This window comes from Coffea arabica, chromosome 11e, assembly GCF_036785885.1.
Source record: "Coffea arabica cultivar ET-39 chromosome 11e, Coffea Arabica ET-39 HiFi, whole genome shotgun sequence".
Classification (NCBI taxonomy): domain Eukaryota; kingdom Viridiplantae; phylum Streptophyta; class Magnoliopsida; order Gentianales; family Rubiaceae; genus Coffea; species Coffea arabica.
In genome coordinates, this window is record NC_092331.1 from 16,594,848 (window position 1) to 16,666,936 (window position 72,089).

The 72,089-nt window shown below is 35.7% G+C and overlaps 2 protein-coding genes and 1 long non-coding RNA gene across 3 annotated transcripts; 1 reads left to right on the forward strand and 2 right to left on the reverse strand.

The window, feature by feature from the left end:
- Positions 1-2,632: 2,632 nt before the first annotated feature.
- LOC140021571 (uncharacterized) lies at positions 2,633-7,037 on the forward strand. Its single transcript, XR_011825455.1, has 2 exons — positions 2,633-2,957; positions 6,811-7,037. It is a non-coding gene; the product is annotated as an uncharacterized lncRNA (long non-coding RNA).
- A 12,774-nt stretch (positions 7,038-19,811) lies between these two features.
- Positions 19,812-50,429, reverse strand: LOC113718051 (cysteine-rich receptor-like protein kinase 10). The gene is made up of 14 exons (XM_072071938.1): positions 50,329-50,429; positions 49,978-50,135; positions 49,015-49,117; positions 48,654-48,911; positions 47,994-48,106; positions 47,519-47,653; positions 47,293-47,414; positions 46,984-47,194; positions 46,625-46,862; positions 46,290-46,440; positions 46,111-46,168; positions 42,949-42,954; positions 24,836-24,855; positions 19,812-20,060 (listed from the first exon to the last, which is right to left on the reverse strand). Exons 1-14 carry the CDS (start codon positions 50,427-50,429, stop codon positions 19,812-19,814), a joined length of 1,923 nt encoding a protein of 640 aa, XP_071928039.1.
- A 7,180-nt stretch (positions 50,430-57,609) lies between these two features.
- On the reverse strand, positions 57,610-60,855 carry LOC113718050 (cysteine-rich receptor-like protein kinase 10). The gene is made up of 7 exons (XM_027242972.2): positions 60,020-60,855; positions 59,452-59,586; positions 59,226-59,347; positions 58,918-59,128; positions 58,560-58,797; positions 58,235-58,382; positions 57,610-58,123 (listed from the first exon to the last, which is right to left on the reverse strand). The coding sequence occupies exons 1-7, from the start codon at positions 60,840-60,842 to the stop codon at positions 57,788-57,790; spliced, it is 2,013 nt and encodes a 670-aa protein (XP_027098773.1). The 5' UTR covers positions 60,843-60,855; the 3' UTR covers positions 57,610-57,787.
- Between the last annotated feature and the right edge of the window lie 11,234 nt (positions 60,856-72,089).

Below are 72,089 nucleotides of genomic sequence, written 5' to 3' on the forward strand. Positions count from 1 at the left end.
ATGTTATAAGTGTAAAAATCTTTATCATGAAACTTGAGGAAGATAGATATGTATGTCGGGTAGGAATCTATAATATGGATGATTTACTCTTGGGACCGGCCGGCTCGAGTTGTGAATTATTTTATTTGGGATTCTCGTGCCCGGCTACTAAATCAATGAGAGCCTAGGCTAGCAAGGACTTAGGCGAACTAGAAAGGCAATTCTATGGAATTTCGTATGGTCTGTTCGGGTGTGGTTAAGCGTGATCAACTTTGGTTAAGATATAGATGGTGTTGTTGTCGTAGATTATGGACGGAGCCCTAGAGGGGGAAAAGCTCTTCGTGAGTTATTTTTGTACTCGTGACCTAGTCTGTCTATAATACTTGCAGATGATCCCGCTACTTTCATGGATCTCTCATATTTGTCTCCAATTGACTGCTACTGTGTGACTGGTTCGGTCCAGTTGTGTGTATCTATGTTTTTGCCCTTGAGAGATTTCAGAAGTTCTTCCCACCCAAATTTCTTGGAGGCCCTGATCCTGATGTGGCGGAGAAGTGGTTGGAGAAGATGATCGATATTTTTGCTGCTTTACACTATACCGAGGAGAGATAGGTGACATTTGCTGTCTTTCAACTAGAGGGAGCAGCCCGTTCCTGGTGGAATGTCATTCGAATGAAATGGGAAAGAGAACAAACCCAGAGGACGTGGGCGAACTTTATGAGAGAATTTAACGCCAAGTTTTTCCCTCCTCTAATCCAAGAAAAGAAGTAAGATGAATTCATTCGGCTTCGCCAGGGAACTCAGACCGTAGCCGAGTATGAGTGTCAATTCACTCGGTTGTCTAAATTTGCGCCCGAACTGATCGTAACCGAACACAGACGGATAAGGCATTTTATTCAGGGACAAAATGTTGAGATTCAAAAGGATTTGGCGGTGGCTCAACTTAATACCTTTAGTGATGCTGTGGAGAAAGTCCAGCGGGTTGAAAATGCGAGGCTACAAGTTAGAAATTTCCAAACCAAGAAAAGGGGCTTTCCTGGGAGCAGCTCAGAACAAGCGGATAATAGTACAACCCCTAAAGTTCGAAAGGGAAATGGGGAAGTACGGCTACCGGTGTGAGAACCTCGAAAATATGGCTACAGATATATACGTATAAAATAAAGGTGTACTTACGTATTTCCTTTGCATCTGGGACTTGTAATAAATTCTACTCCTAACCTTATTCGTTCTTAAACAAGCAATGGAATATATATATATAAATATATAATATAAAATATATGTATTGCACCTGCATTTTTAAATTGTCGATAAACTTCATATTTCTTCTTATTTGTTTTTAAATAAGTACGTAAAAGTAGTTTTATGTTACAAACAGTTTAAGTGTGCAAAATATTAAAAATTATTTGATTCCTGCCATTATAAATTAACACTTTTTGGGCATAAATTATTTTAATGCCTTGAGGATAATTCTTTGAGTTCCGATAGCCAAGTCTAAGCGTTAATAATAATAAGTGTTAGCGGAAATCCTTTACAATTACATTCAGAACATTAAAATCTCGATAATTGAACCTTTACAAGAATAAAATACTAGTAGGCTAACAAATTTCATTTGAAGTAAAAATGTTGGATTTAGCTTATGAATGAGAACCCTGAAAAAATATATATATAAATATCATTTTGTATTTCATTTGCATTTCTTTTAACTCTTTAATAAATTTTAGCATTAATTTCCCTTGTCTGCAAATAAGTCCGTAAAAACAATTTTATGTGAGAAATAATATAATTTCCCAAGTTATGAATTTTCTTGACTTTGCTAGACTAAATTAATACATCTGGAGTTAGAATAATTTATCGCCTTAAAATAAAATGCTAAAACACTTAGTTTTCTTTATGTTAAAAATTAATGCTACCTGAGTAGATTAATTATATAAAATTTCTTGAATTCCAATAATTAATCCTAATTAGTGAATAACGTTAAATACTAATAAGAATTTTCACGTTAAGACCAAAACCAATAAATTTTATGTGCAAAATAAAAGAATTGTGCTAAACTATTAAATTTCTAGTTTTGCTTCATTAAATTCATATTTCGAAGGTAAATTATTTCATCGATTCAACAAATAATTTCTTCGAATTCCGATAGCTAATCTTAAGCGTTAATAATGATTAAGTTAATAAGTTTTGATATAAATGGATAAACGAATATTAAGAACGTTAAATTTATATATTAAGGTCAAACTTGATTTTAATAGTTTAAATAATTAGGTAATAATGTTAAAAGGAATTTTTCACGGTAAGACGAATCAATGAAATTTTAGATAAACCTTATGCAAGTATACTAAACATACCTAAGGCGTGAAAATTTCGATAATTAAAGTTTTGCATGACTAGTGTATAATTAGGCAATCAAATCACACTTGGGGATAATTTTTGGAATTAAGTTAGAACTAAGGTTTTGAGTGGAGATTAGGAAGAGACGTGAAAGGACTAAAATGCCCTCCATACAATCTCAAAACAACCATGCAATTCCAAAACCAAATTGCCGGACAACCTTATGCTCCACCTCTCCATTCGGCCAATGAGAAAACTTCTCCACTTGCACACTCAACTCTCTCATCCGTAGCTCATTTCCATTTCCTCTCCACACCTCAAGACCACAACAACATTCTCCTCTGCCTTGTTATCATCGACGAGAGAGCTAGAGAGGGAGCTGCATCCGTGCGTCCGAAAGGAAAGAAAAGAAAGGAAATCGCGCGAGCTGCAACCTGTCCGTTCTGTCCGTAAGCTAAAGAGGAGAAAGGAGGGAGGCTACGTGAGCTTTATCCCTTGCTGCAACCTCAACCAGCTACAAAACAACCTCAGAACCCAACACCATCACAGCAGCAACCAACCTGCAGCCACAAGCGAGTCGAGAGCCGAGAGGGAGAACAGAATTTTTCTTTTCAGATTTTTTGTGCTTGAGCTGAGTTGTTTCTGAGGTAATTGCTGGGCTATATTAAGTTAACTTTTAGTAGATGAAGCCATATCAGAGCTGCTTGTGTTGCTTGTGAAGTCGGTTGATGAAACCAGGACACCAGAAAAATTCTGTTTTGAAAAGGAAATGGTTGGCCGAGAATCGATTAAGAAATGCATGATGTAATCTGCTTTGTTGTGGTAATCAGAACCTGAAATTATGATTAGCTAACTTAAACTTGGATGATTAATATGATTAAGGCCTTGCATGTTAACTCTGTGCAGCCGGATGATGAATCTAGAAACATAAGAAATTCTGTTTTTATGAATTGTTGCAGCCGAGAACTTGTCTTGAGAAATGCAGTTTTATTTGGGTTAATTTTGTTGCTCTAAACTTATAGCTATGTTTAACTAAGTGGAAATGAGATGATCAAGACCATGCATGTTGATTTGTGCATTCGGATGATGTTGTTAAAGCATAAAAAAAAAAATTCTGTTTTGGAAGATATGGTTTAGCCGAGAAACTGGTTTGGAAAGGCAGCTTTAATGTTGTTTCCCTGAAGTAATTTGAGCATGCAGTGGTGAATAACTAATTAAATCTTGGATGACTAATACGATTAGGGCCTTGCATGATAATTTTATGTAGTTGGATGATGAATTAAAGAGTTTAGGAAAATTCTGTTTTGATGAAAAGTTTCTGCCGAGAGTCTGCCTTGAATAATGTAGCTCCATTTGATTTAATCTTGTTGCGTTGAGCCTATAACCATAACTAACTAGCTAATAACAAGATAATTGAGCTTTGCATGTGGCTAATTAGTTGGGTTAGAACCGAAATAAAATCACAATGCAATCAGTCTTCATGCCACAGCAACCGAGGTTTGAAGCTGGAAATTTCTGAAAATTTTGGAGGATTTTTGTTGTTAATCGAAAGTAATTCCTGAGCTAGATACGCTAATAAACTAGTTAAGTGTTTACATGCCGAATTTGAGCTCCTAACACCTCAACTTAAACAAGGGAAATCTGGTTTTAGAACCATTGTTATTGCTGGAAATTTTGAGAAAAAGCCGTGAGGTTTAAACCTGGCAATTTTGGGGTTTGTAATCATGGTTTAAATTCAACTCTTGAACTGGTAATGTTCATTGTTTAGCTAAGTAATTGCATGAGGAAGTTGAGAGTTTAATAGCATGTTTTAACCGAGAAAATAAAATGAAAACAGAAAGTTTCTTCATGCATGATTCATCTGTAGCTTGCTGGACAGATTTCTGGAATTTTTGGGATGTTAAAACCTGTTATTCAAATTCGATCTTGAACCAGAAATGTTACTTAGTTAGCCAAAGGTTCACATGATGAATTTGAGAATCTAAAACCATGCTTTAACCAAGGAAAAGTTGGATTTATAAAACTCTAAGTGCTGGAAAAGTATTGATAGCCGAGGGGAGGAACCAGAATTTTCAGTTTGTCTTTGGAAATTTTAATTGGTTTCTGGAAATTTATTTTATTCTTCCCTTGGAATATAATGGATTAGTAATACATAAGAGATGTAAATTTTAAGTTGTTTGGCAATGAAATATTGGATAAATTGAAAGATTGAACCAAAAATGTTGATATCTAAAGGCTAGAATTTCTTTTGTGATAGCCGAAGGTTGAATTGGAACCTCAGCTTGGTTTTGAAATTTTTCTTTGAAGCGTAATGGTTGGAAGTGCCTGGAATATGTTGTTTTGGAGTTCTATAAGAAATGAATGGATGGTTGGAATAAAAACCTTATGGTGTTAAAAGAGAAAAAGGAGTTTTTCACAAGTGAAAAATGAGATTTCAGATTTTCGGATTTTACTGACCAGTCTCAGTAAAATGCTTATATCTTGGTGTAGGAAAATCCGATTAAGGTGCCGTCAGTGGCATTTGAAACTAGATTCATGGACCTTTGTTCTGTAGAAATTTCATATTTTTCCTCCATGTGTACTGCTGTCTGTGAATCCTCAAAGTAGACTGTTTTGTATGAATGTTCTGATTCTTCGTGAAACTGAATTTGGATTTGGATTTAGATTTTAGCTTACTTGTGGTTTAAATTCTTGATTGAATTGTGGTTGGAAGTGATTGATGTTGTCAAGGGCTAATGATTGATGAAGCCCTTGGCCATGTGAATGATTTTATAAGTATTACTGGGTGATGAAATTTAATTGCTAGAATTTCTTGGAGGCCTTGCTTTTATTTTTATTTGTTTAAGCTGAGCTTGCTGAAACCAAGTGCTAATGATTGATGAAGCCTTGGTCATTCATTTTATTTTTATCAGAAATGCATTTGTTGAAATCTAGGGCTAATGATTGACGAAGCCCTAGTGATTTGCTATGTGATTTTGCCATATTTGATCCATAATATGATTTCGAAACGGAATCGGAGCTGTGGAAGTCGTTTCGACCTTGCGAACTCGGGTAACTGTGATCAAACTAATCAAAAATATTTTTCGGCTAGTATTAGATTATAAAACTCAATATCTAGTGTTTTGCCTAGAACTTTCCAACCCGATAATTTCCTTTAGCTCAAACTAGCCTTGATAGCTATAGTAAATAAATTCTATAGCTTTTGAAAACCCTAAGTCTTATTTTAATTCCTTTTCTTTCATTAAGTATTGCTCTTGGCTAGTTAACTATAGGAAAAGTTTCAAAATACGAGTTTTAATGAATTTTGTGAAAAGCCTGGGAAACTTGCTCGGCAAGAAACCCTATTTTAGGAAAAATAGTTTTTAGGGATAATTTTTGCAAAAAGCCGTAACTTTAGAGAAATGTTCAAAGTAACTTTCTAACTCTGATATTAAGAGGTTTGTCGACTTATTTCAATAAAATAATACTAGTTACCCTTTTTATAAGAAAAGTAACTCAAGGAAAACTATAGGAAACATTTCTTCTACTTTTGTCAAGTTTTAACCTAAGGGACTCTTGATTTTTCTAAGGAAAAGTGAACTAATAGTATATTAGATATACTTCAATGTCTATAAGCTTAAAAACTAAGTAGAAACTTATAGTTTCAAAATTTGGTTTTTAGGGTATTGCGAGGACGCAGAATTCAATTTCCAACTTGATATCTGAACTCCACTCTTGGTGAGTGTCCCTGCCTGTTCTATGCTTACCTGCTTAAAGTACCTTCTTGACTTGATATGTGATAATTTGAAAAATTGGTTTTTAATCCATCGAAGTGAGCTGTGTGTACTTTATCGCACTAGCCGTTCGAGTGGTGACCTGTGCAAAACATTTTTTCTCCTGAATCCATATATGTAGTTGCGTCGTTGGGTGAATCCCTCGACTTCTGTATCCAACTACCATAAAACTAAATGTAGTTGCGTCGTTGGGTGAATCCCTCGACTTCTGTATCCAACTACCGTAAAACTAAATGTAGTTGCGTCGTTGGGTGAATCCCTCGACTTCTGTATCCAACTACCATAAAACTAAATGTAGTTGCGTCGTTGGGTGAATCCCTCGACTTCTGTATCCAACTACCATAAATCTAATTGCAGTTGCGTCGTTGGGTGACTCCCTCGGCTTCTGTATCCAACTACCATGACGGGTATATCTCGAGTATACTACGTCCTTAGTCGGTGAGCGGGCCCGGGACAGGGGTATGAATGGTGACGGGTTAGGTATCAAAATGAGACGCTCTACATGGATTATAAGTAGTGAGAGTTGACGGAGTGTCAACTACGAGAAATGGTGATCAAGCGAGGAAAATGGCTCCTGAGAGCCCACGTATCCTACCTTGTGCTGTTATCCGCTTTCTAACTGTTTAAATTTGCTAAGTTATTAACCGCTGTTTGATATTATGTGATTGCATGTTTTGGGGCACCACTGAGCTTTAGCTCACCCCACGTTTATTGTTTTCCTTAACAGGTTCTGGAAACTGAAAGCTGGATGCTTACTTATGTTTACCTTTTGGATTGTATTCGAACACTATGACTTATGCTATGGGCTGTAATGTGTTATTTGGGATAATGTAATTTCTTTTTTTTGATTGCCACTTGAAGCTGGAAAATGTGTAAACCCTAATTCGATTACTTGGTTTGTAAGTTTGTTTTTGGGATTTATGTATTTTATCTCCGGATTGGTACGGCTTTATATCTTTGGTACGTAGCACGTGGGACGTTTAAGAGTCTCGACTGGTTATTTTTATCACTGCTATCTCTGAAGTTAATGTAGATTTAAGGATGATCCTATTCGGGAAAAGTTGTTTTGTAATAGATTAGGTTATTCTTTGAAAGGTTTTGGGTTAGAATGCTTGTTTGAGTCCTGGCGAGAGTTGGGCAGACGGCCCGCCAACCCTTTGGCTCGCCTTAAAGGGAAGTGGGGTCGTCACAACCGGGGGTGACCGGTGGTGTTCCACAGGGGGAATCAGTCTCTGCTACTCGTGGTCCCTGTTAATATTGCGGAGGGCCAAATCATACGGAAGCAAATTGCTGGAAGAATGAAGGGAAATGCTTGCGCTGTGGAAGCACCGAACATCGGATTGCTAACTGTCCAGCTCGCCTGCGCAAGCGGAGAGGGACTCTGCCACCAACCAAGACCAATTCTCAGCAACCAGCCAAGATCAACCCGGGACCGATGAAAGGAGAAGGGACTGGGTCGAAGACACCAGCTCGAGTATATTCTCTGGAGCAGCATCAGATCCCTGACTCGTCTGAGGACGTAGAAGGTACAATCCGTTGGGTACCTTAGGTTTGGATAGATTCCGTTGATAAGAAAAATTTCGAGGGCGAAATTCTTTTAAGGGGGAGAGAGTGTGAGAACCCGTAACTTTTCCATTTTCTAGGTTTTATGATCTTTAATGGCATGTTTTCTGCATTTTCTTGCTTAGGAAAAATTTCTAGATAATTTTTATGAGTAAATAGACTTTTTAGGTGATTTTTCTTGTAGCGAATAGTTTTTGAGAAATTAAGAGTATATATCGGACGTGGGACCCGCTAGTGCGGAAAGTTCGGAAAAATTCGGCCAACTAGGTTAAGTTTTGGATACTGGATTTAAATTATCGGGTGCTAAGAGATAATTAGAGGTTGCTATTTGGATTGGTGAGAGAGGAAACAAAGTGATAGATATGCATTAATTATAGTGACAAGTGTCACTTAGAGAGTGGTTGCACTTGATGACCACTATTCACCTTTTATCATTTGACCAAATAAATCACAAAAATTACCAAAAATTCCCCATTTTCTTCTTCCTCTTGGCCGGCCACTTCAAGAAAAAAAGAAAGGGAAAAGCTCTCCAAGGTTTGCTTCAATCTTGCTCCAATCTACCAAATCAACCATTGAATCTTGGTGTTGCTCCATAGAAACCCTTAAGGGAGTGATAGTGAGGTATTTTGTGGAGTTGTTTGGAAGGCTAAAGTGACTAGTTGCTCTCTCTCTTGTGTTGCTAAGGTAAGTTGTGAAGGACCCCTCTCCTCCCTCTAATGATGCTTAATTCATGATTGGTGGTAGTATAAGATGCACTTTTATGGATTATATCTTGATTTTTGGTTGAATTGGTGAAGTTTTGTAATTATTGGGGATTTTTCTGTTTTCATATGAATATGCTTATGTGGTCATGTATGATGATTGGAAATGATATTTAAGGAAGCTAGAAGGTGGAAAAAGTGGTTAATTGCAGGCAATTTCTGTTTTGGAAGAAATTTGGAAAGTTAGGGTTTTATGATTGTACATTCTGCCCGGCACAGTAGCTCATAGTTAGAGGCCGAATTGGCCTTGGATTAAAATATGAAAGTTGTAGGGAATGGTATTTTAAAGACTCCTACAAAATTTCATGTCAATCGGAGTTGCCTAACTTGAGAAAAGACGGAATTACCCTTGCTGCCTTGGTTTTACCCGAATTTGATAGTTGTGTCTGTAATTGGTTAATTTGGTTAGCAATGCTTCAGAATTGGTTGTTGAGGTCTTCTGATGAAATGTGGCCTTGTATCTTAGCTTTCGGATGGCTTTGGAATTTCTGGATTTGTACGTAGGTAGCCTGATTTATGATGTTTGCACCAGAGTACGATTTGTGAACCTGTTTTTACGGTTCTGGTGTAGTAGATTGCATTTTTGACCAGGTTACACTCGAAACTGGGCTGAGTGACCTTCTGTAACATTGTAGCCCTTTCTCTTAGCTTCGAAACGGTGTATCTTTCACCTCCATCCGATAATCGTAGTGCCATTGGTACCAAAACCGCAAAATGATGTCAAAAACTATTTTTTTTGGATTAACACTTAACTCCATTTCCGGATTTTTCTGGTTTCCTCTACTGCTTATGTATGCTTATGGAACCCTATTTCGGTAGTATTTGGCATTGGTTTATGACTTGTAATCGAGTCTTATTGTGCTTATTGGTATATTTTAGGGCTTGACTTTCCTTTCCGGTCATTTTCCTAACTAAATTTTGTACTTGACTTGAAGCCTAGTGAACGGCTTTTGGAAATGAGATTATTTTTGTACGACATGTTGGGACTGATTTGAGGAAATAATGAAGCCATGACGGCTGGAAAAGTAAGCAAATTTAGGGGAAATGCTGTCCAATTTTCTAGGCCGTTTGGTTCCTTTAAGTTTGAATTGCCTTTTGGTAGAATGAAGGGCTTTTGGGTCCGTTTCTCTTTTGATTTGGCAAACCGTATATGTATCAACTTTTGAATAGTTTTGTATGCCACTTTGGATTGTATATGCTTAATTTCAAGATGTATATATATTTGATTGATGCTTGGTTGGATTTTGACGTGTCGGTTACTATTCATGGCCGACTCCATTTTCATTCGCGCGTTTGTATGTTCCGGACGTATTAGATCGCTCTAAGCTGAACCGTTGGTCCTGGCGAGAGCTGGGCAGGCGGTCCGTTGAACCCTTTGGTTCGCCTTAGGGTGAGGTGGGGCTGTCACAGGTGGTATCAGAGCCGCTTCGCGTGGTCTCTACGCGGAGTGAGCTTGGGGCCAAGTGTTGTTATGGTCCTGCTTTTGGTGAAGGTGTCTAAAAGGGTTAAGTGCTCTTTGAGCATAAGTTATGAACCGGGCATGTTATAAGTGTAAAAATCTTTATCATGAAACTTGAGGAAGATAGATATGTATGTCGGGTAGGAATCTATAATATGGATGATTTACTCTTGGGACCGGCCGGCTCGAGTTGTGAATTATTTTATTTGGGATTCTCGTGCCCGGCTACTAAATCAATGAGAGCCTAGGTTAGCAAGGACTTAGGCGAACCAGAAAGGCGATTCTATGGAATTTCGTATGGTCTGTTCGGGTGTGGTTAAACGTGATCAACTTTGATTAAGATATAGATGGTGTTGTTGTCGTAGATTATGGACGGAGCCCTAGAGGGGGAAAAGCTCTTCGTGAGTTATTTTTGTACTCGTGACCTAGTCTGTCTATAATACTTGCGGATGATCCCGCTACTTTCATGGATCTCTCATATTTGTCTCCAATTGACTGCTACTGTGTGACTGGTTCGGTCCAGTTGTGTGTATCTATGTTTTTGCCCTTGAGAGATTTCAGAAGTTCTTCCCACCCAAATTTCTTGGAGGCCCTGATCCTGATGTGGCGGAGAAGTGGTTGGAGAAGATGATCGATATTTTTGCTGCTTTACACTATACCGAGGAGAGATAGGTGACATTTGCTGTCTTTCAACTAGAGGGAGCAGCCCGTTCCTGGTGGAATGTCATTCGAATGAAATGGGAAAGAGAACAAACCCAGAGGACGTGGGCGAACTTTATGAGAGAATTTAACGCCAAGTTTTTCCCTCCTCTAATCCAAGAAAAGAAGGAAGATGAATTCATTCGGCTTCGCCAGGGAACTCAGACCGTAGCCGAGTATGAGAGTCAATTCACTCGGTTGTCTAAATTTGCGCCCGAACTGATCGTAACCAAACACAGACGGATAAGGCATTTTATTCAGGGACTAAATGTTGAGATTCAAAAGGATTTGGCGGTGGCTCAACTTAATACCTTTAGTGATGCTGTGGAGAAAGTCCAGCGGGTTGAAAATGCGAGGCTACAAGTTAGAAATTTCCAAACCAAGAAAAGGGGCTTTCCTGGGAGCAGCTCAGAACAAGCGGATAATAGTACAACCCCTAAAGTTCGAAAGGGAAACGGGGAAGTACGGCTACCGAGGGTGACCGGTGGTGTTCCACAGGGGGAATCAGTCTCTGCTACTCGTGGTCCCTGTGAATATTGCGAAGGGCCAAATCATACGGAAGCAAATTGCTGGAAGAAAGAAGGGAAATGCTTGCGCTGTGGAAGCGCCGAACATCGGACTGCTACCTGTCCAGCTCGCCTGCGCGAGCGGAGAGGGACTCTGCCACCAACCAAGACCAATTCTCAGCAACCAGCCAACATCAACCCGGGACCGATGAAAGGAGAAGGGACTGGGTCGAAGACACCAGCTCGGGTATATTCTCTGGAGCAGCATCAGATCCCTGACTCGTCTGAGGACGTAGAAGGTACAATCCGTTGGGTACCTTAGGTTTTGATAAATTCCGTTGATAAAAAAAATTTCGAGGGCGAAATTCTTTTAAGGGGGAGAGAGTGTGAGAACCCGTAACTTTTCCATTTTCTAGGTTTTATGATCTTTAATGGCATGTTTTCTGCATTTTCTTGCTTAGGAAAAATTTCTAGATAATTTTTATGAGTAAATAGACTTTTTAGGTGATTTTTCTAGTAGCGAATAGTTTTTGAGAAATTAAGAGTATATATCGGACGTGGGACCCGCTAGTGCGGAATGTTCGGATAAATTCGGCCAACTAGGTTAAGTTTTGGATACTGGATTTAAATTATCGGGTGCTAAAAGATAATTAGAGGTTGCTATTTGGATTGGTGAGAGAGGAAACAAAGTGATAGAGATGCATTAATTATAGTGACAAGTGTCGCTTAGAGAGTGGTTGGACTTGATGACCACTATTCACCTTTTACCATTTGACCAAATAAATCACAAAAATTACCAAAAATTCTCCATTTTCTTCTTCCTCTTGGCCGGCCACTTCAAGAAAAGAAGAAAGGGAAAAGCTCTCCAAGGTTTGCTTCAATCTTGCTCCAATCTACCAAATCAACCATTGAATCTTGGTGTTGCTCCATAGAAACCCTTAAGGGAGTGATAGTGAGGTATTTTGTGAAGTTGTTTGGAAGGCTAAAGTGACTAGTTGCTCTCTCTCTTGTGTTGCTAAGGTAAGTTGTGAAGGACCCCTCTCCTCCCTCTAATGATGCTTAATTCATGATTGGTGGTAGTATAAGATGCACTTTTATGGATTATATCTTGATTTTTGGTTGAATTGGTGAAGTTTTGTAATTATTGGGGATTTTTCTGTTTTCATATGAATATGCTTATGTGGTCATGTATGATGATTGGAAATGATATTTAAGGAAGCTAGAAGGTGGAAAAAGTGGTTAATTGCAGGCAATTTCTGTTTTGGAAGAAATTTGGAAAGTTAGGGTTTTATGATTGTACATTCTGCCCGGCACAGTAGCTCATAGTTAGAGGCAGAATTGGCCTTGGATTAAAATATGAAAGTTGTAGGGAATGGTATTTTAAAGACGCCTACAAAATTTCAGGTCAATCGGAGTAGCCTAACTTGAGAAAAGACGGAATTACCCTTGCTGCCTTGGTTTTACCCGAATTTGATAGTTGTGTCTGTAATTGGTTAATTTGGTTAGGAATGCTTCAGAATTGGTTGTTAAGGTCTTCTGATGAAATGTGGCCTTGTATCTTAGGTTTCGGATGGCTTTGGAATTTCTGGATTTGTACGTAGGTAGCCTGATTTATGATGTTTGCACCAGAGTGCGATTTGTGAACCTGTTTTTACGGTTCTGGTGTAGTAGATTGCATTTTTGACCTGGTTACACTCGAAACTGGGCTGAGTGACCTTCTGCAACATTGTACGAGATGTTGGGACTGACCTGTACCTAGTGAACGGCTTTTGGAAATGAAATTATTTTTGTACGAGATGTTGGGACTGATTTGAGGAAATAATGAAGCCATGACGGCTGGAAAAGTAAGGAAATTTAGGGGAAATGCTGTCCAATTTTCTAGGCCATTTGGTTCCTTTAAGTTTGAATTGCCTTTTGGTAGAATGAAGGGCTTTTGGGTCCATTTCTCTTTTGATTTGGCAAACCGTATATGTATCAACTTTTGAATACTTTTGTATGCCACTTTGGATTGTATATGCTTAATTTCAAGATGTATATATATATTTGATTGATGCTTGGTTGGATTTTGACGTGTCGGTTACTATTCATGGCCGACTCCATTTTCGTTCGCGCGTTTGTATGTTCCGGACGTATTAGATCGCTCTAAGCTGAACCGTTAGTCCTGGCGAGAATTGGGCAGGCGGTCCGCTGAACCCTTTAGTTCGCCTTAGGGTGAGGTGGGGCTGTCACATTACTCTCAATGAAAAACTAAATCTCCGTTTTCTAGTCGAAAGTTAATTTGAATACATAGTTCCAAACATCTGTGAGATCGAATTATTTTACTTATTTCTTTTATTCATTGGTATTCGTACATTTTCTGGTTTAATTGCTTATGATTGTTTTGTTATTTGAATGTCAAGGGCCGGATATTCAAATTAACCTAATAATCTACTGTCACATTAATTGATTGAATCCGTAATTATTCAATTGGTTAATATCAGTGGCGACTAGTGTGATTGGTTTCATGTTAGGGAAATATATGATCTAATTTAAACGAACCCTCGTAGCGTGTTTGTTGGTTAGGATTGGGTTTTTCTGATTATTAATGCAATCGAGGTCGTACCTAGGGTTGTTTCTTGCTTAGAGAAATAGTCAACGGTCGTACCTTGACTATCGAAAAAGTAAGGAAAGGCTGGTTATTTATCGCGTGTATAACAATTATAACCAATCTATTGATGAGTAATTGAATTATCTTTGCATCGATGATCAGTTGAATGGACCGTGTCTGAAAAGTTGCACATTTGACTAGAGTCATATTGGTTATTGATTAATTCCTGTTTATATCTATTAGTTGTTTCATTAGTTGGTTAATTAGTCATTTTATATTTTCGAAAAACCCCCATACTTTGGACTATAGAAGAAACGAATTATCCCCAGCCCCTGTGGATTCGACCCTGCTTACCGCTATATACAAAATTTGTATTTTTCTTGAGTAGGTAATTATTATTGCACAGGCTCGACACCTATCAAATAAGAAGGAAATAATAAATTTTGCTTTATATGTTGTTTGTTTAATCATCTATTGCTATTATTATTTTTTGGCTATGTAAAGCATACACAACTAATTAAAACTCACCAATATACTTTACAAAGACTTTATATGTTGTTTGTTTAATCATCCATTGCTATTATTACATTTTGACTATTTAAAAAGTACGCAAGTAATTAAAGCTCACCATACTTCGTTTTCCTTTTCAGCAATATAGAAAAATTTTGAACAAAATAGGTATTAAAATATTCAATTGAATTTGGGACAAAATTATACTAAAATTTATTTTTTCCATGCAAGTAATTAATTGATGCATAAAAATAGTAGTAATGAATTCCTGCTAAAAGTGTTATATAAGTGGACACTAAAGGGATCCTTTATTTATTTATTTATTTATTTTTGGTCAAGAATGTAGATAAAGCACACCATACCTCTTTTTCTTTTCTAGTAATGTAGAAGAATTTCGAACAAAATTGGTACTAAAATATTCAATTGAGTTTGGAACAAAATTATACTAATTTTTTTTTTTAATATGTTCAAAAAGTGTTATATAAATGGCCACTCAAGGGACCATTTATTATTGTTATTTTTGGTCAGGAGTGTAGACAAAATTTGGAGCAGATTTTTTGGTGAGGAATGTAGATGAAATTTGGAGCAGAACTCATACTAAACTGTTAATCTAAATTTATATTTTCCTAATGGCTAAAAAAGATAGTATCAATCCAAAACCAGGCACTTTTTTTTATTAGGCACAGACCATAGCAAAACAGGAACAAATTGTTGCTCATCATGCATTTTTTTAAAAAATTAGGCTTAGATAATTGCAAAACCAAAGTAAACTGTGACTTGGGGCCATTAAGAACCCACATGCAGCACCAGGTTGAAACACTAAACGGGAAAGGAGGAAAAAAACAAAAGAAAGAAACAAGCAGTATGGGAAATCTCCTACCGAAATTACTCCTAATGCTGCACGAAATCACCAAAGAATCACCAGAACACTAGGGAGGAACAAGACTTCTGTTGTTCCTACCTCTGTAGGGAGGTAGGATGTAGATGATGATATTGACCAGGTTTTCAAAAGCCAAGAGACTTAATTTAGAGTTATTTGTCTAAATAACTCCCTTTACAAAAAATATTCCGAATATCATTCGATTTCGTACTTTATTCCCATAACAGCTATTAGGATCCAAGCGCAGAACAAACAACTATTGAGATATCAAGTGTACAACAATTTAATGATAAACAATCTACAAGCATGAAAGATAAATGACACACAATTTTTAACGTAATTCGGCTCTATTATTGATACATCTACGGAAAGAAACCCGTTCTTTATTATGAAAAGAAAACCCTATATAAGAATATAACTTGAACCCAAACCCAACTTTTGTATACCATCTCTAATCTCCTACGATCCCTCTCTTACTACCCATGTATAAGGTTACATGTTACCTTTTGTGTGTTGTTGTCTGTCTCTTGTGTAGTATGCCAACTCACCTATTCATAGAGAACATTATATCGCCAAAATCCAAATAATAACAGGAAACCATGCTAATTCCTAAACTAGTTCAGAATAGGAAATAACGTCTATTTCTAAACTCATACAAATAGGAAATTCTTTCACTACTATTTCAAGTAACTAAACCAATTAGGAAACTAATTACTTTCACACAAAACAAAAAACCTGTCTAAAAGAAATTAAGCCTATTTCCTAACAAATCTCCACCTTGGCAAAAATATTTTTTAGCAACCATTTGCTTTCAACTATCAAATAATATGGTATCGAACTACACACCTGAATCAATACAATCCTGATACCAAATTGATTCAATCGGCAAATGAATATGTGTAGTTACCTCAAATCCAACCTCTAGTTGATTAGTGAGAAAGTATCTCCATTCACCAACTCCCTTTGTAGAATGTCTTCTCACTACCACTTGCAATGCGGGATTCCTTTATGAGGTCTAACCCTAATCATTGAGGCAATCAAGTGGTAAAATTAGCATGCTTTTTTCCATCCTCAAGACTATCTCGCCACATGTGATTTTCAAAACTCCACCTAAATGAAAAACTCGTAACTGTTAGAATCTTTTGGCGTATGAAAGTTAGATCTTCTTTTTCTTTAGAACACATGCCACACCACACAAAGAACATAACTGAAATCTAAAAAGTACCGAGATGAAGTATCAACCATTGGAGGTGTGAGAAAATGTCCATCGATTCACATCCAAAATCAATATTAGATTCTACTTTTTTCTTGACCCTTAAATCACTTGTTTAGATTCACCATCAAGTATCTCCATACTTTTTAACTTTCCATTTTTTTGCTTTTTGCCAAGCCATTGAAACAAGGATACCATTCATTAAATTATTCAATTAGTAATAGCTACCAATTCAATTGATCTCAATAATTAACCAGAATCTAACCTTGAACAACCAAACTCTTGATCCAACCATTCAGTTTTTTGGGATTCAAGTACTTGTGAGCAACCCAGTCTCGCAACCAAATTCTGATACCACTTGTTAGGATCCAAGTGTGGAACAACCAACTATTGAGATATCAAGTGCACAACAATTTAATGATAAATAAGCTATAAGCATAAAAGGCAAACGATACACAATATTTAACACGGTTCGCATCTACCATTGAGCCTACGTCCACAGAGAGGAACTTGTTCTTTATTATGAGAGAAAAACCTTATACAAGAATACAACTTGAACCCAAATCCAACCCTTGTATACCATCTTTCATCTCCTAAGAACTCTCTCTAACCACCCATGTATAAGGCAACATGTCACCTCTTGTGTGCTCTTATATGTCTCTTGTGTAGTATGTCAACCCATCTATTTATAAGAAACATTATATAGCCAAAATCTAAATAACAATAGAAAACTAATGCTAATTCCAAAACTAGTTTAGAATAGGAAATAAATCCTATTTCTATAGGAAATTCCTTGACTACTATTTCAAGTAACTAAACTAATTAGGAAACTAATTACTTCTACACAAAATAAGAAACTGTTTAAAAGAAATTATGCCAATTTCCTAACAACAACCTTTTTTGTTATCCATCCGATCAAATTCAAATGGAAATGAGGAAAAGGGTAAACCCTCTCATTAGCCATTTATATAGTCTAAACATTCTCTACATGACTATAATACTCTACTCTACTCTTTAAAAAAAGAAAAAAATAAAAGAGAAACTCACTAAAATCCAAAGAAACTAGAATTATCACCAAACATGAGAGCAAAATCTAAATTTTGATTGTTCATATCCATTCCAGTTGCGGTAATTTTCTCTTTCCTGATAAAAATAAAAGAAAAAAGAAAAACTCACTTCAAATTTTTCAAAATTGGAATTATTAGTATATTTGCATAGAACTCTCCTTCACTTGTTCATTCGATTAACTCTTTCTGGAGTTTTGTTTTGATTTTGTTATACTGCATTGAACGGAAACTCACTATGTATGTGGCTATATTGGGAGAACAGCATGTTGGGCTAAGGAAAGGATTCTTATACTTTTTATTTTGGATGGATACTCGTGAGTCTGGAACTTCCTATGCTAATAATAGTGGTAATGAGAATTTGATTAAATTTGAAGAATTTGATTGAAAAAGCATGAAGGAGGTTGCTCATTGTTAAGGGATAAGGTCAAGGTCAAAAGATTAGATTAGTAATAAAATTTGAAGTTGAATCATTGTTGGAATATTTTCTGAAAAAAAGGTTATTTTGGCAAAAGACTCCTTGATTTATCTAACAACTATATAAAATCCTAACACTACCTTTACCGATAGGTATCATATGGACAGCTTGAGCGAGGTGGCATTCTTTCATTAGTTTATTCTTCGTTTGTTTAAGGGTGGACGTTTGGTGGGCAAGTACACAATCTATAATTGGGGGCAGTTGGAGGACGGATATGCAATATGCAATTGACAAATTTTTTTTTCTTTTCCCTTTACCTATTGTTTCAATATTTAATAATGGTTTTTTTATAAAAAGCAAATTTCGTCAATGGATCCTGAAAATTGTCTAACGCAATTTGATTTACAACACCGTCATAGAAAATAACAGATTTATAATTTAACGGAAACAATAGATCTGAAAAATTTGAACAAATCTGAAAATATAAGAAAATTTTAAATTATCTTCTAATAAGATAAATCACTCTAACTCTGTTCTGTATATATGGCAATCACCAACCAAATCTATTAATCAATGATTTTAAACTCTAATGATGATGATGATGATGATGATACGATCTATCGAGATAGCCCCTTTACATTTTACATACATCACAAATATATTTTCTAACCACTTTTTTATAAGTCTAACCACTTTTATATTTTACATACATTACATTATATCACAGAAAAAATACAATAATATTATACTGAATAATCTTTTCAAATAATCTTTTATCCAAACACATCCATCGTCCATACCCTCATATGGTGGGAAGCTAGCCTCTCACGGAAACTATGTGGGCCACAACATGACAAAATGCCACCAGCCCACAGCTTTAGTCGCAATGAGTACTTGGGGGCCAGAATTGGGACTAAGCCCACCATTGCCTGGCAGCAAATAGCCACCCGTAAAACCTAAGGCTTAAAGAGGGGAGACCAACCCGCTTGAAAAGATAGAAATGCCCAACTCAAAGCAACAAAATCCCCGGCAGCATAGGGGACCAAACACCCTTTTTATGTGTTAATTCTCTCTTACTTATAAGATAGTAGAATTAGGGATGGACACGGGTTGGGTCTACCATTTTGCTGACCTGACTCGCACCTTACAGGTGAGCTATTTTTTAGCTCTTATCCACCCCACATATCAGCGAGTATCTATCAAGATAAGGTCGGATCAACAGATACCTACCCCGCTTCACTTATTATTTAAAATTTTAAAAAATAATTTATATTAATTTAATTTTGTATTTTACACTTTCATCTAAGATTCAATAAAGTTTTTTTTTTCAAAAAAATTTTTCCATCAAGAAACAAGCATGCAAAGAGAACACAAGATAAAGGAAAAAAATTAAAAGAATACAAAATCAATAAAAAATTTGAAATAAGTAGCACATTCTTTTAAATATATGTTTCACATTAATTAAACTCATTTCTATAAAACATAAAATCATGATCTGTACAAATGAATCTTATAAATAAACTATAATCTCTCATATTTGTAATGCAATTTGTTCAATGAAATTGATTATTTAGGTTTAAAAATATTATTTTATAATATGTGTATAAAAATAAATAAATATATGTATATATATGTGTGTGTATAAATATATGTGGGGCGGGTTGGATACCCACAAGTTTTTAATTATATGACCCTAACCCGCCCTACATTTTAAAGGGTACCAGACGCTCTTTTGACCCGATTAAATAATACATATCGAGTATCCTAATTTTCGAATCGGATTGTATCGGATATGGCGAGTTTTCGGATTAGCGGATAATTTTGCCCACCCTAAATAGAATGATGTGCTGGAATGTAGTCCACATTCCACACGGTTTACAAAGTAGACCACAATGGTCAAGGCGAGACACCTTCAATCAACACAACTGCGAGACAGATAACGAGTTAAAGAAATGTTATAGTTTATGGTACAAAACAATAAATTCAAAAATGAACATACAAAATCTAGACAAGTTTTGCCTATGCTCCAAGCTGACATGATTAGAAATGTCTTTAAGTCTGCTTTTGTTTATCTGGGATATAATTCAGTAATTGGAACTTCGTTCATCGAGGAGCTTGGTAGAAACTTGGTGCCACTAGATGTATCAAATTCTGGTAAATTGTTAAGCAAGCTTTGTATTCTACTTTGACCAAAATATGCAGGTGGATTAGGTGCAGCCAACGTTACAGAGTAACTGTTGAGCATAAGAACTACTGAAGCCATGGTTGGCCTTTGTTCAATTTTGTCTTGAACGCATAGCAAGCCAATATGGATGCTCTGTGTGACAGCCCCACCTTCCCTAAGGCAAACCAAAAGGTTTGGCGGACCGCTTGCCCAACTCTCGCCGGGACTCCATCATACCTCAAATAAAACATAGGAACAAGCATAATGATAATCCGAAACTTAACGTAAAACTTATAAACATTTCTATCTCAAAAGGGGGTGCACACTCAAATAAACAAAGGTTCTCAATACTTCATACATTCAGCCCATGCCAAATGCTAGGGCGAGAACCATTACAAAAGAAATTTTAAAGAACTCAACCAAGCTAGTCTATACAGAGCTCTCTCCTTGCTCGCCTTCCCCTGTTAAGGAAAACAAAACTAAAGGAATGAGCTTAAAAGCTCAGTGAGGTTTCAAACACATAATCAAACAATAAGTCCTATGCATTAACCATAAATAACCAATAGTTCAAGAAACATTTACAATATAAAACGATAACAACACATTCATTAAAAGGATACGTGCTCATAGGAAGCCATTCATTCATTCGTTCTGTGATGCCCCCACTTCTCCCTAAGGCGAACCAAAGGGTATCCGCGAAACGACTGTCCAACTCTCGCCAGGACTCACTACAATCCATCATTCAAAAGCTCGAAATACTTTAAATAACTTCAATACATAATTAAAGTACTTAAAATATCTCACACTTACAATTATGTAACTTTCAAGCTTAAATACAACCCAACGGAAAAGGATACAATAGCCATCCATTATAATATAACTTAAAGTTTTCAAAATAAAACAATCTAGTACTACTCACGAGCACCCTTGGTCTCGAACCCTGTAAAAGAAAACCACAACGTGGGATGAACTACACAGCCCAATGAGGTTCCATGACACTCTAACAGTTCAAATAAATCAAGTAAGTAGGGCATATCATATGCATGGTTCAAGGTTACACAATGGCATGTTATCATGAGGTGATAATCATTGTACGGGTAATTTAAGACATTTATCATGGTATGAGACATTTATCATGAGACAGTCATCATGGTTCAAGACATTGGCATGTATAGTTCACGAGCGATTGGAGCTTATTACAGGTGCGAGTAATTAAGCATGTTACAGGTATGGAGCATTAACATGAAACAGGTATCATGATATGAGTACATTGGACAGGTAACAGGTATGGAGCATATCACAGGCATAGCTCAGGATTTCATGTTGGCATTTTAGCATGAAACAATTATCATGATACAAGGTAAACATATACTGTAGGATACGGTGTTCCAGTGGTACACTGTCGGTCATCTGCACCTTATGACTTCCGGATCCCCTCGGTTTGACTGGCCATCACCTTATCCCTCCAGTGGTAATACTCGAGTATACCGAAACGGTGTTCCAAGGTTCCAACCTACCCGACCGAGCCCAGTCCTGTCTCGAGTAGATTAGTAACCATGAGCAGGGCCCAGTACAGCTTAGAGCTTACAACATGCACAAGTAATCAAGTAATTCAGCAAAAGGTAAAATTCATCATTTGAGCAGGTCGAGTGAGGTAAAGTACACACTCGCCTAACAATGATGGACAGCTTCATATAACATGCGATTCATGATAATCAAGTAATCAAGTGGATACTTAGCACGTAAGCACGTAAGCAATACAAGTTGATTTCATGGGAGCATGTAATTCACGGATATCACATATTCATGTAAATTGAAAATCGAGTAAACAGATAATCAAGTAATCAGGTAGTCATGTGATTTGATAAACGGTTCACGGTTGACGGGTAACGGTTGAGTAGTGACGGTTAATTGACAGGCATTTGTCATATTAATAGGCCATCATTGGCCGTTATCCCATTTTTACCATGTGAGAGTCGAGGAGATTCACTTCAACGACGTATGCAACCTTAGCATACCAAGTCATGTTATTCGAGCATTTCCAAACATGAGTTATTCATTTCAAAAGAGAACGAGTGCGATAAAGTACACACTCGACCCCATTTTTCAAAACCGAGTAGGCTAAGCAAGCAATCTAGCAAGTTAAGCATGTATCGAGTTCATATGGTCATTTGATATGGTTAATCATTTAACCAATTCATGTAGATATGCAATGCAAGTATACATTCCTTAAATAGGCATGAGTATGGTAAATACTTAACACATAATACTTAACACTTAATAATCATGAAATAAGCATGTCCTAGACTTATTCAATTACATATTCCTATATGGAACACTCACATAGTCAAAACAAGCGAGTAGTTCTCAAACAAGCGTTTTAGGTGTCCGCTCCGAGATCCTCTTGAAGGTTCCCTCGAGTGCCTGAGCAAACAATAATAAACTACCACTCAAAATCACTACAAATCTCTAATTATCGAGGATGATTGAACGCTAGAGCAATCTAAGGAAATCTTATGAAAATGAACCTCAATTACTCGTAAATCGAGGTTCAAGAGGAGTTTCTTAAAGTACATGAGGAATCGAGTTTTTATTTTGGAAATCAAGTATAAAATGTTCGAGTAATATCGAAGAAATAAGGAGTATTTGAAAACTCCCTTCCCTTGGAATTCGGAAAATTTTCAGGTTTGATACGATATTTTGAAAAATCGTATCTCACATTCTAAATGTCAAAAATTGGAAAACTTGGTACCATTGGAAATCTCATTGAAAGTACTAAAAGTTCTCAGAACACACTTTTCCACGAATGTAAGTGAAAGGCACTCAAATTTTGGCTCAAAATTGGTAATTTGAATTACTAAGACAGATTTAAATTGATTTTTGGCCAACTTTGGAAATTCGGTAAAATTCACTTGTTTTGAGCTAACCTTTGAAATTTGGAAATCAATTAGTGTTGCAATCCAAGAGTATAACAAAACAAGCAGAACGAGAAACAGAGTTTCGAGCACCAAGATATAGTAGCTCCAAGTTGCTGAAAAAGTTAAAACTGTTGGGCTATTTTCCAGGTTTGAAGACTAGATTCGAAGTATCATTTGGTCATCAAGTTGGCATTGGAAATACATCAAACTTGGTACACTAAATCTTCCATGTGTGAACAACATTTCTACCAAGTTTCATACAAAAACTGTCACGGTAAGACAGTCATTAAAACAACCAAAGTTTATGAAGAGTTGCAAGGCTAAACTACCTTCTCACTTTTCTTTTGTTTACAAACTTTTTGTACCATGAAATCAGTTCCAAATCTCTCCATTATTGAAACCAAGAGTTCATAACATCCACTGAGCAATTTAAAGACCATTGACATCCAAATTTTCGAAATAAAACTTTCCAAATCAGATTTGACCATTTGGCTAAGAGAAAACGAAAAATTTTCCAGATTCGATGAGCGAATTTTGTGACATCATTTGCATATCAAAATGGTCTTAGAATATTACCAAATTTTGCACAATTAAACCTCCATATAAGGATTACTCTTCTATCAAATTTTATTTGAAAATTCACACGGGAAGGTAGTTAACTAAACCATCAAAGTTCAAGAAATTTCCCAAGGTAAAACTGTCTTCTAGCTCTTCTTTCCTTTTTAAACATTTTGACCAAAGCAACCAACCCAAATCTGGTTTATTTGTGAAACAAAGTCCAAGGAACATCTAATATAAATTTTGGTAGATGTTGGACATCAAAGTTTCCAAAACAACAAGTCCCAAATCATTGTTAGTTACAAATCTGTCCAAGTGAAAAATTCTATCACTCTAGCAGTTTCAAACTTTCGCCACAACTTACTCAATTCAACTTGGAATTGGGCATGGTTGATGGCGTTGGAAAGATCTGTCATAAAGCTGAATTTTCTCAGAAGAAACCATTTTCAAATTCTATCCACAAACAGCTCGTTTTTGAGCATCAAGAAGTAATTTCTGTCCTGTCTCCTGGAGAGCAACGAAACAGGGCAGTGATTTTCAAACGAATGGTGTGGCTCACTCGAGTGGAACTAGGTCACGTATTTTATACCAATGGAAAGCTGGGAATGTCTAGTTTCCAGTGCCACAAACGGTACTTAATTTCGACATCAGAGCAAAGAGTTATTGCCGATACAAAATGACTGCCTGGGCAATACGGGATTCATTTTCCAGTTTTGCTAACTTTGGAAATCAACTCATTTGACCAACCAAACCTCAATATTTTTCAATGAAATTTTATACACCATCCATACAACATATAAAAATCATATACAAGCCATTACAACCCCAAAATTCTGCAGAAATAGGTATTTTCAAAGCAGGGGCAGAATCGAAACTTTTACCCATGCATCTCTTGAATTTCATACTAATAATACACCATTAATCTACTATTTTGAGCACTAAATCAACATTAAATTCATCATCAATCATCACATCAGCCATCAAGACAAGGGTGGGAGTTCATAGAGCTCACCTTCCAAATTTTCCAACAATATCAACCACCCATATGAATACAAGAGCTTAAAGGTGTTAATCAACCTCCATAAAACAAGATTTCGGGAGTTGATCGTTACCTACTTGTATGGTGAGCAAAGTCAGAATTTTTGGCCTTCCTTAGCACAAGAAAAACAGTGGATAACAGCTCCTTTTCTTAGCTCAATGGGATCTCTAAATGTTTAGTTAAGTGTAGTTCGAATTTGGAGTGAATTGGAAGAGGTATGATGAAGATATGATGAAGGAATTTGGTGAAGTAAACTTGGTCCTTTTCTATCTTGATGTTGCACGGCTGGAATGGAAGCAAAAGAGGCAGCAATTGAGGTAAATATATGGAGGGTTTTAATCTAGTGTGATGCTCCCATGGGAAACTAAAATGTGTGGCTCTCATTTAATCAAAGGTCAACTCTTTTTCCCCGCGCGCACGCTCTCGTTTCGTGCTCGATTCATCTCGCGTTTGTTTCACTAGTGCACTAAACCTCTAATGCAGTTATATTCATATAAATATTATTCACTCTCAATTGTCCCAAAATAAGGGTTTAAAGTTCCTAAATTTAAATCGCGCGTGTGAAAATGCGTATCTCTAATTTAGGCGCGATAACGTGAAACTTCCGAGAAATTCTTATAGCGATAGTACTAATAACTATCACTTGAGTATTTAAACATTAAAATACCTAATTTAGATCCATTATACATATCTCCAATATTTCAAACTTATTGTACTCTCAATCGGTCAACATTTTCAAAGACGTGTTCACTATTTTCACTAAACGAGCTTCCGGAAATTAATTTTTTGAAACAAGTCACTTTAAAAATATAATGAAACTATATTTCCATGTAATTAGGTCTCAAGAGTTTAGAAAATAATATTCGGGGTAAAAGACCAAATAAATAATTAAATAAGCTAGAAATAGGATATTAAATAAGTAAATTTTGCGAGTCCTCACAACCTCCCCTCCTTAAAAGAATTTCGTCCTCAAAATTCATACCTTCTTTAATCTCAGACAACTCTGAACCGTGTGGTGTGTTCATGTCATGCATTCTTTCAGATGCCACTGATCGGTTTCTCCTTCCATTGACTTGTCGAGGGACAGTTCCATTTCCTTGTTGAGGAGTAGTTTCTCGTGGATACCTCCTTGGACAGTCATGAACTTTATGGTTGGTACTCCCACATCCCATACACTTTCGTCCCTTTAGCCAACAGTTTTCTTCAGTGTGATTCGTCCGGCCACAATATCCACAAGTTGGACGAGGTGTTGTGACCTGACTTGCTTGCGAGGTTTTCTTTGATCGGGTCTGTCCTACTGAAGTCCCTCGCGACATAGTTCCTTTTGGTTCCTTTATCATGAATGGTGCAGGAAATAACAGTCCTACTCCATCCACTTCTTTTCTAATTTTGGGTGGTGGTCCATTTTCTCCTAGTGTACTGTCAGATGCATCTCTTTTTCTAGCTTGAAAAGCTTTTAGTTGAAATTTTGTGCTTTCTACCCTTTGCGCTTTTTCGAGAGCGTCACTAAATGTTTCAACCTGTGCTGCGGCAAGGGCATCTTGGATTTCCAAAACTAATCCTTGGATAAACCGTCTTATTCTATTCCGTTCAATAGTCACCAATTCTGGGGCATATGTGGATAACTTCGTAAAGCGTGTTTCATACTCATCTACGCTTAAAGTTCCTTGACGAAACTTTATAAAATCATCTTCTATCTTTTCTTGGACAAGTGGAGGAAGAAATTTCTCATTAAATTCACGTACAAAGTTTATCCAAGTCCTTAGGATTTGATCTCTTTCCCACTTGTTTCTTATAACATTCCGCCATGCTCGGGCTGCTCCTTCAAGTTGAAATACAGTAAAGGTGACTTGTCTCTCCTCTGTGCAATCCAAGGCATCGAATATATTTCTTATATTCTCTAACCAATTCTCAGCCACCTCTGGATCAGGTCCTCCAGCAAACTTGGGCGGGAAAAATTTTTGAAACCGCTCTAAAGCTCGATCCTCCCCTATTTCTTGGTTTCCCCGTTGGTTTCCTTGTCTAACACCTTGACCTTGTTGAGCTACTAAGAGCTCTAGGACATCCGTCATGCGAGTTAAAACTTGTCCCATTTGGTCATTTCCTCTCCCAGCACTTGGCTCAACGTTTTGATCAATATCGGACCGATTAGCTACTCTTTATTTCGGGATTGTCTAGGTTGACGTCCCTTTCGTTGTTCTCTAGTTTCCATGTTCACAGCTAATCTATACACATATGTATAAATCTCACACTAAGCCATAGTCAAACTACACACATATGCCAGTAACAACCTTAAAAGGAAATGAGATCACATATACAAATATCATTATCACTATGCAAGTAAACACAAATTAGAGTTCATTAAATCATAAAACAAGTTATGACCAAGTGAAGTTCGTGCCAAGTCAAAGTCAATAACAAAAATAAACAAGTGATTATCACAAGTACATTCATCTCCAAGGCGCAAACTCTTAAGTTCTACTCCCATTGTCTCACTATGAAAGATCACAAGTAGAGATTCACTAGATTAATTGGAACTAGACGATTCTCGTTCCCTAACATGCTCGATTTCAATCCCAACACAAGGATCTTTTGAGTTGCGATCTTTTCTACCTTCCACTCTTAATTATTGTACCATCTTAACCAAACAATTATTGGTTTCCTGTAACCATTCCCATGAAATATCAATTCATTCCTATTCCCCACAAATGGAGATATCAAGTCCTTATGGTTGATTTACACCCTCAAGTACTCGGGTACAAGAATCCGAAATAAGGTAATTCACAACTCGAGCCGGCCGGTCACAAGAGTAAATCAACACATTCGAGATTCCTACCCAACACACATATCAAATTCCCTCCAATTATCAAGATAAAGGTTTTACAACCTATAACATTCATGATTCACAGCTTACATTTCTAGAAGGGCACTTAAGCCTTTACTCAATCACATAGTAAGGACCATAACACCACTTGGCCTTATCTTGCTCCTTTGTAGAGACCACGTGAAGTGGTTCTAAATTTCATCGCTACAAGCAATCATTTAACTTTCAGACCAGTCCCACAGTCCGGCATCCTAAACATTTAAGCCTAGAATACACTACAAAGATCTGGGGCCTAAGCTCTGATACCAACTGTGACGCCCCCACTTCTCCCTAAGGCGAACCAAAGGGTATCCGCGAGACGCCTGCCCAACTCTCGCCAGGACTCATTATAATCCATCATTCAAAAGTTTGAAATACTTTAAATAACTTCAATACATAATTAAAGTACTTCAAATATCTCACACTTACAATTATGTAGCTTTCAAACTTAAATACAACCCAACGGAAAAGGGTACAATAGCCATCCGTTATAATATAACTTAAAGTTTTCAAAAGAAAACAATCTAGTACTACTCACGAGCACCCTTGGTCTCGAACCCTGTAAAAAAAAGCACAACGTGGGACGAGCTACACAGCCCAGTGAGATTCCAAGACACTCTAACAGTTCAAATAAATCAAGTAAGTTGGGCATATCATATGCATGGTTTAAGGTTACACAATGGCATGTTATTATGAGGTGATAATCATTGTACGGGTAATTTGAGACATTTATCGTGGTATGAGACATTTATCATGAGACAGTCATCATGGTTCCAGACATTGGCATGTATAGTTCACGAGTGATTAGAGCTTATTACAGGTGCGAGTAATTAAGCATGTTACAGGTATGGAGCATTAACATCAAACAGGTATCATGATATGAGTACATTGGACAGGTAACAGGTATGGAACATATCACAGGCATAGCTCAGGATTTCATGTTGCATTTTAGCATGAAACAATTATAATGATACAAGGTAAACATATACTGTAGGATACGGTGTTCCAATGGAATTCTATCGGTCTTCTGCACCTTATGACTTCCGGATCCCCTCGGTTTGACTGACCATCACCTTATCCCTCCAATGGTAATACTCGAGTATACCGAAACGGTGTCCCAAGGTTCCAACCTACCCGACCGAGCCCAATCCTGGCTCGAGTAGGTTAGTAACCATGAGCAGGGCCCAGTTCAGCTTAGAGATTACAACATGCACAAGTAATCAAGTAATTCGGCAAAAGGTAAAATTCATCATTTGAGTAGGTCGAGTGAGTTAAAGTACACACTCGCCTAACAATGATGGATAGCTTCATATAACATGTGATTCATGATAATCAAGTAATCTAGTTGATACTTAGCACGTAAGCACGTAAGCAATACAAGTTGATTTCATGGGAGCATGTAATTCACGGACATCACATATTCATGTAAATTGGAAATCGAGTAAACAGATAATCAAGTAATCAGGTAGTCATGTGATTTGATAAACGGTTCACGGTAGACGGGTAACGGTTGAGTAGTGACGGTTAATTGACAGGCATTTGTCATATTAATAGGCCACCATTGGCCGTTATCCCATTTTTACCATGTGAGAGTCGAGGAGATTCACTCCAACGACGTATGCAACCTTAGCATACCAAGTCATGTTAACCAATTCTCAGCCACCTCTGGATCAGGTCCTCCAGCAAACTTGGGCGGGAAAAATTTCTGAAACCGCTCTAAAGCTCGATCCTCCCCTATTTCTTGGTTTTTCCGTTGGTTTCCACATCCAACACCTTGACCTTGTTGAACTACTAAGAGCTCCAGGACATCCGTCATGCGAGTTAAAACTTGTCCCATTTGGTCATTTCCTCTCCCAACACTTGGCTCAACGTTTTGATCAATATCGGACCCATTAGCTACTCTTTCATTTCGGGATTGTCTAGGTTGACGTCCCTTTCGTTGTCCTCTAGTTTCCAAGTTCACAGCTAATCTATACACATATGTATAAATCTCACACTAAGCGCCATAGTCGAACAACACACATATGCCAGTAACAACCTTTAAAGGAAAAGAAATCACATTTACAAATATCATTATCATTATGCAAGTAAATACAAATTAGAGTTCATTAAATCATAAAACAAGTTATGGCCAAGTAAAGTTCATCCCAAGTCAAAGTCAATAACAAAAATAAACAAGTGATTATCACAAGTACATTCATCTCCAAGGCGCAAACTCTTAAGTTCTACTCCCATTGTCTCACTATGAAAGATCACAAGTAGAGATTCACTAGATTAATTGGAACTAGACGATTCTCGTTCCCTAACATGCTCGATTTCAATCCCAACACAAGGATCTTTTGGGTTGCGATCTTTTCCACCTTCCACTCTTAATTATTGTACCATCTTAACCAAACAATTATTGGTTTCCCATGAAATATCAATTCATTCCTATTCCCCACAAATGGAGATATCAAGTCCTTATGGTTGATTTCCACCCTCAAGTACTCGGGTACAAGAATCCGAAATAAGGTTAATTCACAACTCGAGCCGGCCGGTCCAAAAGTAGATCACCATATTCGAGATTCCTACCCAACACACATATCAAATTCCCTCCAATTATCAAGATAAAGGTTTTACAACCTATAACATTCATGATTCACAGCTTACATTTCTAGAAGGGCACTTAAGCCTTTACTCAATCACATAGTAAGGACCATAACACCACTTGGCCTTATCTTGCTCCTTTGTAGAGACCACGTGAAGTGGCTCTAAATTTCATCGCTACAAGCAATCATTTAACTTTCAAACCAGTCCCACAGTCCGGCATCCTAAACATTTAAGCGTAAGATACACTACAAGGATCTGGAGCCTAAGCTCTGATACCAACTGTGACGCCCTCACTTCTCCCTAAGGCGAACCAAAAGGGTATCCGCGGGACGTCTGCCCAACTCTCGCCAGAACTCACTACAATCCATCATTCAAAAGTTTGAAATACTTTAAATAACTTCAATACATAATTAAAGTACTTCAAATATCTCACACTTACAATTATGTAGCTTTCAAGCTTAAATAAAATCCAACGGAAAAGGGTACAATAGCCATCCGTTATAATATAACTTAAAGTTTTCAAAAGAAAACAATCTAGTACTACTCACGAGTACCCTTGGTCTCGAACCCTATAAAAGAAAACCACAACGTGGGATGAGCTACACAGCCCAGTGAGGTTCCAAGACACTCTAACAGTTCAAATAAATCAAGTAAGTTGGGCATATCATATGCATGGTTCAAGGTTGCACAATGGCATGTTATCATGAGGTGATAATCATTGTACGGGTAATTTGAGACATTTATCATGGTATGAGACATTTATCATGAGACAGTCATCATGGTTCAAGACATTGGCATGTATAATTCACGAGTGATTGGAGCTTATTACAGGTGCGAGTAAATAAGCATGTTACAGGTATGGAGCATTAACATGAAACAGGTATCATGATATTTGTACATTGGACAGGTAACAAGTATGGAGCATATCACAGGCATAGCTCAGGATTTCATGTTGACATTTTAGCATGAAACAATTATCATGATACAAGGTAAACATATACTGTAGGATACGGTGTTCCAGTGGAACTCTGTCGGTCATTTGCACCTTATGACTTCCGGATCCTCTCGGTTTGACTGGCCATCACCTTATCCCTCCAGTGGTAATACTCGAGTATACCGAAACGGTTTCCCAAGGTTCCAACCTACCCGACCGAGCCCAGTCCTGGCTCGAGTAAGTTAGTAACCATGAGCAGGGCCCAGTTCAGCGTAGAGCTTACAACATGCACAAGTAATCAAATAATTCGGCAAAAGGTAACATTCATCATTTGAGTAGGTCGAGTGAGGTAAAGTACACACTCGCCTAACAATGATGGACAGCTTCATATAACATGCGATTCATGATAATCAAGTAATCAAGTGGATACTTAGCACGTAAGCACGTAAGCAATACAAGTTGATTTCATGGGAGCATGTAATTCACGGATATCACATATTCATGTAAATTGGAAATCGAGTAAACAGATAATCAAGTAATCAGGTAGTCATGTGATTTGATAAACGGTTCACGGTTGACGGGTAACGGTTGAGTAGTGACGGTTAATTGACAGGCATTTGTCATATTAATAGACCATCATTGGCCGTTATCCCATTTTTACCATGTGAGAGTCGAGGAGATTCACTCCAACGACGTATGCAACCTTAGCATACCAAGTCATGTTATTCGAGCATTTCCAAGCATGAGTTATTCATTTCAAAAGAAAACGAGTGCGATAAAGTACACACTCGACCCCATTTTTCAAAACCGAGTAGGCTAAGCAAGCAATCTAGCAAGTTAAGCATGTATCGAGTTCATATGATCATTTGATATGGTTAATCATTTAACCAATTCATGTAGATATGCAATGCAAGTATACATTCCTTAAATAGGCATGAGTATGGTAAATACTTAACACATAATACTTAACACTTAATAATCATGAAATAAGCATGTCCTAGACTTATTCAATTACATATTCCTATATGGAACATTCACCTAGTCAAAACAAGCGAGTAGTTCTCAAACAAGCGTTTTAGGTGTTCGCTCCGAGATCCTCTTGAAGGTTCCTTCGAGTGCCTGAGCAAACAATAATCAACTACCACTCAAAATCACTACAAATCTCTAATTATCGAGGAAGATTGCACGCTAGAGCAATCTAAGGAAATCTTATGAAAATGAACCTCAATTACTCGTAAATCGAGGTTCAAGAGGAGTTTCTTAAAGTACATGAGGAATCGAGTTTTTATTTTGGAAATCAAGTATAAAATGTTCGAGTAATATCGAAGAAATAAGGAGTATTTGAAAACTCCCTTCCCTTGGAATTCGGAAAATTTTCAGGTTTGATACGATATTTTGAAAAATCGTATCTCACATTCTAAATGTCAAAAATTGGAAAACTTGGTACCATTGGAAATCTCATTGAAAGTACTAAAAGTTCTCAGAACACACTTTTCCACGAATGTAAGTGAAAGGCACTCAAATTTTGGCTCAAAATTGGTAATTTGAATTACTAAGACAGATTTAAATTGATTTTTGGCCAACTTTGGAAATTCGGTAAAATTCACTTGTTTTGAGCTAACCTTTGAAATTTGGAAATCAATTAGTGTTGCAATCCAAGAGTATAACAAAACAAGCAGAACGAGAAACAGAGTTTCGAGCACCAAGATATAGTAGCTCCAAGTTGCTGAAAAAGTTAAAACTGTTGGGCTATTTTCCAGGTTTGAAGACTAGATTCGAAGTATCATTTGGTCATCAAGTTGGCATTGGAAATACATCAAACTTGGTACACTAAATCTTCCATGTGTGAACAACATTTCTACCAAGTTTCATACAAAAACTGTCACGGTAAGGCAGTCATTAAAACAACCAAAGTTTATGAAGAGTTGCAAGGCTAAACTACCTTCTCACTTTTCTTTTGTTTACAAACTTTTTGTACCATGAAATCAGTTCCAAATCTCTCCATTATTGAAACCAAGAGTTCATAACATCCACTGAGCAATTTAAAGACCATTGACATCCAAATTTTCGAAATAAAACTTTCCAAATCAGATTTGACCATTTGGCTAAGAGAAAACGAAAAATTTTCCAGATTCGATGAGCGAATTTTGTGACATCATTTGCATATCAAAATGGTCTTAGAATATTACCAAATTTTGCACAATTAAACCTCCATATAAGGATTACTCTTCTATCAAATTTTATTTGAAAATTCACACGGAAAGGTAGTAAACTAAACCATCAAAGTTCAAGAAATTTCCCAAGGTAAAACTGTCTTCTAGCTCTTCTTTTGTTTTTAAACATTTTGTCCAAAGCAACCAACCCAAATCTGATTTATTTGTGAAACAAAGTCCAAGGAACATCTAATATAAATTTTGGTAGATGTTGGACATCAAAGTTTCCAAAACAACAAGTCCCAAATCATTGTTAGTTACAAATCTGTCCAAGTGAAAAATTCTATCACTATAGCAGTTTCAAACTTTGGCCACAACTCACTCAATTCAACTTGGAATTGGGCGTGGTTGATGGCGTTGGAAAGATCTATCATAAAGTTGAATTTTCTTAGAAGAAACCATTTTCAAATTCTATCCACAAACAGCTCGTTTTTGAGCATCAAGAAGTAATTTCTGTCCTGTCTCCTGGAGAGCAACGAAACAGGGCAGTGATTTTCAAACGAATGGTGTGGCTCACTCGAGTGGAACTAGGTCATGTATTTTATACCAATGGAAAGCCGGGAATGTGTAGTTTCCAGTGCCACAAACGGCACTTAATTTCGACATCAGAGCAAAGAGTTATGGCCGATACAAAATGACTGTCTGGGCAATACGGGATTCATTTTCCAGTTTTGCTAACTTTGGAAATCAACTCATTTGACCAACCAAACCTCAATATTTTTCAATGAAATTTTATACACCATCCATACAACATATAAACATCATATACAAGCCATTACAACCCCAAAATTCTGCAGAAATAGGTACGTTCAAAGCAGGGACAGAATCGGAACTTTTACCCCATGCATCTCTTGAAGTTCATACTAATAATACACCATTAATCTACCATTTTGAGCACTAAAACAACATTAAATTCATCATCAATCATCACATCAGCCATCAAGACAAGGGTGGGAGTTCATAGAGCCCACCTTCCAAATTTTTCAACAATAACAACCCCCATATGAATACAAGAGTTTAAAGGTGTTAATCAACCTCCATAAAACAAGATTTCGGTAGTTGATCGTTACCTACTTGTGTGGTGAGCAAAGTCAGAATTTTTGGCCTTCCTTAGCACAAGAAAAACCGTGAATAACAGCTCATTTTCTTACCTCAATAGGATCTCTAAATGTTTAGTTAAGTGTAGATCGAATTTGGAGTGAATTGGAAGAGGTATGATGAAGATTTGATGAAGGAATTTGGTGAAGTAAACTTGGTCCTTTTCTATCTTGATGTTGCACGGCTGTGTTGACCTTGGTCGATCAATCCTTGATTTTGATGATTAACAAACCAAAATGTAGATTTGGTCTAATGTTTTTTTGTGAGAAATTTGTTAGAATCAGGTTCAATGGTGTCAAGGAAAGAAAACCAACCAAATGAAGAAGCAAAATCAGGTCACTCATGTCGGACGGCCAAAAGGAAACTATCGGACGTCCGAAAGGATGAAGAACATCAAGAAGGAAACTCTGTCGGACGCTCGTGAGGAAGCATCGGACGTCCGGAAGGATCGGACGCACGCCTCGGACGCACATCGATTGCATCGGACGTCCGAGAAATTTCGCAAAGATTTGATGACTCTCTGCCTACGTTCGGACGCAGGGTTCGGACGTCCGACAGGTGGTTCGGACGTCTGACAGGCACCTGTCGGACGTCCGACAGGCCAACGGCTAGTTTTGACAGCATTTAATATTTGACCGTTAGAGAGCCTTTTGAAGCCATTTCTCACCTTCTATAAATACCCCAAAGCACAAGAAGACAAGAGACTTTTGCCAACACAAAATACAAGCTTACAAGTGAGATTTTTGAGTAGAAAGATTCTTTGTTGGTTGTATAAGGGGTTGGGGAAGTTGGGTTGTGAGGTTGCTCAAGTGAAGGTTATTCTCTAGGAGGAGTAAAACCTTGGTGAAGGTGAACCTATCACTTGAAGTGGTAAAACCTTGGTGAAGGTTGCCTCATTTATATAAAATAGTTCTTATTTGGGTGAGTGATCTTTCAAGTGTAGGTTGTTGAGGGTTAACTAGAATAGTTGTAAAACTCCTTGGCTCAACCAAAGTGTGTTTGGGGTGAGGAAGGAGTGAGCCTTCACTTGTACATCTTGGTTAGCATCGCCATCTATTGAAGAGGCTATTGGATTGATATTTGGTTTGCATTTCTTATCTTTTCTCTTTAATTAAGTTTTCTTTATTGTGCTTAAATTTGATATATCTTTGTGCATCATTGTGAATTTGTTTGTACTCATTGGGTTGCACCGGGCTCTTACAATTGGTATCAGAGCTTGGTCTCTTTTGATCAAGCTTAACCGCTTAGAGTAAAGATCATGGCAACCATAAAAGTTTCTTTTTTAGAAGGGCAATCTATTGATAGACCTCCTATGTTTAATGGTTCTCATTTTAGCATGTGGAAACAAAGAATGATGATTTTCTTACAATCCATTTATATTGAATTATGGTATGTGGTAGAAGATGGTCCTTATGAAGTTAGAATAGTTGACTCTACCACCAATTTGAGTAGATTAAAGACTAGACAAGAATTGAATGAAAAAGACAAGAGATACCTTTCTTTGAATGCCAAGGACATGTGTATATTGTACAATGCATTAGATGTAAATGAATCTAGTAGGATTAAAGGTTGTAAATCAGCTAAAGATATTTGGGATAAATTGTGTGTATTTCATGAAGGTAACCAAGATATTAAAGAACAAAAGAAATCTTTGCTTGTTTCTCAATATGAATTTTTCAAAATGCATCCTCTTGAAAATGTTGATAAGATGTGTAGTAGATTTTGTGACATTATTGAAGATCTTAAATTGCTTGGAAAAGAATATTCTTTGGGTGAGAAAAATAGAAAGATTTTGAATGCCTTGCCAAAAGAATGGGAAAACAAAATAAATGCTATAGAAGAGGCAAAGGATTTAAATTCTATGTCCATTGAATCTCTTGTGGATACCCTAACCTCTTATGAATTAAAGCTGAAATTCAAAGTGCAAGAGGAAGAAAATGCAAGAATGTATAAGAGAGGCATAGCTTTTAAAGCATCTCAAGTGGGGGATAACCCATCCTTCATGGGTAATGAAATCATGGAAGTGGACAATGATATAACTCCTCACATCAAAAGTTTCAAGAAGATCTTCAACAAGAGATGTTCAAGAGGAGATTGCAAAATTACATGGGATGAATGCAATTCAAAAAGAGAAAAAGAAGAGTTGGCCCAAATGGCACTAATGGCCGTTGGAGAAGATGAGGTAAGTTCTTATCACTCTTCTTGTGATGAAGATAATGAAGATGATGATGTGAAAACTCTTATGATTAAAATGCATAAAAGTTTGAAAAAATCTTATGCTAAAAATAAAGATTTGAAAACAAAAATAAATGATTTGTTGGAAGAAAACTCCAAACTTTTTCAAGAAAACAAATGTTTGAGAATGGAAAATGATGATTTAAAAAATCAAAAAGGTGTTTTTGATTGCAAAAATAATTTGAAAAGGAAGTTGGAAGAGAAAACAAAGTTTTATGAAAAAATGTTGGAGGAACAAAATTTGTTAAAGAAAAGAATTAATGACTTGAACGAGGTTCTCCAAAATGAAAAACAAAAGTTTTCTCAAACAAAAGAAAGCAAATCTTTTCAAGGCACAAATAAGTTTGCTAAGAAAATTAGTTGCATTAAATCCACTTATGTGCAAAATACTTCTATCATGTGTCACTTTTGTTGCCAATTTGGACACATGCAAAATGATTGCTATGTAAAGAAAAATATGAGAAAAGGTATGAAATCCATGTGGATTGCGAGATCATGTTGTAATAACTCCCAAGGACCCTATTATGGTCTTGACTTGAAAAATAAAGGGGGAGTTTGCTTTTTGATTGATGCCAAAAGGGGGAGTAGGATTTATTGAAATTTCTTTGCATGTTGGCACTTTCTAAGGGGGAGCTTTATTTGAACTTATTTGATAAAAGAAATCTTCATTTTGTTTGTCATCATCAAAAAGGGGGAGATTGTTGACCTTGGTCGATCAATCCTTGGTTTTGATGATTAACAAACCAAAATGTAGATTTGGTCTAATGTTTTTTTGTGAGAAATTTGTTAGAATCAGGTTCAATGGTGTCAAGGAAAGAAAACCAACCAAATGAAGAAACAAAATCAGGTCACTCATGTCGGACGGCCAAAAGGAAACTATCGGACGTCCGAAAGGATGAAGAACATCAAGAAGGAAACTCTGTCGGACGCTCGTGAGGAAGCATCGGACGTCCGGAAGGATCGGACGCACGCCTCGGACGCACATCGATTGCATCGGACGTCCGAGAAATTTCGCAAAGATTTGATGACTCTCTGCCTACGTTCGGACGCAGGGTTCGGACGTCCGACAGGTGGTTCGGACGTCTGACAGGCACCTGTCGGACGTCCGACAGGCCAACGGCTAGTTTTGACAGCATTTAATATTTGACCGTTAGAGAGCCTTTTGAAGCCATTTCTCACCTTCTATAAATACCCCAAAGCACAAGAAGACAAGAGACTTTTGCCAACACAAAATACAAGCTTACAAGTGAGATTTTTGAGTAGAAAGATTCTTTGTTGGTTGTATAAGGGGTTGGGGAAGTTGGGTTGTGAGGTTGCTCAAGTGAAGGTTATTCTCTAGGAGGAGTAAAACCTTGGTGAAGGTGAACCTATCACTTGAAGTGGTAAAACCTTGGTGAAGGTTGCCTCATTTGTATAAAATAGTTCTTATTTGGGTGAGTGATCTTTCAAGTGTAGGTTGTTGAGGGTTAACTAGAATAGTTGTAAAACTCCTTGGCTCAACCAAAGTGTGTTTGGGGTGAGGAAGGAGTGAGCCTTCACTTGTACATCTTGGTTAGCATCGCCATCTATTGAAGAGGCTATTGGATTGATATTTGGTTTGCATTTCTTATCTTTTCTCTTTAATTAAGTTTTCTTTATTGTGCTTAAATTTGATATATCTTTGTGCATCATTGTGAATTTGTTTGTACTCATTGGGTTGCACCGGGCTCTTACAGGCTGGAATGGAAGCAAAAGAGGCAGCAATTGAGGTAAGTATATGGAGGGTTTTAATCTAGTGTGATGCTCCCATGTGAAACTAAAATGTGTGGCTCTCATTGATTCAAAGGTCAACTCTTCTTCCCCGCGTGCACGGGCTCGTTTCGTGCTCGATTCATCTCGCGTTTGTTTCACTAGTGCACTAAACCTCTAATGCACTTATATTCATATAAATATTATTCACTCTCAATTGTCCCAAAATAAGGGTTTAAAGTTCCTAAATTTAAATCACGCGTGTGAAAACGCGTATCTCCAATTTAAACGCGATAACGCGAAACTTCCGAGAAATTCTTATAACGATAATACTAATAACTATCACTTGAGTATTTAAACATTAAAATACGTAATTTAGGTCCATTGTACATGTCTCCAATATTCCAAACTTATTGTACTCTCAATCGGTCAAGATTTTCAAAGACGTGTTCACTATTTTCACTAAACGAGCTTCCGGAAATTAATTTTTTGATACAAGTCACTTTAAAAATATAATAAAACTATATTTCCATGTAATTAGGTCTCAAGAGTTTAGAAAATAATATTCGGGGTAAAAGGCCAAATAAATAATTAAATAAACTAGAAATAGGAGATTAAATAAGTAAATTTTGCGAGTCCTCACAACCTCCCCTCCTTAAAAGAATTTCATTCTCGAAATTCATACCTTCTGTAATCTCAGACAACTCTGAACCGTGTGGTGTGTTCATGTCATGCGTTCTTTCAGATGCCACTGATCGGTTTCTCTTTCCATTGACTTGTCGAGGGACAGTTCCATATCCTTGTTGAGCAGTAGTTTCTCGTGGATACCTCCTTGGACAGTCATGAACTTTATGGTTGGTACTCCCACACCCCTTACACTTTCGTCCCTTTAGCCAACAATTTTCTTCAGTGTGATTCGTCCTTCCACAATATCCACAAGTCGGACGAGGTGTTGTGACCTGACTTGCTTGCGAGGTTTTCTTTGATCGGGTCTGTTCTACTGAAGTCCCTCGCGACATAGTTCCTTTTGTTTCCTTTATCATGAGTGGTGCAGGAAATAACAGTCCTACTCCATCCACTTCTTTTCTAACTTTGGGTGGTGGTCCATTTTCTCCTAGTGTACTGTCAGATGCATTTCTTTTTCTTGCTTGAAAAGCTTTTAGTTGAGATTTTGTGCTTTCTACCCTTTGCGCTTTTCGAGAGCGTCACTAAATGTTTCAACTTGTGCTGCGGCAAGGGCATCTTGGATTTCCAAATCTAATCTTTGGATAAACCATTTTATTCTCTTCCGTTCAGTAGCCACCAATTCTGGGGCATATGTGGATAATTTCGTAAAGCGTGTTTCATACTCAGCTACGCTTAAAGTTCCTTGACGAAACTTTATAAAATCATCTTCTCTCTTTTCTTGGACAAGTGGAGGAAGAAATTTCTCATTAAATTCACGTACAGAGTTTATCCAAGTCCTTAGGGTTTGATCTCTTTCCCACTTGTTTCTTATAACATTCCATCATCCTCGAGCTGCTCCTTCACGTTGAAATACAGCAAAGGTGACTTGTCTCTCCTCTGTGTAATCCAAGGTATCGAATATATTTCTTATATTCTCTATCCAATTCTCAGCCACCTCTGGATCAGGTCCTCCAGCAAACTTGGGCGGGGAAAATTTCTGAAACTGCTCTAAAGTTCGATCCTCCCCTATTTCTTAGTTTTCCCGTTGGTTTCCTTGTCCAACACCTTGACCTTGTTGAGCTACTAAGAGCTCTAGGACATCCGTCATGCGAGTTAAAACTTGTCCCATTTGGTCATTTCCTCTCCCAACACTTGGCTCAACGTTTTGATCAATATCGGACCCATTAGCTATTCTTTCATTTCGGGATTGTCTAGGTTGACGTCCCTTTCGTTGTCCTCTAGTTTCCATGTTAACAGCTAATCTATACACATCTGTATAAATCTCACACTAAGTCATAGTCGAACAACACACATATGCCAGTAACAACCTTTAAAGGAAAAGAAATCACGTATACAAATATCATTATCACTATGCAAGTAAACACAAATTAGAGTTCATTAAATCATAAAACAAGTTATGGCCAAGTAAAGTTCATGCCAAGTCAAAGTCAATAACAAAAATAAACAAGTGATTATCACAAGTACATTCATCTCCAAGGCACAAACTCTTAAGTTCTACTCCCATTGTCTCACTATGAAAGATCACAAGTAGAGATTCACTAGATTAATTGGAACTAGACGATTCTCGTTCCCTAACATGCTCGATTTCAATCCCAACACAAGGATCTTTTGGGTTGCGATCTTTTCCACCTTCCACTCTTATTTATTGTACCATCTTAACCAAACAATTATTGGTTTCCTGTAACCATTCCCATGAAATATCAATTCATTCATATTCCCCACAAATGGAGATATCAAGTCCTTATGGTTGATTTCCCCCCTCAAGTACTCGGGTATAAGAATCCGAAATAAGGTTAATTCACAACTCGAGCCGGCCGATCCAAGAGTAGATCACCACATTCGAGATTCCTACCCAACACACATATCAAATTCCCTCCAATTATCAAGATAAAGGTTTTACAACCTATAACATTCATGATTCAAGTTACATTTCTAGAAGGGCACTTAAATCTTTACTCAATCACATAGTAAGGACAATAACACCACTTGGCCTTATCTTGCTCCTTTGTAGAGACCACGTGAAGTGGCTCTAAATTTCATCGTTACAAGCAATCATTTAACTTTCAAACCAATCCCACAGTCCGGCATCCTAAACATTTAAACTTATAATACACTACAAAGATCCGGAGCCTAAGCTCTGATACCAACTGTGACGCCCCCACTTCTCCCTCAGGCGAACCAAAGGGTATCCGCGGGACGCCTGCCCAACTCTCGCCAGGACTCACTACAATCCATCATTCAAAAGCTCGAAATACTTTAAATAACTTCAATACATAATTAAAGTACTTCAAATATCTCACACTTACAATTATGTAGCTTTTAAGCTTAAATACAACCCAATGGAAAAGGGTACAATAGCCATCCGTTATAATATAACTTAAAGTTTTCAAAAGAAAACAATCTAGTACTACTCACGAGCACCCTTGGTCTCGAACCCTGTAAAAGAAAACCATAACGTGGGATGAGCTACACAACCGAGTGAGGTTCCAAGACACTCTAACAGTTCAAATAAATCAAGTAAGTTGGGCATATCATATGCATGGTTCAAGGTTACACAATGGCATGTTATCATGAGGTGATAATCATTGTACGGGTAATTTGAGACATTTATCATGGTATGAGACATTTATCATGAGACAGTCATCATGGTTCAAGACATTGGCATGTATAGTTCACGAGTGATTGGAGCTTATTACAGGTGCGAGTAATTAAGCATGTTACAGGTATGGGGCATTAACATGAAACAGGTATCATGATATGAGTACATTGGACAGGTAACAGGTATGGAGCATATCACAGGCATAGCTCAGGATTTCATGTTGACATTTTAGTATGAACAATTATCATGATACAAAGTAAACATATATTGTAGGATACGGTGTTCCAGTGGAACTCTGTCGGTCATCTGCACCTTATGACTTCCGGATCCCCTCGGTTTGACTGTCCATCACCTTATCCCTCCAGTGGTAATACTCGAGTATATCGAAACGGTATCCCAAAGTTCCAACCTACCCGACCGAGCCCAATCCTGGCTCGAGTAGGTTAGTAACCATGAGCAGGGCCCAGTTCAGCTTAGAGCTTACAACAGGCACAAGTAATCAAGTAATTCAGCAAAAGGTAAAATTCATCATTTGAGTGGGTCGAGTGAGGTAAAGTACACACTCGCCTAACAATGATGGACAGTTTCATATAACATGCGATTCATGATAATCAAGTAATCAAGTGGATACTTAGAACGTAAGCACGTAAGCAATACAAGTTGATTTCATGGGAGCATGTAATTCACGGATATCACATATTCTTGTAAATTGGAAATCGAGTAAACAGATAATCAAGTAATCAGGTAGTCATGTGATTTTGATAAACGGTTCACGGTTGACGGGTAACGGTTGAGTAGTGAAGGTTAATTGACAGGCATTTGTCATATTAATAGGCCATCATTGGCCGTTATCCCATTTTTACCATGTGAGAGTCGAGGAGATTCATTCCAACGACGTATGCAACCTTAGCATACCAAGTCATGTTATTCGAGCATTTCCAAGCATGAGTTATTCATTTCAAATGAGAATGAATGCGATAAAATACACATTCGACCCCATTTTTCAAAACCGAGTAGGCTAAGCAAGCAATCTAGCAAGTTAAGCATGTATCGAGTTCATATGGTCATTTGATATGGTTAATCATTTAACCAATTCATGTAGATATGCAATGCAAGTATACATTCCTCAAATAGGCATGAGTATGGTAAATACTTAACACATAATACTTAACACTTAATAATCATGAAATAAGCTTATCCCATTTTTACCATGTGAGAGTCGAGGAGATTCATTCCAACGACGTATGCAACCTTAGCATACCAAGTCATGTTATTCGAGCATTTCCAAGCATGAGTTATTCATTTCAAATGAGAATGAATGCGATAAAGTACACATTCGACCCCATTTTTCAAAACCGAGTAGGCTAAGCAAGCAATCTAGCAAGTTAAGCATGTATCGAGTTCATATGGTCATTTGATATGGTTAATCATTTAACCAATTCATGTAGATATGCAATGCAAGTATACATTCCTCAAATAGGCATGAGTATGGTAAATACTTAACACATAATACTTAACACTTAATAATCATGAAATAAGCATGTCCTAGACTTATTCACTTACGTATTCCTATATGGAACACTCATCTAGTCAAAATAATTGAGTAGTTCTCAAACAAGCGTTTTAAGTGTTCGCTCCGAGATTCATTAACTTATTGTACTCTCAATCGGTGAAGATTTTCAAAGACGTGTTCACTATTTTCACTAAACGAGCTTCCGGAAATTAATTTTCTGAAACAAGTCACTTTAAAAATATAATGAAACTATATTTCCATGTAATTAGGTCTCAAGAGCTTAGAAAATAATATTCAGGGTAAAAGGCCAAATAAATAATTAAATAAGCTAGAAATAGGAGATTAAATAAGTAAATTTTGCGAGTCCTCACACGTTCATTCATTCTTCCTTCATTCCCTTATTCCTCTAATCATTTGAAAATGCATTTTTGTAAGTAAAACCCCTCATTTGCATTGACATTCGTTCATTTATTTCATTCACCCCCTTCCGGACGTTAGCCGGATTCCACAAGACTACAAGGTAATATTCGAGTATACCAAACTTTCACCCAGGGTCACCAAATCGCCCGACCGAGTCCGCTTCTGGCTCGAATCGACAGGTAACAAAGGGCAAGGGCCCAATTCAGCCAAACAGCATACATTCATGCGCAACGAGCATTTAATCATTTAATCATTGAAATTTTACATTTATTTAGGTCGAGTGCGATAAAGTACACACTCGCCTAGTAAAATTCATTTTAACAATCATGGATAACATGGAATAAGTAATCATACATCCACAACAAGCCATATAGTCAGTGGAAATATAACAAACAAGGAACACTCACCTATTTACACAAAATAATATCCAAAATATCCTTCCGGATAATACCGTCAGTCACCGATGAACCCTAATATAATCAAAAGAACACATTATGCTTCAATCGTCAAAGATTTAAGTGATTTAAAGAAAATTTGAATACGTACTAGTACAAAGTATAAATATGATTTTGGTAGGAAAAAAAGTACATTTAAACCAAAGGATATAAGTAAAATATTGTAAAACTTATGCTCGCTCGTAAAACTTTGAAATCTCCATTTGAATCGTAGTGACAAAGAAAACGTATTTCTATTAGTCGTTAAGTTTATTTTTCCAAGGGTACAAGTTCGGTCAAGTTCTAATTTATATATCTCGATAAAAGAAGATGCAAATATTGTAGATGGTTCACGTGATATTCGCTCTCAAGCCATACTCGAGTCGCAAGTATTGCTGTTTAGCCCTCGAACGTAAATTTGGGTAGCACGCCCTTTGTATTTACCTATTTTTCAGCCATTTATGGCTTCATTCTTTTCCTCAGTCAGTCCCAAAATCATACACAAAATCATCTCATTTCCATAGCCATTCAATAGGCTCAAAGTCATACAAGTACCAAACCAAGCTAGGAACATGTGCGGAAATGAAGTTTACGTCAAAAAACAAAAGACAAATTTGACGTTGTTTTGCATAACGGACATAACCGAGGCTACGCTTATCAGATTGAGGTGCAACTTATACCATTTCGAATCTAAGACAGAGGGCTACAATTTTGGTGGAGACCACTTAGTCCAGTTTCTAGTGTATCCAAGTCATATTCCCAATTTACAGAACCAGAATCTCACAAACAGGTCAGTTAACCGTACTATACTTAAATGACAATAACTCAGGCTATCGAAGTCCAATCGAGGTGATTCCAGGGGCATTGGAAAGCTAAGACATAGCACTACAACTTTCATGTTTTGGCCAAATACTAATCTAGTACGTATTAGGGTGAACAGACGCAGTCAGATTGGTGAAATGTCAAAACTGTCCCTAAAGTTCTTCCTTTGGCAGTCAGGGGTATTTTTGACTTTTCACACGATACAGTGCTTGGATTGAGCTGAAATTTTACAGACCCTATAAAACATCATTATCTACAATTTTCATGTTTTATGCTAAGTTTAATTCGGCCTCTAACATGGTGAACTAGAACCGGACAGAACAGGGTGCATACTAACTTCAATTCTGGAAATTTGCTATAATCAAGATATAATTCCCATTTCTAGTTTAAAACCATCACTACCACCTCATATACAAGCTTGTATACATCATATACCATCCATACAACAAGTATGAGAAGGAAATCATTCAAACCCTAACTCAAATTCATCACCCCAACCATCAAAAATCACTTGATATAAGCATTACAAGCCCAAATACAAGTTGCTAAGCAACTCCAGCATGATTAAGGAAAAAGAAAAGAGTGGTCAGCCATATTACCTCAAAAAAAAGCTTGCTAGAGTTATCCTCCATTTCTCCTTGAAATTTTTGGTTCCTTGAGCTTCCCAAGCTTCCAATTTACAAGTTAATCGGTTTAGAATCTTGTTTTCTTTCACTCAAATGGTGCAAACCAAGATGAAGTAAAGATGTTTTTGTCTTGCTCACTCTCTCTCTCTTGTTCACGGCTAGGAGGAAGAAAATGAGGGCAATTTGTGTGTTTTTTAATGATAAATATGGAGGAAAATTGGTTGGTCAACACTTAAGGGATTGTTGCCACTTGTCGCAACCAAAATCCATCTCAATTTTTTTCTTTTCCTTGCATTTTTTTTGGTCAAATATTTCAGCTAAGAGGGCTGAGGATAAGGGAGATATTTTGCACCAATATCAATGATATTTTATGATGAGGAAGTGGTAGTCAAGTGCTGTGGTCAATCGGTAGTGAGCGATACCCGTCGGTTCGAGCCATTTTTCCTTAAATCGCGTATACTAGGGTTTTAACTTATAATTCACTAACTTATTATTATCACCTCTAATTCCACACTTAATATCCTCTAAAACTCATTTTTAATCACCAAATTTGATCCACACTTCGTAGCGGAGACGTAAAACCCTAATTCACGCTAATTTAAAAAACGAAAAGTGAAACCCTACTTCTATATTCATTTGCACTTATTGTGAGGTGATTGGGTAGTAGGGCTATTATAAAGTAATACTTTCCAAATAATTTCCAAATAAAAGGGAATTTTTAAGAAAAAAATAAGGAATTTGCAAGTCCTCACACTCTGGACCTGGTTTGCTTGGATAGTGAAATTATCCCAAATAATATTTCACTTGTATCATAGATACATTTCCTAACCCTTTTTTTTATATTCCCAAACACCTTTTTATCTCACATACATTATATTACAAAAAGTGCTACAGTAATTATTCCAAATAATATTTCAAATAATACACTATCCAAATAAACATCTATCAATGCTAGTGTTGTTCCATCCCTCCATTGTCTCCAAGCCTGCAACATGTATTGCAAGTGATGATAGTGGAATTGACTATGTCGTTAAAATGCATACAAGAGCTCTCCAACGAGAACGCCAAGAAATGCCAAGAAAATGAGATGTTTATTTTGCACTCACATAACTTAGAAGGTCATCTCCGCGGTGAGCTTGGTAGAATTGACTGTTCTTCTTGCCACTTAGAATTTCTAAAGCTAAAACACCAAAACTAAACACATCTGACTTTACAGAGAACAAGCCGTGCAATGCGTACTCAGGAGCCATATAACCACTGCAAATTAGAACCGTTTGTTGAATATATGAGGCTTCAATAATTAGAAATTTTAAAGGTTGATGGTGACCAAAAAGATATGGAGAACATAATCAAACATTAGAGGCTTAATGATGGCGGAATTATTGCAATATTACAATCATATAAACTTGTAGCATAACAAGATAAGGGTGGCAGAACTTACAATGTCCCTTCGATTTTACTTGTGTTTCCTTCAGTTTGATCAACTTCAAAGAGCCTTGCCAAGCCAAAATTAGCAATCTTTGGATTCATATTTCTATCTAGTAATACGTTAATGGCTTTAAGATCGCAATGTATAATCCTAAGTCGTGAATCTTCATGAAGATAAAGAAGTCCCTTTGCTATTCCTCCTATGACCTTGTATCGTTTTGACCAATTTGACAATGGCTGCTTTTCTAGGTCTATGCAAACATCAAACATGGCAAGTCTTGTTAGTTTCTTTGCCTACAAAATTTGATTTCCACAAACGGCTCGACCATTCCAAAATAAATCACGAGTATTTGACTTGAAGTTGAAGCCTACCAAAAAGATAGTAGTCAGGGCTTTTGTTGGTAATAAATTCATAGATAAGTATCTTTTCTTCTCTTTCCAAGCAGAAACCAAGTAGTCGGACCAGGTTTCTGTGTTTAAGCCTAGCAACCAGGGTAATTTCATTTTTAAATTCTTTTGTACCTTGCGCTGAGCTTCTTGATAGTCTTTTCACAGCTATTTCTTGTCCATTATGAAGTGTAGCCTGATTGCAAATTAACAAAGTATAAGCAAAATTTTGATTTACGACAATCATATTCATAAATTTTCAGCATACTTGAAAATGGCTTAAACTTAATGTACCTTGTATACAAGACCAAATCCACCTTCACCAATTTTGTTTCCAATGGCAAAGTTGTTCGTGGTAGCTTGAATATCAATGAGGTTATATTGTAATGATTCTGTGATTGAGATTTCACTTGTACCTACAAAAAAAAATGATACAAACTTAGTGAATTAAATGAATCGACCCTTTTAAGAATGATAAATATGTTTACTTCAACTGCACTTCTTAGTCCTTATAATATACCGATTGTTGCGATAATGGCATCATATTTCTTCCTGGATCTCCTTGCTATGTAGAAGCCCACAATAAATAGCAAAATGGCAATAGAGACCAGGACAACGATTGCAACAATTGTTTTTGTTGAGATTCGGCCCCCCTCTGAGTATTTTGATAAAAGTTCTTTATCTCAAAAATATGCTTTTAAAGTAGGTAAGGATCTAAAAAGTGAAATGTTCAAATTCATTTATTCCTTTAAATTCTTTATCAAATGAGACAATTTAAATTCTAATACTGGATTTTTCAAAATAACGGATCAAAGGAGAAAAAGTAATGAAATCCATACAATCCACATGGGAATACGATGAGTGTAGTTGTTGACTACCAGGTGGGCTCAATAGCTACAAGGGTGAAAGACTTGAATTACTAACTACTCCTAAAATAAAATTGCAATTGAGAGTTCAGATAAATTCATATCAATTTAGTAAGAACCGGAAATGACCTTCACTATTAGTGGAATTGGAAGGAGGGGGAAAAGGGAGAGGAGTAGGACCAAGATTCGATGCAGGCTTGGGTGTTGGGCTTACAGAACTGTAAAACTTGTACAGTGCATACCTAATGTTACAGCTAAAAAAACATAGCTTTACAGCCCAAACTATTCGAACAGTATCCAGATATTTGAAAAATGGCATTTCTAAGGCACTTCTCGCAGTCATTCCAGGAAAGATCAGGAGTACACTGTCCAAGGGTGTATATCCTCTGAGATGGGGAATAATTAGCTTCTTGAACAGCACATTTCTCCCCTGAACCCCGTTTGGCAAATGAGTTTTTTGGTTATTTATCTAAAACTTTACTGTAGAATTTTTTTAAAAGTTTTTGAAATGCGTAAATTTTTGAATATTTTAAAGTACATAGTTAAAAATTTTGAAAATTTTTTTGAGATTACTGTAGTTAAAGTTTTTAAAAAACTTGTAGCAGACAAATTTAACAAAAAAACTCCAAACAAGGCCATCATTTGCAGCCCGACTTGCTATCTCTTTCATCATATCTCTTAAGACCTGGTTGAACTTGTTTGGATCAGTGGCATTATGTGAATTCCGAGCAAAGAAGGAGATACCCCAATCGGCTCTTGAGAACATGGACTCATTTCGAATAACGCAACAAGCATTCGTCATGCGAAATAAAAGCAGTCTTTCGATTCAAGAATGTCTTTAGAATCTCCCCACGGGCATTTGCTACACATTGTCCACAAACATCGGGATTCACATCACCTCGACAAAGAAATAGGCCATAGACCATGTTAGAGGGGTCATGGCTAGCAGTGAAGTTGTAGAAGCCATTCCTGCTGGTCAAGGAAGCATTTGAGGATAAAGTGGAGAGGAGGAAATTCAGGTTCTCTGTATACGTACTGCCAGTAGAGCTGTTAGGATTATATGTAGTATTTACGCACTACTTAAAGGCATAAATCTGTCTCGTGTTGAAGCTAATCAAACAAATTAGCAGGAAACATGAGAATAATATACTTTTGGAGATCATCTTGATCAGAATCAGGCAGATCAAAAGTAGACAGTGGTACATTTTTGCATTCAGGCATGCTTGATACTTGAGATGGAAGTATGAAATGCACTATGCCAGGGAACAAGTCACATAGGAAGACTTCTGAAAGGTCCATGGACGTGTTACATACTTTCCTTGATTTGTGAAAAGGGGAATCACGAAAGTAACGAAAAGTCTTTGGTCTTTGATATTGAACTTGTTAGGATCCAAGCGCGGAACAAACAACTATTAAGATATCAAGTGCACAACAATTTAATAGCAAATAAGCCACAAGCATGAAAGATAAACGACACACAATATTTAACGTGGTTCGGCTCCACCATTGAGCCTACGTCCACGGAGAGAAACCTGTTCTTTATTATGAGAGGCAAACCCTATACAAGAATACAACTTGAACCCAATCCCAACCCTTGTATACCATCTCTCATCTCCCAAGAACCCTCTCTCACACCCCATGTATAAGGCTACATGATGCCCCTTGTGTCTCCTTGTGTGTGTCTTGTGTGTCTTTTGTGTAGTATGCCAACGCACCTATTTATAGGGAACATTACTGCCAAAAAAACCAAATAACAATTGGAAACCAATACTATTTTCTAAACTCATATAGAGTAGGAAATAGCATCTTAGCTAAATAGGAATTTACTTAACTACTACTTCAAGTAACCAAATCCAATTAGGAAACTAGTTACTTCCCACACCAAATAAGAATCTTACCTAAAAGAAATTAAGTCAATTTCCTAACAAATCTCCACCATGGCGAAAATTTCTTTTAGCAACCATTTGCCTTCAACTACCAAATAATATGGTACCAAACTACACACCCGAATCAATACAGTCCTGACACCAAATTGATTCAATCGGCAAACGAACATGTGTAGCTGCCCTGAGTCTAACCTCTAGTTGACTCGTGAGAAGGTGTCTCAATTCACCATCTCCCTTTGCAAGATTTCTTCTCACTACTACTTGCAATCTAGGATTCCCATCTGTGAGCTCTAACCCTAACCATTGAGGCAACCAAGTGGTAAAATCACCATACTTCTTCCCATCTTCAGGACTATTTCGCCACGTGTGGTTTTCAAGACTCCACCTAAAACGAAAAACTCGTAACTGTCAGAGTCTTCTGGCGCATAGAAATTAGATCTCCTTGTTTCTTTGGGACACGTGCCACACCACCCAAAGAACATAACCAAAATCTAAAATCCACTGGGATGAAGTATCAATCGTTGGAGGTGTGAGAAAGTCTCCACCGATTCACATCCAAAATCAACATTGGACTCCACCTTTTCCTTAATCCTTGAATCACCTGCCTAGATTCACCGTCAAGCATCTCCATGCTTTTCGACTTCCCATCCTTCACCATCAATGCTTTTTGCCAAGCCATTGAAACAAGGATACCACTTATTAAATTGTTCAATTAGTAACAGCTACCAATCCATTTGATCTCAATAGTTAACTAGGATCCAACCACGAATTTTACTTTATTGCCCAGTCTCGCAACCTGGCTCTGATACCACTTGTTAGGATCCAAGCGCGGAACAAACAACTATTAAGATATCAAGTGCACAATAATTTAATAGCAAATAAGCCACAAGCATGAAAGATAAACGACACATAATATTTAACGTGGTTCGACTCCACCATTGAGCCTACGTCCACGGAGAGAAACTTGTTCTTTATTATGAGAGGAAAATCCTATACAAGAATACAACTTGAACCCAAGCCCAACCCTTGTATACCATCTCTCATCTCCCAAGAACCCTCTCTCACACCCTATGTATAAGACTACATGATGCCCCTCGTGTCTCCTTGTGTGTGTCTTTTGTGTAGTATGCCAACCCACCTATTTATAGGGAACATTACTGCCAAAAAAACCAAATAACAATTGGAAACCAATACTATTTTCTAAACTCATATAGAGTAGGAAAGAGTATCTTAGCTAAATAGGAATTTACTTGACTACTACTTCAAGTAACCAAATCCAATTAGGAAACTAGTTACTTCCCACACCAAATAAGAATCTTACCTAAAAGAAATTAAGCCAATTTTCTAACAGAACTAAGAGGCATAAACTGCGCGATACACGGTAGCAACTAAATAGTGCATGCCTAGTTAAACGTAAATTATGGAGGCACTCCTCCTCTATTCATGTTTCTATGTATCCACATATTTATTTGTAGTGCGTGTGTCTATATATATCTGTTAATATATAATATAATGGTGTTTCTTCCTTTTTTTTTGTAATGCATAATATACTCTTACTTAGATAATAATCAATTTAATCTAGCAAACTCCTAATTCATGTCACTTCATGATCCTATGATTCCTATCTCAATATCACATAAGAGAAGTGCTGAATTGAATTACCTTCTTTTTTTTTAAGCTCTATTAGTTCCTCCGATGAAGTAAATTAGAACCCTAAATCTCCAGCCACAACTCTTTGTCAAGAAAAATCAGGTACCACAATTTACTCCCATAAAATATGTAATTAAGCATAGGACAAAACTCATCAAGATAGTATACTTTCCATGTGAAGATATTGACGATATTTTGAACCTTATATGTAACCTGTTTGAGGTCAAAGTCATTCAGCCATTAGATATATAAGTCGGACAAAAACCAACAATCAGCAACTGATCCATGGTTGACAAGATGTAGAAAACAGGAGGATCAATCTACAAAAGCAGCAGCATATACCAACAAACTAAGGGTGATGTGTGTTTACAAAATAAAAAATTGAAGCCTCAAGTTTATTAATTGTTATTGCATGAGTATAGGTGTTTTTGTTTTAAATTTCTCAAGTGAAGCTATTTATTCCTTTTCTTATGAATATAGTTAATATGTTTTAATACATGACTGTACCATCATATTCTAATTTTTTCATTCTTTTTTTAAAAAAAAAAAGAATTGTTCTTCAACATTGATGGTTCATTGTTGTCCTAAAATATGCTATTTGTATTTGAGTAGTAAATTCCCATCCTGAATTCGAAATTTCATTCAACTTGGATTTATTTAGAATCAAGGATTAAAAGCTGTGATTGTCTTAAAAAGTTTGAATTTTATGGGTTATCTTTTGGATCGAGTATTATGGAAAGTAGTGATTCTTAAATCCTACTTATTAGTAAGTCCTTCTTAATGCCCAAGAATATCTTCTGATTTTACTTTTACATTTGGTGCTGCAACATACAGGTGATTGTTAATGTATTTTTTCAACATTTTTTGTATCACTGGTAGTGATTGACAAAAACATAATTTTTCACACGTGCACTTTCTCAGAAACATATGGTCCACAATAGAACTTCCCCAGTCTCAAGAGAAGAAAAGGTAATGCCTTCTTTCTAAATTCGTATCTTTCAAGTCACTAAATATATAAGGCACCATTCCTATCAATGTCAATTATGCCATCCTTTCATGTAAGACCATGAGATAACTGGCAAAATCATCATCTTTTTGCAGCGAATTTTTTGTTGCTATTGTAGTGAATGCTAAAATCATTAGATTTACTTGAACCAATTACTTCTGCAAACTTCATGCAGCTCTTCATATTAAAGTGTAGATTTTTTAATAATCAATTTAACTTATCAAGAAAATGACGAAAGAGAAGTAATGGCATGGCATGTCCTAACTTATACTCCTAAGTACGGATAAACTTTAATAGAGCTTGCAAGTGTAATGGATTTTTTATTGTAGTAAAAAGCCTTTTGAAGTAACTCATGATGGTGCAAGTGCTCCTCTCCCTATATGATTTTAGTTTATTCTCTGATTGTAATTGTAGCTTTTAGTTCACTTTTGATGCCCACAAACCTGGGGCCATTATAGTGGACAAACTTACTTTGGTATGAGAACCTAATGTATAGCAATTTTTTGTGTGATTTGTTGTATAAAAGGTTTACAAATTTCCTACATTTCGATTTGGAAACTTTCAGGTTCAACATTATAAATAAACAATGCCGTAATGCGTAACAATTTATTCCATTATACTAAGTAGATTCCTTAAGTTGAGTTACGTTCTTAAATGTAAAATAGTGCTTGAATACTTTGCTTAGAAAACATCCTCTTTTCTTTTTCTTAGACATTGGTAAGTCGATCTCTATTCTTACAAAGTAGCTCAATGCAGAACTATAAGTGTAACTATGAATGCTTATTCCATCAGCAAAAATAAGTAAGCTTACATGAATGAATATAACATGTTGCTTTTTGAACATGATAGTTACTCAATTGTGTTCAATGTAGCGTTACACAAACTTTATGGGTGATTTTTATTTATAAAGCTTGATATGATTCAACTTAATACATTTCTAACAAAAAAAAACCCAAATTTCCTACCATTTGACAATTTTTAAGACCATTCTTAATATTGATTTTTAAATGATGACACAAAAAGACAGAAGAACTTTAAGATCACTTGTTACTGCTAATCTAAATTAATGCTCAAGGCATGTATATGAACCTTGAACTGTATTTTCATCTACGTACATAGAAAGACCCAATGTACAAATTACTTTGAAAAGTATCTTTCATGTAGCCTTTATTTTACTCATACAATAGTGGAGAATAAATCATAATAGCATGAATTTTTCCTTCTCTATTATTTTTGTCCTAAAAAATAGAGATTGGACAAAATAGTTGTTGGATTTAAGTTTCGAATGAAGATAAACAGTACTAAAACACACAACACGAATATAGCTGCATATGTGTTTGAAAGTATAGTATTCTTTCATGCTGTAAATTTTTAGACTAAAGAAAGGTAGCTTCGTCTAAGGAAAATTAATATTTTCCTTAATCAGCTTTCATGACACTTAAAATTAACATATAAAATGGAGATATTAAACAATGTATTGGAAAAAAGTCTGAGGACTAAAGTGATAAAACAAATAGCAAATTCTGTAGCAGGAGCCTTGTCTTATTCTATGTAGGAATTGAGACTAGCAAAGATGCTGTTTTTTATTCAATTGCAATATTATTATAACGAATATAACGTTTGCCTTCAACTCATCTGTCTCTCGCTTATTTTGTTACATGTAAATAACTTGATCAGAAGGGATCATGTCATGATACCATCAGCTATTCAAAAAGATTGATTTTAGATTTTGTATTGTTATTATGCAGCAAACATGAAAAAGTTTTGAGGTATGAAATGTGTGGAATAAGTCTTAAATTAACTTCATGTACTTTCCCTTTTTTTCCTTTTTTTTTTGGGATTCTAAATTTTTCCTCAAATTCTAAGCTATTATTTGGAGAAAAAAAAACATTAATTGTCTTTGTTCACAAGTGTTTAGCTCTATACGTAATTGGTTGTCCATACAAAATTAGATTTCGTAATGCTCCTTTTACATGAATACTATATGAGTTTGAAGGTTAATTAATTTACTTGCACCAACTTTGAGTTTTGCTAATTCTTAATAGTATGAGCACTTCCTGATTTTTTTTTTTTTTTGGAGTTCTTGAATTGTTCGCTTTCCTTTGAAAATGTAACCTTCTTTTCTAGATACTATACGCTAGTTGGTATCAGTAGGGATGAACTTTCAGGTCAATCTTATTATACTTTTCAAGTTTATATTAGAAGAGAGTATCAAGGAAACAATCTCATAAACACAAATTTTCTTTCTCCTAATTTTATTGTAAGTTGATAATGAAGATAGGAATCACAAAACCCATTAAGAAGCTTGACTTAATGGAATGAAAACTTCTTCACATATCCACTGTTTAGCAAATACTGCATTCCAGACAATATAATATTTTCCTCTTTATGAAGTCTTATGCTTATCCAATTTTGAATCCTATCGCTGGCCAACATGTATAGAATCAATTTGGAAGCTCTATAACTTAATAATTGTACTAACTAGAAAATCCTTAAATTAAAGTTTCGGTTGATATTAATAAAACAGCTACTTATGAAAAAAAATCAAGTACAAACTTATGACTTTAAAATGACAGAACAAAAAACCCACACACACACATATACATGTATGTTTGTTTCAAAACCTTTTATAAAATTATATCATTTCTTACCTTTTTTATATTTAACTCTTTAAGCTATCGAAAATAGCATCAAGTAAATATATTTTATGTTGTGGGATGGGATGAATTGGCTAGTATGAAGGGAGGGAGTGCACGTGGGAGATCTCAGCACTTACACACTAAAAAAATGTAAATAGATTTTATGCATACAAACATAAATTTACAATAAAAGGTCTCAATTAGCAAGTCTATGCTATCTCTTCCTCTTTTAACCTACGTGGCTTATTATATTTTATCAAATGTGTGCAATCAAGTTTTATCCACCATCGTATCCATTGATATGTGCATGACTTTCAACAAATGAATACATACTAAATATTACATCAATATTGTTAACAGTGTTGTACAAAAACAATTTTCTTTTTTTTTTTGCACTACAAATATGATGTTATGATTCCATATGCCCAAGCACTTCTATGGGACATCCTGTTGAATTAATTTTTTGCATCAAGTATGTCACTAGTTAGAAGTTTTTCTTCTCATTTTGTAGTAATAGTTCTGTTTCATCTTTTCAACTGCAATTTTTGGACTCTTGTGTTTTACATCAAATCAGTTTAGTGGTAGTTTAGACCAAGTTCTTTATTATACCTTTTTGTCATTTCTTAGTTTCATAAAAAGGCCACTTATAGGTGATACTTACCTATCAAATGATTTATAGGCACTCAAACGGATTCTATCAATTATGGCATTTACATTTTTATAGTAACCATATTTGTCATTTTGCACAAATAACTTGAAAGCAAAGTATCATACAATATCTTATTTATCACAATAATTGTTTATGTCTTTCTAAAAGTTTATGCATCAACACATTATAGCTAACAAATAAAGACAAATGATTATAAAAGAAATGAAAATATTAGAGATCATTTGAAGAAAAAACAGTACTAAGGAAAAAAAAATGAACACACAATTAGTCAACATGGCTTCATAGAAAAGGTAACTTCTAAAATAATTGTTTCTATTTATTTTTTTGTTAATTCTTTGCCTAGAGTATATATAACATAGAAGTATGATAAGTTTGAGTGCAACAAAACACGTGCAATGTACATGCACTTTCCTAGTATATATATATATATATTGCTAGCTCCTATGATTCGAATTTGTTACGTTTAAATAGGTTTGCGGTTGAATCATATCATTTTGAAATATATTCTTTCAATGCAAGGGACGAAGCAAAAAAAGGAAATATTCTTTGTCTAAAATAAAAAAAAATTACAATTTTCCAAGGCTCATTTCTATTGGTTCTTCTTTATTTATCCCTCATCTCGAAATAATGAATTGAGTTCGTATAAGCATTTTGGATGCGGCTATTAAAATAGCCCTTATATATATATATAATGCAAGTCACTGTAGCAAAGCATTCCGAATCTAAACGTTATAAACCAAAAGCATAATGAAGTAAGTAGTATGTTTTGAGAATAAAAGCCTAATTTCTGATGACCACAAGCATGTATTTTTCTTAAATCAGGATAAGACAGAAAGCCTTGCCCAATCATTTGAAGATCAATCTATCCCGCTGTCATACAATTATTATACTTGTTTGTGTTATTCTTTTCTTATCATATATCCCATCGTCAAACCATCTATATTTTCTTTTCCAATTGAAATTATCATTAAACTCTGGCGGCTTTGCAGTTGACCAAAGTCTCTAAATTCTCCAAAGCAACTGCGACCGGAGACAACATAGTCTGGATGGCTGGTCATATCAAAACCTCTCCTATCAATGAGCCTAAGCAGAGAAAAGCAATCGGCTCTTGCACATGGTCAAAAATTAGCTCACGGCTTAGCATCAATTTAGTAATAATCAATAAGGAGACAAATGCAACAATAATGCTGTCTTCCAATCTTTCAATACCATTGTCTCTATGTTTTCAGAATCGGACCGGGTATCGACTCGGTCAAGCTTAGGGGTCAGGGGACAATGGATTCAACCGGTCTCGATAGGGGTTGAACTGGATGACGTTATAAATAAAAATTATTTAAAAATTAAAATATTATATGTAAAATACCTAATAACATATAAATATTAATAAATGTATATTCATATATATTTAATGTTTTAAATATATTTAACAAGAAAATATAAAGAAATTAGAACAATCAAGTAACAATTTATATTATTTAATGAGCATTAATAAGTTTAGAATTAAAATTATGGACTTAATTGAAAAATAATACCAAACTTTAAGAAAATATTGATAAAGTATGAAATATTTGAGGTATATTAATAATTTTTAAAATCTAGGGATCAAAACATAATATTGAAAAAGTTTGAGCTTTTTTTTAAAAAATGCTGTTTGAGCCGAAAAAATCCAATTTTTTTCCGATCAAACCCGGATTTTTACTTACTCGATTTTTAAGCATGACTCGGATCGAACACTTGGCCGGTTCCCGGTTCGATCGATCGGATTGCAATTAGAGATCAAGTGCTCTAGACAATGCTGTGTTTTAAAATCCGGTCTGAGTTTTAAAACACAGCATTGTCTAGAGCACTTGATCTCTAATTGCAAGTAAATGCTCAAAGTACCGAAAGTGAAGAATGCCACAAACCTATTAGACCTCTTAGATACAAAATTCATGACCTTTATGTACTAGAATTCAGATAAAAACCTGCCGAGTACAAAACAATAAATTAAAAAATGAACTTACAAAATCTTGATAAATTTTGCCAATGCAACTAGTTGACATGATTAGAAATGTCTATAATTCTGCTGTTGTTTATCTGGGATATAATTCAGTGATTGAAACTTCGTTGATAGACGGGTTTAATGGAGACTTGGTGTCGGTAGATGTATCAGATACTGGTAAATCGTTAGGTGAGCTTTGTGTTCTACTACGACCAAAATATGCGGGTGGATTAGGTGCAGGCAACGTTATAGAATTACTATTGAGCATGAGAACTGTTGAAGCCATGGTTGGCCTTTGTTCAATTTCGTCTTGAACGCATAGCAAGCCAACATGGATGCTTTGAATAACTTCATTTCTTGAATATGTATCTCCGATTGTTGGATCTACCAATGCTAATGGTGTTCCATCCCTCCATTGTCTCCAAGCCTGCAACATATATTGCAAGTGATGACAGTGGAATAAATTGTCTCATTCAAATGTATACAAGAGCTCTCCAATGAGAATTCCAAGAAAATGAGATGTTTATTTTGTACTTACATAGCTTAGAAGGTCATCTCCTCCATGAGCTTGGTTGAACTGACTGTTCTTCTTGCCACTTAGAATTTCTAAAATTAGAACACCAAAACTGAACACGTCTGATTTTACAGAGAACAAGCCGTGCAAGTATTCAGGAGCCATGTAACCACTACAAATTAGAACCATTTGTAATACACTTCAGGATTCAGCAATTTGAAAATTTAAAACTGATGATGACAAAATGTAGAGAATGTAATTAAATATTAGAGTTTTAAAGATAGTGGGATCATTGTGTTATTACAATCATATAACCATGGAGATAACAAGATGTGGGTATAGAACTTACTATGTTCCTGCGATTTTACTTGTATTTCCTTCAGATTGATCAACTCCAAAGAGCCTTGCCAAGCCAAAATCAGCGATCCTCGGATTCATATTTCTGTCTAATAATACGTTACTGGCTTTAAGATCACGATGTATAATCCTAAGTCGAGAATCTTCATGAAGATAAAGAAGTCCTTTTGCTATTCCTCCTATGATCTTGTATCGTCTTGACCAGTCCAACAATGGTTGCTTTTCTGGGTCTATAAAATCATCAAACATGGCACGTCTTTGTTAGTTTCTTTAACTACAAAAGTTAATTTCCAAAAAAGACTCGACAATCAATTCCAAAATAAATCAAGGGTGTTTGACTGGAACCTAACCAAAGAGAAAGTAGTCAAGACTTTTGTTGGTCACAAATTCATAGATGAGTATTCTTTCTTCTCCTTCCAAGCAGAAACCAAGTAGTCGGACCAAGTTTCTGTGTTGAAGCCTAGCAACCAGGGCAATTTCGTTTTTAAATTCTTCTGTGCCTTGAGCTGAGCTTCTTGATAGCCTTTTCACAGCTATCTCTTGTCCATTATGAAGTGTACCCTGATTGCAAATTAACAAAGTATAAGAAAATTTTGATTTACAACGATCATATTCATAAATTTTCAGCATACTTGAAAATGGCTTAAACTTAACTCGCCTTGTATACAGGTCCAAATCCACCTTCTCCAATTCTGTTTCCAACGGCAAAGTTGTTCGTGGCGGCTTGAATATCACTGAGGTTATATTGTAACGATTCTGCGGCTGAGATTTCACTTGCACCTGCAGCAAAAATGGTACAAGCTTAGTGAATATTAAATGAATCGACCCTTTAAGAATGGTAAATGTGTTTACTGCAACTGCACTTCTCAGTCCTTATAATTTACCGCTTGTTTCCATAATGGCAAAATATGGCTTCCTGGGTCTCCTTGCTATGCAGAAGCCCACGACCAATAGCACAATGGCAAGAGATATTGGGACAACAATTGCAACAATTGTTTGTGTTGAGATTCCGCCCCCCTCTGAATAAATCAATAAAAGCTCTTTAGCTCAAAAATCTGTTTTTAAAGTAAAGTAGGCAAGGATTTGAAAAGTGAAATGTTCAGATCCATTTATTCTTTTAAAATCTTTAACAAATAAGACAGTTTAAATTCCCATACTGGATTCTGTCAAAATAACTGACCAATGGAGATTTTTGTGGTTTTCATAGTTATATATAGAGAAAAAGATTCGGGATTTCTTCTTCCGCTGCTTCATTAAGCGAGCAATTGGCTGCAAAAAAGTAATGAAATCTATACAATCCACGTGAGAACTTGATGAATATAGCTGTTGACTACCAGGTGTGGCTCAATAGCTACAAGTGTGAAAGACTTGAAATACTAACTAATCCTAAAACAAAATTACAATTAAGAGTTCAGATAAATTCATATCATTTTGTTAAGAACTGGAACTTACCTTCACTACTAGTAGAATTGGAAGGAGGAAGTGGAGGAGGAGGAGTAGGAGGATGACTCAATGCAGGCTCGGGTGCTGGGCTTATAGAATTGTAAAACTTGTAGAGTTCATACCTAATATTGCATCTAAAAAACGCAACTCTACAGCCCTGACGGTTATTACAGTATGTGGGTATTTGAGAAATGGCGCTTCTAAGGCAATTCTCGCAGTCAAGACTGGAAAGATCTGGAGTACACTGTCCAAGGGCGTATAATCTCCTCTGAAATGGGGAATAATCCTCTTCTTTGATAGCAAATTTCTTCCCTGACCGAACATTTGCAGCCTGACTTGCTATGTCATTCATCATATGACTTAAGACCTGGTTGAACTTGTCTGGATCAGTGGCATTCTGTGTATTCACCCTATAGAAGATGATCCCCTGATCGGTCCAGGGGAACATGGACTCATTTGAATAACGCAACAAGCACTCGTCGTATAACATAAAAACCGTCGTTTGATTCCAGCATGTCTTTAGAATATCCTCACGGGCGTTTGCTACACATCGTCCACAACCATCGGGATTCACATCACCTCGACAATTAAATAGGCCGTAGACCATGTTAGAGGGGTCATGGCCAGCAGTGAAATTGTAGAAGCCATTCCTGCTTGCCAAAGAAGCATTTGAGGATAGAGTGGAAAGGAGGAAATTCAAGTTGTCTGTATACCTTCTGCCAGCAGTGGTGTTAGGATTTACGCACCAATAATCGGCATAAATCAGTCCCGTGTTGAAGCTAATCAAACAAATTAGCGGGAAACACGAGAACAATACGCTTCTGTAGATCATTTTGATCAGAATCAAGCAGATGACCAAAAGTAAACAGTAGAAAATTTTTGTATTCAGGCCTGCTTGATCATTGAGGTAGAAGTGTGAAATGCACTATATATGCAGAAGGTTATACACTTTCATATGCGAATACAGGAATCAGGAAAATAACAACAGTCTTTGTCGTTGATATTGACGGGAGTGAAAAAGTGAGGACGACGCCACAATTCCATGCTTTTATCTTTTATTGCACGATTTTCTGCAGATTAAAACGGGACACTGGGATGGAGGTCAAGTCAACTGCCGTGTCCCTTCAAGCAAGCCAGTACTTGTGTCATATGGCAGTTTACGCCAATGTTTTAAAAACCGGACCATTAATTGAACCGGTGAAGTGAAAGGGTCGAGGTTCAACCGGTCGGATTGGTTCAACTCCGGTTTAATGAATTTTTAAAAAAATAATTTATATAAATATATATGTACAAAATAAGACATGTAATGGACTAATTTAATACTTTATATGATGAAAAGTTTACTATTTTTTAATAACTTGGATTTTTAAAAATAAATTTTTTAAATTATAGGTTAAAACAAATAAATTTCATCTCAATTTCAATTATATCTAAATCCAACCCAAAAATATCACAATATTTTGAAATTATATAAAATTCACGTCTATGAGAATTTAGATATTGTGAACTTAAATTTTAATTTACATTTTGGGATTTAGAGATTGCAATTTAAAAAAAGAAGTTTGGAGTTCGAAGGAAGTCAAGAAAATCGAAAATAGAAATGTAAACTTGATAAGAAACAAAAAATGAGATAAAAGTGAGTGGTTGTGGCATTAAATAATTTGGGTTAAAAAAAATTCTTTTTTAACTTTTTTCAATTTAATGGACAAAAGCAAAATTAAAAGATGGAAAAAAATCAATAAATTAAAAATAAAGAGTTTTGATTAAAAAAGGAGTGACAAAAGAAAAGAGGATAGAGAGAGAGAGAGAGAGGTGAAAATTAAAAAGAAAGAGCCATGAGAGGATGAGATTTTGTAAGAAAAATGAAAAAAAGAAATATGAGTGTTTGCTTTATATAAATAAGTTATCAAAAAAAACTAATACGATGTGATGGTGCAACGGTTAATACATTGATCTTCTATTACAAAGGTCTTGAGTTCGAATCTTGATAGTTGCAAAAAAAAAAAAAAAGGAAGGTTGAAAACCGGTTCAATAGCGGTTTTTATGGTTCAACCGGTTCTTGACCGGTTTTCTCACAAAGTCAACTATGGCATTGAACCGGACCGGTGCCATGGCCGGTTTGCGGTTCAACCGGTCGGTCCGGTTCGGTTTTCAAAACATTGGTTTACACGCACCATCATAAATATATTTTTATTTTTAAATTATTTTTTTATGTTACGCATATTACATCATAAAAAATACTATAATAATTATTTTAAATAAACTCCTATCCAAACACACTGTTTTTCTTTTTTTCTTTTTTAAGAACAATCCTCATATGGAGGTGCATTGATGAAGATAAAATTTGAACCTTGACTTTCCACTCCACAATTAGTATGATGACCAACTCCTCTCCTCCAGAGAGGGAGTTGATTTTGAGGACCCATTAATCAAAATGCCATTTTGCTTCCTCCTCTGTGTGTGTCGACGTGGATGCAGGAGGACCTCTTGATGAGACCATGAAACAAGTGTTCGGGGATTGTCCCTCTGTGAATCTGTTAGGTAATGTCAATTGTTTGGGTTTGGACCAGAATTAAAAATTTCGAATCCGGATCTATTATAATATACCAATTTCATACCCGACCCATATACTCGATGGATTTTGTGCTTAGGGTTCAACGGATCCCGAATCAAGTTCAAATATACCCGAAAAAATAAAGCCCAACAAAAATGATGTATTTAGAAATATTATTGTCTTTAGAAATAAGGCCCCAACAAGATTAGGGTTTCTTAATTTGGTAAAAGAATTATTATTGTATTTAAAAATATTTATGTTTTATAATTATTAATGCATTGTTCGGTCCGGGTCAGATGCTAATTAAAATCGTAAACGGGTCGAATCTAGATAACGAAATTATTTCTCAATTCATACTAGGAAAAAACTATTGAGTTCGAACCGAGTTCATGTCCAAACCTGGTCCATTGACAGTCCTAATCAAGAAAGTAACGGAAAGTCTTTTATACGGGCGAGAGTGAAAAAGTGAGGACGGGCAAAAATTCCATGCTTTGTCATTACTGATCAAGGACCTATTGTTGGAGAGTGGTCAGTACATTAATTAGTGGGTAGTGTAAGGAACGTTTGAACTAAGTTTTATCAGTTGAATTGAAACTTTTTTTTGCACGATATTAGATTAAAACGGGATACTGTCACACCAAGTCAATCACTCAATTGTCGTGTCTTTTAAGCCGGCACAAGTCTTCCTTAGAGAAATTTCCAAAACTACCTAACTTCAAGGGAAAGATCTACCTCTAGAATTCTAGCATTGAAGTGGTTGCGCGGTGTAATTTTTAGGTTTGCCCACAAATGCGTAATTATTCAAATTGGTATATTAAATATCAAAACTTACGTAAAGTTGCACCAAAATCTTTGTGATTATTTTTTATAATTTTATTAAGCAATGAAGAGAAGCCATAATTTTAACTTAGTTGCTAAATGACAAAGAGTCATGTTTTGTTTTGCTGACTAATTGGACAGCAATGGTAATGTCATTGGTTTGAAAATGATATATCACCATATAATGTTGTCTTAAATTTTTTATGTACACCAAAAATGCGTTGCTCATGAACAAATTCAACAGGAATTTATGAACAACACTAAAATATGTTGGGCCAGAAACCTATATAATTGTAAAATATAGGAATGGCTGCAGAATAGAAGAGATATAGGACTCAAAACAATAAGGATTGAACAATTATATTTGCTTTCTTGTCTATGATAAGATAAACAAGCCATTATCTCATACTTAGAATCTTCTTAACACAACATATGCCATTTAATTTTTGCACCTGCAACTCTTAGCATCACAGAAAATAAACATAAAATCTTATAGACTAAAACAAGAGAGGGAAGAGCACCCAAAAAAAAAAAGCTAACTGAGATTAATTAAATAACAAAAAGTTAATTGAGATTAAGAGTCTCTAAGTGCAATAGCATGGTAGTTTCATTTTTTTATTATTTCCAATCCAGCCAAATCAAACTAACTTTCACTAAATATGATAACTCAAGCCAATCCCCTAGGAACAAAATCAACAAAAATTTAATGAAAGAACCATACTCTAGCAAAAGAAAAAGGACAAGCAAGATTTATGTAAAGACATGAGCAAAAGGACATCAATTATACCTGTTTTATTTTGTGACAAAATGGTGTCTTCAGAGGTCAAACTATTGTTTTATCAAATGGAATAAAAAAGTAAAGTTCACTACATTGACAAAATATACATCAAGTCTAACATGAAAACTTGAAGAAGAAATGTCATTGAAGTTGGCAATATCAAACTACATCCCCTAATAAACAACCAAAAAGTTGTGAATTTGCTTGATTGAGGTTCTTTAAGGATCATCATCATCACAAAGATAAGCATAAAAAATAGTTTCATTACCAGTGGCATCGGTTACTGACCAGGTTATTACCAACCGAAATAAATTTCAACAAAGGGCAAACTACAAATGGCCTAAGAAAACTAATTAGTTTATTTTCCTTGCCAATATTGAGTGATAAACAAAAGAAAAGCAAATCTTGCACCCCATCAATAAGATTGAAAAATAAACAAAAACTAAAAAACAAAAACAAGGCTAACATCTCTAGACAAAAGGAATGAGCAAAACTACAAGTTGAACAGCAAATGTACAACAAATAATATGGCCGAGTTGAATTCTGAAAAGAAGAAATTGAACTTTAGGTCCTGGCAGTGTATGATTCCCAAAAGAAAAACTCGAAACAGTAAAAATAGAATAAGTAAAGCAAGAAAATAAATTTGGATTTAAAGGAATAGGATGCCATCAAAAATTTTCATCTTCACTTATCTAAAGACTAATAACAGGGTAAAAAGAGTAGCAAAAGAAATTTTTTCACACAAAAAAAAAGGCATTAAAACATACCGTCAAGGCTTAATGAAGAAAGTAACCTAAAACTACAAGTTGAACATCAAATGTACAACGAATAATTAATATGGCCAAGTTGGATTCTGCAAAGAAGAAATTGAACTTAAGGTCCTGGCAGTGTATGATTCCCAAAAGTAAAACTCGAAATAGGAAAAACAGAATAAGTAAAGCAAGAAAGTAAAAGAAAATAAATTTGGATCTAAAGGAAATAGGATGCCGTCACAAATTTTCATGACTAATAACAGGGTAAAGAGAGCAGAAAGTTACAGTAGCTGCAGGGAAAGAAATTTATTCAGACAAAAACAAAGGGCATTAAAACATACCTTCAAGGCTTAATGAAGAAAAGTAACCTCTTTTAATTTTTTCTTCCTTCATCTAACAAAGACTTAGAATAAACAACACTAGCAAGAGCAAATTTATTAGGAAAAAAAGGAAGACAAAACCTTGGATATGCACTAAACAAATTAACATTTTTTTTTCAGAAAAAAGCCCCTAAATAAAATTCACCTTGAGAAAACAATTTCCACAATCCTTTTCTACTATGGTGGAAATCTTAATATCTCAACCTCTAACAAACATTTGGAATTTAGTAGCAAATAAAGATAGTTATAATTCTTATGTCACACCATGAAATCTAGCATAGCATATGTGAGATCGCAAAAGAAAGTAAACAACAGGAATGAAGGACTAAACACCTGAATGTTTTTTCAAGATTTTCACATCCAGATCACACTCAATGTAATTAGTCATCTCTACAAAAGGAAATTGAACCTAAGTAAGTACCTTAAATAAAAGCCTTTAACACTTACTAAGTCATTCAAGCCAAGAGTGTTTCTCATTTAGATTTTAGCTTCCTAAGCATATCCTGCATGATAGTACCATGTGCTTTGAATGAAAGTCTTATGTACTTTATTCAGTAATGGACAAATTCAAAAGGAACATGTTGGGCTTCTAGTGGGTCCAAATAAAGAAATTGAGGTAATTAGGTATGGGCGCCTTGATTACTAACTCATCCTACTACTCAGATAGTATTTTGAATATCCTATGTTCTTTTTTGACGGATCTATTTACTGGAAAATGTTTTCCTTATTAATGTTTAGGGCAAAATGTCTCAATGACTCTCAAACTATTTCAAAATTTAACTTTTGATCTTCTAACTATTAATTGATAAGTTTCAACCCTCCAATTAATTAAAACATATAATTTTGGCTCTGCTGTCAATTTGAACCGCTATGTTTAACAAAAATAGCAGGACATGCATAACAGTGGCACTTAAACTATTATAAAGTACAACTTTTGACCCTCCAACTATTAATTGATAAATTTTATCCTTCCAATTGATTAAAATATATAATTCAAACCCTTCCGTCAATTTGAATCATTATGTCTAACAGAAATATCGCCACGTGCGTGTAGGCCTGTAAACCGGGCTTGGATCTAACTTGTCAAATTTTTTCGGGTACGGGTAGGGGTATAATTCCGTTACCCGGACTCGGATTCAAACCCATTTACTCTAGCAAAAAGACTGGTCGAATATTCAATATAGCATCCTAACCCGAACCCATTTAAATAGATTAATAATTAAAAAGATATATACTTATCAAAACAATAATAATTCTATAGTTCTATTCCCAAATTTTCCAAACTCTAATACCCCAATTTAACCGCATATCTCTCTCACTCTCTCTTCTCTTTTGATCTGCCAGTCCGCCATCCCGTTTCCAAGCTTCCAAGAGGAGCAAAATGAAATCCCTCACACTCTCTCTTTCACGTCGGTCTGCCATTCTGAGCTTCCACCAAATTGTCTGCCATTTTCATTGATTATCAAAGACTCCAAACTTCAGATTGTCCGCCATTTTCGTTGATTGTCGAAGCTACAACAGTGACTAGTGAGGCCCGCTGCCGACGACACTCTTTCTATCTCACACGGTTGCAGCTCCAAAGAAGCATATTTTCTGGTGACACTCCCTCTCTCTCACGAGTATTTTTTTTTAATAAATTTGTCAATACCCAAAAGTTTCTGAAAATCATGGTGAAAGCCTCCATTCATGGTGAAACTACTATTCTATCTTTCTCTCGCTATCTATCTTGTCCTTGGGAGGGAGTCCTTGTTTATCCGATTTCAGTTCTTTCCTTTTCATTTTTTAACAAGTGCGCCTCAAATTTATCCCACAGTAGGGAGAGGGTTCTTGTTGAGTCGAACACCCAATTTTAGTTGTTAGTCGCCACGCTGCCTCTTAAGTTGATTCGAATTCACTTCTTCATATTTATCCATAGTATCAACAACCCTTATCCCCATCTTGTAAAAAAAAAAAATGGCTAAAGCTTTTCATTTTCCCTACAGTTTTTACGCCGAAAGGCATGAGTTTTTTTTTTGGGTGACTTGGTAAAGAAACTCAACATCTTGTGGTTGATATTTGTGTATGCTAGCTTCTTGAGTCCACCAGCTTGAAATCTAACATGCTTGCCCAGGAAAAAAAAAATTTTTTCCTATTTTCTTTCACAACTTCACCAAACCTATACAAGCCAGACCTGTTTTCTTTCCAGTTTGAAATATATGTAATTTGTGATTCGCTTTGAATGACTTTGTAATTTGCTGCAAAACATGCTTCATTTTTAATTCTTGGCAAAATAGGTTTCATTTTTAAGTTGCTACGAAACAGGCTTTGACGGATCTCTTTTTCTAGGTAGACCTGATCCAGATCTGAGACCCATTGGTCCCGGTTCCAAGAGATAGAGTAGAAGACCCATCGAATAGATGGGCCGGATCCGGAACGGGAATACTATGATGGGTTTGGGTCCGAAATGATGAATTCGACCCAAACTCTACCCATTGATAGGCCTACGTGCGTAGTAAGGGCATAATCGAGAGGTGTTTTTGTCTTCACAGGATATGTGCTAGGGTAAAATTATTTTACCCTATTTGACTCATAAACTAATTTACCAAATCTCAAATTGGTGAAATTGACCAAAATCTTGAATAGAGAAATTCCAACAAGGATAGGCAACTTGAATTAATTGAGTTGTCTTCATTTGGAATTTAACTCATTTTTTGGTGTTGCTCCAAATTCATTGGGTTCATGCACTTCTCTTAATGAGATAAATCTGGCATACAATTCATTTTTTGGGAATATACCAACAAGTCTTGGTTCACTTCCAAGTTTGAACTTTCTAAATCTCCCAAATAATCAATTCTCTGGTGAGATTCCTCCAAACTTTACGTCACTATATCTAAATCCTCTTAATTTGTCAAAAACTCCATTGGGCACATCCCAAATTCTTTATCAATAGATGTTCCTGTTAGATATAATAACTCAAGTTAATGAAAAGGGTAGAATTATATGTTTTAATTAGTTGAATGGGTAGAAATCATCAGTTAATAATTGGAGAGTCCAAAGTTAAACTTTGTAATAGTTTGACGGCCACTAGCATCTCATGAATTCTTTATCTCTATTAAACATAATGACTCAAGTTGACAGAAATGCTAGAATTATATAATTTAATTAGTTAGAGAGTTAAAACTTATCAATTAATAGTTTGAGGGCTAAAAGTTGAATATTCTCATAGTTTGAGGGTCATTGGGGCATTTTGCCCTAACTTTTAAATGGCTGTTATTTTATTTCTTTTAGTCCTTTCATGTTTCTCGAATGGAAATTTGGTTTTTTAATGGGATTGTGTCTGTTTTATTTAAGAATAGATTGGTCAAGTTAGCATACAACATAGTGATGATTTCTTGTTTGGAAATCTTGATGATCATGCACGTGTCAACTAAAAATTGTTTTTTTAAATGGTTTGCTGTTAGTCCTATAGTTTCATATATTGGTTTTTTCTTGTTAAATTAGAACTATGATTCGGTTAAGCAATTTAAGAAGTTGTTTTGCTATAACTTTTATGGACTTTGTTAATATTTTTGGATAGGTTGCAGAAAATGATACCTGACTATAAATCAGCAATTTTACCCCTTTTTGTGCGTTTTTGTGAAAAACTAAAGTTGAAAATGGATTCTACATGAAAATTTGAGTAGAGAAATATATTTTAGTGATTGAAAAAATCACCTGGTGACGGTTTGGCGATGACGCCACTGTCAGCAGACGGCATCTGCCATGGGCGCCGATGGCTGGAGTTTTAGCTGGCCAAAGGTGATGAAGAAGAAGGAGAAAAATAAAAGAAAAGAAAGGAAAAAATAATGGCTTGTGTTTTATTTTTGTTGAGTTTGGTGTTGGGTTTTGTAGATAAAATTCGAAACATTTGTTATTTCTAATGACTTGGGTTTTTAGTTAAGCGAATTTATTTTACATGGGACAAATTGCACTTTTCTCTTGGGCCAAAGTACTGTGACCCAATCATTTAAAATGGCCCAAAATTCAATTTTCTTTGTATTTCCTTAAATCGGAAATCCAATTTTACATTTCAGCCCCTAGGCTTTTGTGTAATTCTTCTGTGACTCAAAAACTTTAGGTTTCTTTGATTTAGATCCTTATTTTAATTTCATTTTGGCCTATAAATTTTTTATTTAGTGTTGAGCCCTAATTGTTTCTAAAACTATATTTTGAACTAAAAACTTTCTAATTTTTTGCAATTTCATCCCTAGCAGTTTTTTTTGATTTTTTTATTCTAATTGTTTCATTTTGTTAATCGCTAATTATGCTTTTCTTAAATGCATTTAACTTGCAATCTTGGGTGTTTTTATGTTTAGTTGCATCTTTGGCATGATAAGGTGAATTTAGTACATTTTTATGTTATCTTTTAAGGTGTTTCCAATTAAATAGGTGCCTTGATTTTTTTTGTTAATTCTTGAACATAAATAGGTTAATCTTCCCTTATTTAGTCACTACATCAAAAGGGAGGCACCCATATTAAATTCTAATCATGTGCTCTTACATGCTTTTATGTGCTTATATGTTTTTACGTGTTTTCTTTTATTTATTTATTTTAAGTTTCTATTCACTTTTTAATTTAAATTTTAAAACTATATGGAGAATATTTTGAATACTCAAGATGTAATGGATAGGTTATGTTTTTCTTTTCGTAAAAAATTATAGTTAGATAGACAACTATAATAGATATGTTAGATAGGTTTATTTTCTTATATCTCCCCATTTTAGCTTTGTAATTAGGTTCCCCAATGTAATAAATAGGATTGTGGTGTGTTTATGTGGATTTTATGCTTCGTGCTTTTACTTGCTTTCCTTAGGATTTTATATCTAGACATTATGCTTATATGCTATGTGCTCGTATGTGTTTATTTGTTTTAATTATGCATTATTATCATGAATAATGAATGCATGATGTCATCACACTAGTCTAACACTAGTTGTGATATATTTTTCTCTCTATTTTTTTACTACTCAATACTAGTGGAGGCTTGTAAAAATGGACTAATGCAATACTAGATCTGTAGGTCCCGTCATGCGATAGATCCATGTATTTTGTGCTCTCATTCCATTTCATGCATATTTTTCTATTTTTAGGATCTTTTTTCATTTGCATGTTATTTTTCCCTATTTTATTCCCTTACCCTATATGTGTTTCATCTATTACATTTAGAATTACATCTCACTTAGGAATTAGGAAATTAGAGAACCCATTTGCTTGTTTAGACTAGAAGAGTTACCCTTTGAACACGGAAAATGGGTGAGTATGATTTTTTAGCTTTAACACGTTATTACCTCTCTATAAGAAGAAAAATTGTGTCACGAGTTTTCGTCTACCATACCCATTATGTCGCATTGCCCTTTTTCGGTTCATGTATACTTACATATATATATTATAAATTTTATTTTTTAGTCTCATTTTTACATGCTCGTGACTCCTTCAAGAGATTATTCTTGGATCTCGCAATTAATACAATTGGTACCAATTAGATTTTGAATGGACATTTTGCCTCTTCCAATGTCTCCCTTTAGATTTAGATTTGCATCCATATAGAAAATCCAAATGTGATAAATTTAAGAGTTAGATTAGGAAATTTTGCCTAAATCTTGCAACTAATCTAAGTTAGGTTGAAAGGATGCCTTAAGTTTGAGTTGAACCGATTGAACCTTTGCCTTCCTTCCTTTTTAACTGTGACTCCCGAGCCTTTTTTTCTCATTTTCAAAGATCTAGAGTCATCTAAAAAGGGGATTTTACTTTTCTAAAATTTTTTTGGTGATTTGATTCACCCAAATTTAACACCAAGTGATGACTCCTTTTTCTTTAAAACCCTTTTTTTAGACTATCTTTTGGACCGAAACTATCACATTTTCAAAAGTCCCATTTTAGGTCATTTTCTTCATTTTAAAAATAAAAAACACATTTTTTTCATTGAACATCCTTTTATTCCGAAAAATGAGGTGCGACATCAAGTCTTAACATAAAAACTTACAAGTAATATTAAAAATTAAGACATACTAACACATTTAGTTGTTCCAATTAAGGTTCATAACTTAAACTTGGAGAAATAACATTCTTGATAACAATACTTAAAATAAATAGCTAAATGATTTTTCTTTTGTTGAGGAAATTGCCTTAATGTTCAAGTGAGATCAACTAGAGTCATAACATCTCAATATCATTATCAAAAAATTACTTTTTTTTTAATAGTGAGGGAAAATGAAACAACCATTGGCTATACCAAATAAATTAAAAATAAGTTGACAGGCGTCGAGCTTGTACAATAATAAATATCTACTCAAATAAAATACAAATTTTTTATATAGCGGTGAGTAGGATCGAATTCACAGGAACTAGGGATAATTCGTTTCTTCTAAAGTACATAGTAAGGGGGATTTTTTTTATAAAATTAGGAACAATTAAATAACTCAGATTAAAAACTAAATGACAATTTATTAAAATTGAAGTAATAACAACCAACTCTAGCTAAGAAATAACTTCGGAGATGATTCACTCAATTGATCATTGATGCAATAATAATTTCATTTATTCATTGATAAACAAGTTATAATTGCGAAACACACGATGACAATCAACTTCTCCTTTCTATATCGGTGATCAATGTATGACCATTAATCACTACCCTAATTAAGAAATAACCCTAGGTATGACCTTAGAGTTCAATTTTTCAATTGTTTTAAGAATTAGAGAAACCCTATTCTAATCAAATGACACGTTACAAGGGTTATTTTAAGTTAGCCCATATGTCCTCCTGACACAAATCCA

Excerpts from the sequence above, each read along its gene's own strand:
- LOC113718051 (XM_072071938.1), bottom strand. The coding sequence starts at position 50,429 with ATGGCTTGGCAAAAAGCATTGATGGTGAAGGATGGGAAGTCGAAAAGC. Across the intron at positions 46,169-46,289 it reads GAGATGACCTTCTAAGTTAT|GCTTGGAGACAATGGAGGGA; the intron begins GTGAGTGCAAAA and ends TACATGTTGCAG. Across the intron at positions 20,061-24,835 it reads CACGAAACGAGAGCGTGCGC|AGCATCCATATTGGCTTGCT; the intron begins GCGGGGAAAAAG and ends GCTGTCACACAG.
- LOC113718050 (XM_027242972.2), bottom strand. The coding sequence starts at position 60,842 with ATGATCTACAGAAGCGTATTGTTCTCGTGTTTCCCGCTAATTTGTTTG. Across the intron at positions 59,348-59,451 it reads TGCCATTATGGAAACAAGCG|GTGCAAGTGAAATCTCAGCC; the intron begins GTAAATTATAAG and ends TTTTTGCTGCAG. Across the intron at positions 58,798-58,917 it reads TCTTGACTACTTTCTCTTTG|ACCCAGAAAAGCAACCATTG; the intron begins GTTAGGTTCCAG and ends ATGATTTTATAG.